The 72,089-nt window shown below is 34.7% G+C and overlaps 5 protein-coding genes and 1 pseudogene across 8 annotated transcripts; 5 read left to right on the forward strand and 1 right to left on the reverse strand.

The window, feature by feature from the left end:
* Window positions 1-14,760: 14,760 nt before the first annotated feature.
* LOC145639656 (transcription factor MYB124-like) lies at window positions 14,761-21,278 on the forward strand. The gene is made up of 13 exons (XM_081690965.1): window positions 14,761-15,113; window positions 15,414-15,630; window positions 15,805-15,851; window positions 16,030-16,086; window positions 16,278-16,350; window positions 16,615-16,670; window positions 16,754-16,939; window positions 17,033-17,202; window positions 17,385-17,527; window positions 17,614-17,756; window positions 17,933-18,144; window positions 18,309-18,388; window positions 20,476-21,278. Exons 2-13 carry the CDS (start codon window positions 15,514-15,516, stop codon window positions 20,584-20,586), a joined length of 1,395 nt encoding a protein of 464 aa, XP_081547091.1. The 5' UTR covers window positions 14,761-15,113; window positions 15,414-15,513; the 3' UTR covers window positions 20,587-21,278.
* A 1,226-nt stretch (window positions 21,279-22,504) lies between these two features.
* Window positions 22,505-30,012, reverse strand: LOC145639666 (UDP-galactose/UDP-glucose transporter 3-like). Its single transcript, XM_081690975.1, has 7 exons — window positions 29,778-30,012; window positions 29,522-29,619; window positions 29,289-29,419; window positions 25,088-25,118; window positions 23,920-24,023; window positions 23,641-23,762; window positions 22,505-23,299 (listed from the first exon to the last, which is right to left on the reverse strand). Exons 1-7 carry the CDS (start codon window positions 29,879-29,881, stop codon window positions 22,891-22,893), a joined length of 999 nt encoding a protein of 332 aa, XP_081547101.1. The 5' UTR covers window positions 29,882-30,012; the 3' UTR covers window positions 22,505-22,890.
* Window positions 30,013-32,911: 2,899 nt separating this feature from the next.
* LOC145626479 (putative serine/threonine-protein kinase PBL3) lies at window positions 32,912-36,288 on the forward strand. Of its 2 annotated transcripts, XM_081678948.1 has the most exons (6): window positions 32,912-33,184; window positions 33,962-34,191; window positions 34,277-34,418; window positions 34,617-34,750; window positions 34,846-34,945; window positions 35,656-36,288. In XM_081678948.1, exons 1-6 carry the CDS (start codon window positions 33,139-33,141, stop codon window positions 35,919-35,921), a joined length of 918 nt encoding a protein of 305 aa, XP_081535074.1. In that variant the 5' UTR covers window positions 32,912-33,138; the 3' UTR covers window positions 35,922-36,288. The 2 variants fall into 2 exon arrangements, with proteins under 2 accessions (XP_081535074.1, XP_081535148.1); XM_081679022.1 differs by lacking the exon at window positions 32,912-33,184 and having other exon boundaries at window positions 34,051-34,187; window positions 34,260-34,418.
* An 8,058-nt stretch (window positions 36,289-44,346) lies between these two features.
* Window positions 44,347-46,723, forward strand: LOC145563967 (putative serine/threonine-protein kinase PBL11). Its single transcript, XM_081624349.1, has 6 exons — window positions 44,347-44,398; window positions 44,964-45,217; window positions 45,550-45,706; window positions 45,779-45,918; window positions 46,020-46,149; window positions 46,270-46,723. Exons 1-6 carry the CDS (start codon window positions 44,347-44,349, stop codon window positions 46,575-46,577), a joined length of 1,041 nt encoding a protein of 346 aa, XP_081480475.1. The 3' UTR covers window positions 46,578-46,723.
* A 359-nt stretch (window positions 46,724-47,082) lies between these two features.
* On the forward strand, window positions 47,083-47,860 carry LOC145563978 (putative serine/threonine-protein kinase PBL3 pseudogene; annotated as a pseudogene).
* A 2,915-nt stretch (window positions 47,861-50,775) lies between these two features.
* Window positions 50,776-56,976, forward strand: LOC145639674 (putative serine/threonine-protein kinase PBL3). Of its 3 annotated transcripts, XM_081690995.1 has the most exons (7): window positions 50,776-50,839; window positions 51,100-51,160; window positions 53,185-53,537; window positions 53,618-53,753; window positions 54,323-54,459; window positions 54,553-54,676; window positions 55,321-56,144. In XM_081690995.1, exons 2-7 carry the CDS (start codon window positions 51,100-51,102, stop codon window positions 55,767-55,769), a joined length of 1,260 nt encoding a protein of 419 aa, XP_081547121.1. In that variant the 5' UTR covers window positions 50,776-50,839; the 3' UTR covers window positions 55,770-56,144. The 3 variants fall into 3 exon arrangements, with proteins under 3 accessions (XP_081547121.1, XP_081547129.1, XP_081547113.1); XM_081691003.1 differs by lacking the exons at window positions 50,776-50,839; window positions 55,321-56,144 and adding an exon at window positions 56,248-56,976 and having other exon boundaries at window positions 50,880-51,160; XM_081690987.1 differs by lacking the exon at window positions 50,776-50,839 and having other exon boundaries at window positions 50,880-51,160; window positions 55,321-56,136.
* The last annotated feature ends 15,113 nt before the right edge of the window (window positions 56,977-72,089 follow it).

The following is a 72,089-nucleotide window of genomic DNA, read 5'->3' on the forward strand; positions in this document are numbered from 1 at the left end:
CCCTCCGTCCCAAAAAGAACGACCCATTTGGCTAAAACTTTGTCCCAAAAAGAATGACCCATTTGCATTAAAACACCACCAATTTGCAACAATATTTGTGCAAAATTAGCTTCCCCATATAAAAATTTCATTTTCCATGTTATTTTATTACTTTCTCTCTCTATTTTTTTATAAACCCCATGTAAATTTATCTTTTCAATATACTTTTATTTATTTTTACTTAACTTCCTTAATACCCGTGTAATCAACCCAAATGAGTCGTTCTTTTTGGGACGGAGGGAGTATTTGCTTAGTTGAGTTGACCTCCATATTAAAGTTGAATTAATGAGGATATGAGAGTAATGTGACATGATATAAGAGTCAAGCCCACGACTAGAATCCTTAATGACTTTAATGTATTTTTGAGCCAAATTGAATGGGGACGGGAGTGTGATAACACACTTTGACTCCCGTAATATATTACATGTGATGGAAATAAAGGGACTTCACTTGTTTGAAGGAGTACGATTAAAATTTTTATAGATTAGAACTTATTTTAATTGATTGGTAGTTAATTTTACTTGATGTTTTTGATAGAGAATATTCATAAAATATTCTCATCCTAGGTTAAGGGTATATTTTGTATAAGATTATCTTTGATATCTGTACATATCTTATAGTTACCTAATATGATTAGGTTTCTCATTGTAACTCTATAAATATTGATCAATGGAAATCACTCTAATCAAGGAGTTTATATTATCTGACATGGTATCACATCTTAGGTTAGATCTTGGGATTATATACAAAAATTCTCACCCTGCCGGTGGGTTAGAAAATTAAACCCACCGGCGGGATATACAAAGTTTTTTATGCTTCCGCAAACACACATATAGATTTTTTTTTCTTTTCTCAAAGTTTTTTTTAGAATCTTTATGTAACCTTGCGCCTCACACCAACAGTAGCAATCGCGAAAGCCTCCTCCATCATTGTTGGCAATCGCATACACTACCGCCTCCCACTACTGGCAGTAACCACATCTGCCAACCTACTCCATGTGCCGCACTCTATTTCCACCTCCCCATGACCAACAATGATTCTTACATTGCCTCATTGGTTTTTTTAACACATAATCACATAGATTTTGTTTTGGTGGTGGTATATCACAATAAGGTCAACTTTTGCACATCTCTTTTGCTATCAAGTTAGCTCCTTTTATTGTTGCAGCACTTGAAATCTTTGTGGAGTATTACTTCTTGCTACCTGGTTTCTCTTTTGAGAATTGATTAATTTCAAGCGGTGGGATTTAATCTTTTCTTGCGCAATTTTATTTGTTTTTCTTCAACTGTGATTTCACGTAGTAGTGTAGTGTCTTCTCCCCGATGATGGTTTGATCCCTTAACTTATTCTTCGCTGGATCTGCAACTTGGCCCAAGTATATGCGTGACTCTTCTCCTTCGGCCTAAAAGCGCATATCTCAACTATACGTAGGTCGTGGTTGTTGCTTCTCATCGTCATCACCAGCACACGTCTACTACTTCTCTTTTGATCATGGGTTACTATACTATCCTTACCGTTCGATGCGTGATTCAGATCCAGTCTGAGCATCCGATTTTCTCCCGCTCTGACTGCGGGGGTGTGATAGAGAATATCCATAGAATATTCTCATCTTAGGTTTAGGATATATTTTGTATAAGATTATCTTTGATATCTGTACATCCTATAAATATTGATCAATGGAAATCACTCTAATCAAGGAGTATATTATCTGACAGTTTTATTGTTGACATGGTTATTCCTCAACTAAAATGGATTTACACTAATTAAAATAATAAATTCTACTTTTAATAAAACAAATCAATTTATACTTTTAAAGTACCAATTCGATCTTTTTTTAAAAAATATATAATTCAGCCGACAAATCGTAGACATAAAACTACAGTCCGGAACACAGGCCTATCATCAAATCTCCACCGCTAAATCCTTTGTTGGCCCTTTATGAATAAGAGGAATCGGAGCCGGAGGCTCAAATATTTCAATTCGCAAGTTTGAAAAGTCTAAAGAGAGCAAACAACATGAGGCAAAAAAAGAATGCGGAATAACACGACTTTCAAATAAACCCCGTACATGCTTCCCTTTAATTCGTAGGGCCTTCTCATCATGTGGCGAATGGCTAGCTTGATCTATATATAAACTATCTTAATACATCCTTATTTCCACTAGTTAAAAGCTAAAACTATCTTCTATTGTCATTTAATGGCTAGCTTGACCTATATATAAACATTTTATCTCCAAATTTCCACACTATAACGTACATATTAGAATCACGTACACAATCGGAGATATATAGTTTCCTCGACTTACCCCTGATGTACAGTAGCTCATGTGTCTTGCCTATGTTAGTTCCCAATCATATACATTCATACCCAAACATATCAACATCTTACATTACATTATAGGTGAATCACATTTCTTGGTACATCAATGTTTTCAATGCACAATTTGAATCAACCTAAACAAACTAAGAATGAGATAGATCGATGTGGTCCATTTTGCTTGTTAACTCCTAACATCATATCCTTAGATTCTAATGAATAGTACTTGTGATTTGTAAATTGTAATGTATATATATAGGAAATTTCTCAACGAAACCAACCAAAATATAAAATAAAAAAAAACTAACGTATACCTAATAACGGCCCCCCAATTTCTTTTTCTCTTTTAACATTATTATAACTGTCTGAAACTTCCATGTGGAAAGTGGGACATATTAAGCCGTATATTTTTTTTAAATTATTGATAAAATGATAAAATAATTTTTAAACGTATTTGATCATAGGATAACAGAACAGAACAAAAGCCAAATCCACAGTTCTAGGATAACTGTTCCATTTAACGAATTTCCTCCCCAAAAACATGCCTGATTTTTACCCTCACTTTTTTTTTTTTTTTTTTTTTTAATAATTATAATACTGTATATAATATATTTAAGCTAAGGTTAAATATGAATTTACAATGAATTAAAATCCTCGAATTCCATGCATTTTTCAAATAATGTTGGCTTTGTGATAATTAGTCTACTAAACCTACATGCTACCTAGTAGTAGAATTATAGACTTGTTAATGAATGTTTTAAAGTTGATTTAATCATGTAATAAAGTTTTTTCAATGTTTCTTATCACATTTGTCAATGTTTTTGATAAGTTGCTATTCATACTTTGGTGGAATCCAATTAAATTACAACATTATCTAATTCTATTAGTCTATACTCTAGAACCTTGTAGTAGCTTTTATGAGCTCTAGTTGTAGTGTTGTATAATGCAAATGGGATAATTTTAAATCTACATAAAGTATGAGTTATATTGTGGTTTCTAAATAATACCCCCTCCAATAGTGACATTTTTTTAAATACTAATCCAAATATAGGATGTTTTACATTTTTATATCACTTAGCGCTGTTCTGTTTTACCGTAAATAGCTGAATTAATTGGGGTTGAATTGAACTGAATTGAAATGAATTGTTTATCAGAGAAGAAAATCAGAAACTAAACTAAACTGATTAGAGCTGAACTGACTGAATTGAAATTAAGCTAAACAAACAGGCCAATATTCACAAAAAAAAAAAAAAAAAAAAAAAATTACGAAATAGTGTTAAATGTAATTTTAGGGTAACGTTTTACATTGTAAGTCAGATATAATCCTAATTTAAAACACCCTTCTAAATTGGCATAGTGTGAAATTTTCAATTATAATTCGCACTGTTCCACCAATAGATATAATTACACATTCACCCTTAATATTACGCTAATAGGTAAAGCATTTAAGTTTTGGACCATGCAAAAATAAATCAATTTTACTTTACATGCTGAAGGGGACATTTAATCTATATCAATAATAAATGTAAGTCGTCATATGAAATTTCAATTCTCTAATAACAACCTAATTAAGATAAACTAAATTCGATTTTATCAACCACTATAGTTTTGGGTATGTATAATATACAGTACTAGTTGGAAGAAAATTTAAATGGTGGCCCTAACACCCCCATTTATAGGTTCCTTTCATAATCTGATATGAACAAAATAGTGGAACCATGCCAAACACATACCATTTAACAAATTTATCGACTGTTGAAGTCCTCTATAGTCTCTTTCTTGATGTTGATATTTCCCGCAAAAAAAGGTGTTCATACCCATCCATTCAAGCATTACAAATATATAGCCCTCTAATTTAATTACTCCGTATATGTTTGTTGATCATGTATAAATAAGCTGTCTAAGAGAGTGAGGGATAACTCAAGTGGTTAGAGCTCTCCTCCCGGTTCCAAGAGATATTGAGATCGATTCTCATCACCCGTCCTTGTGGCTCTCTCTAAAAAAAAAAAAAGCCCATCATAAAATTCATCATAACCTAGTAAATTTTCTATAGCCGGACTATACTAATATATTAAAAATTGTTTCTAAAATTGTCAATGCTTCCTTTTTATTACGCCACATCACCTTCCCAATATCTCATGACGCCACATCATCAGTTAAACAATCTTTATCATTATGTCACTTCACCCAAGCCACCAACATTACTCTAAATAAAAATATAAGGATAAAAAAGATGATAATTTATCGATTGCATGTGTACAACAGTAGCAACCTAGGGCAACGCTAGACCTATTCACTAGTTATTGGTATGAAATATTGTTAGACCTCTTTCAATGCTTATTTTTAATCACATTTAATTTTTAAAATATTGGAAAAAATGGATATGGAGGTGTTTTAAGATATAATTTGGAATTGCGAAAAATCAAACGGTGTAATAGAATAAGAAATCGAGTGTTTTTTTTTTATTTTTTTTTATTTTTTTAGAGAGAGAGCTACAGGGTAATTAGTTCTAGCCTTCTAGGTCAGGATCACAAATGATATTTTACCTAAATTATTGCTAGTTGGATTCTTTTCACTAAATGTAGTAAGTAGTAATACTCTTATTACTTAATCTGTAGCGAAACTTAATTACTTATAAGAGTTATAACCTTAAAATCCACAAGTAGAGGATACAATTAGTTGGATGGTCAATATAATTGGCAATTTACAAAGGAAAATATATATTAAACCCTATGGGCCACATAAAAAGAGTTAACAGTGAAAATACTACTCCGTAAAACACTAAACACTAGCTCATTGGTATGTGATTTTGTTATGCATTCTTAAGTTAATACGAAGCATTAATTTAGGAAATGTACGGAGTATTAAGTGTTTATTACTAATAACCCTAAAAGCTACGTATATCATTATCCAATAAGCGAGACATGATTTTACATTTCTTCATAAGATGATGAAATTAGAAAACCTAAAAAAGGAAAAGAAAATTAAATGAAAAATGTAATTGATGATGTTATTTTAACAAGGACTTCACTTCACAGGTCGGTGCTATATTTGTCCCACAAGCAGCCACCAAAAGGTCCGGATGACCTGAGCAGCCAAAAAAAAAATGACAAAAAAAAATAAAAGAAAGGAAAAATTGAAAAATAGAAGACTTTCTTGTATATACTGTACGATTTATTTTTTAATTTTAATTGGAACCCTATGCAAATTAAAATTATAAAGATTCTCTTTGCTAGAAATATTTTCCTACTCAATAAAATACCACCTCCCCTTTTTTCAGAAAAAAAAAGAAAAAGAAACAAATAACGATTCTTTCTTTTCTCCACCTTCCATATGAATCCTAAAATTTTGTCATGTATTTGATCATATGTCACTCTTCTTGCTGCCCATGCAAGTCTTCCTTTTAACTTTCTCTATCCGAAAATAATAATTTCGTATTATTGAAATATTTATAATAATCAGACCGTGTTAAACTTTTCTTATGACATATGTTGACCCTTATGAGGTTTTGATGATGATGTTAAGAATTGAGCAAACTTTCTTCTAATAAGGATTTTCTAGTGTTGTGATGTTTGCGGGTTCAGTAGGCGTTGCGGGCTGAAGTAAGAACTGGGACAAAGGAACTTTAGAAGATCCATGAGGACAAGTAAAAGACAGAAGAAGAGTTCCAACAATGGAACTTCCCGAAGTTTCTCAACAGGAATTTCAAAATGGGTTGTAGCGACCTGGTTCCGGTGTAATGCTGGGGCAAGCCTCAATAACCAAGGATCAGTGCAAAGATCATGATATCAACTGAAAAAGATGGACTTCATAACTTGTAGTTGTATAAAAGATAAGTTTGTTTTATAGGTTGATGTAAACTCATTAATGGTTGTTGCGCATGGAACTTATTAGAAATCAGATAAAGCTTGGCAAACAAACTAATTCGTAAAAGATAATTATAAGTTTAATGAAAAAGTATTTATTTGATTTTATCCTTTATAATCTGGTTTAACTCGGTTTTATCTTTTTCATAAAATTCTATCTTTTAACAAAAACGAATTTGATAAAATTTGGTGTTCATAAAAAAACGAAATTAAATCTGTTTAGTTTCGGTTTCAAAAAGATAAGTTTAGATATATGTTTAACTTATCTTGTTTGCGAAAAACCTAGTTTATGAGCTGAGAAACTTCTATAAATATAGAAGTAATTCAGCTTAGCAAAATCAGAGTTTTAAGCGTGAAAACCACTTAGTGCTTAAGAGTAAGTTTGCCAAAGGTTTAAGCTTTATCATTTTGATTTCGGGTTTCATGTGTAGCTTTCCATTTATGTGTTAGAGTGTGTCTTTGCGTTGTAATTGGTTTTGGGGTGAGATTGTGAATTCTCTTAAATTCACGTTTGAGTGTATGAGTTTGAATTCTCTAAAATTCGAGTGGTAGTCAGTCACCCCGAGTGTGTCTTGGGTTCCACAGTGGGAAAAAGGAACCTGGGTGTGTCTTAGGTCGAGAAAGGAACCTGAGTGTGTCTTGGGTCGAAAATGGTGCCAGAGTTTGTCTTAGGTCTGATAGGATAGGTTCTTATCAATTAGCAAGTGTCTTAGGAGGAACTTGCGAAGCAAAGGTCTGTGTAATAGGTTGTACTAGGAGAGTTGTCTATTATAGTGGAATTTGTTTATAAGTCCCAATAGGGCCAAGGTTTTACTTCCAGTTAGGCACTGGATGGTTTCCTCGTAAAACTTGCTGTGTGCTTTAAGTTTCTTTATGTTTTTATTGTTTATTTCCGCATAAGTTCCGCGATTGGAACCTACTACCATTCACCCCCCTCTCGTAGTAGTTCATCTAAACTAACAACATATTAAAGGGTACTATAGTAAAACTAAGTATAAATTATATGAATACTTATTTAATTAAAACGTGATTCCTTATTTTAAACATATCATCTTAAATTAGTATGTACTTTTATGTTGTAATTTATACAAATGACTTATTTTTGTATAGAAAGAGGTAATAATTCATTTGATCATCTTAAAAATTAGTATAGTGTTGATGAATAGCTCTCTCATTAAGCCTATCATCGAATTAATTAATCATCTATCATAGCTATAACTATATATCCTATTGTTAGTCTTGTAGATTCTAAATGTACTATGCAATTGGTTGAATTTTTTTTTTTGAATTAAATCAAAGTTTATATTATTTGATTCAAGTTTGATTTTCATCACATCAATTGACAATGACTTCTAATAAAATCCTATTGGGTCCATTTGATTAAGGATTTAAACAAAGAAGGACAAAATTCATCTTCTTTTTGATTAATTTTCAAATTTTTTTTTTTAAATTATAAACTTCATTCTCTATTCTATTTTTTATAAAAAAAAATGTGGATGTGTTTTATTTAGTGATGTCCGCGCCATATATAATGATGATCAACTTGAAGGTGTACACTTTTTGCAAGCATATTATATATTTAATTTGTGTTACACTATAAATTATCATCATTATATCTCTTTGATAATGATATTATTAATAGATGAACAAGAATCATGGTAGATGGCAGGGAAATTGGTGTGCTAATTAAATGTTTGATTGCAACAATCTTAGTCTTAAATTATGGTCAAATAATCTTTAATATCGGATTGAGATTACTACATCAAATAAAATTGTAGGGCACCTTTTTAATCATCTTGTCATATTAAACCTCGTCTCTTCCAAATTAAAGCTAATCTTTATGATTAATGATAATGTAAGAAAATAATAATATAGCTAATCTTTACTATTTCAAACGAGTGAAACCAGTAGTCCCAATTAATGAAGTAGTTCATGCATGTTGATTAAGTTGAATGGGTTCAAGATGATCAAATCCATCGACCAAATACGACACACAAAATCAAAATTCGTGAATGTTATTACTCCATATTAAATCAAAGTATATTGGAAAGATAAATTTACATGGGGTTTGTAAAAAAATAGAGAGAGAAAGTAATAAAATAACATGGAAATTCAAATTTTTATATGGAGAAGCTAATTTTGCACAAATATTGTTGCAAATTGGTGGTGTTTTAATGCAAATGGGTCATTCTTTTTGGGACAAAGTTTTGGCCAAATGGGTTGTTCTTTTTGGGACGGAGGGAGTATTAAATTGGGAATTTATCAACAATTCACGAGTAAATCGATGTAATAATTGTATATTTATTATCAATTCTTTTCACTTTTAGGTTCTTATATGCAGCCCTTAGGACTGCATATATCTTTTTCCATAATTTAAATATATCCAAAAAAATGGACTTGTAACGTTGATCTTCCATTAAATTAAGGCCTCTAATAATTATTTCAACACGTATATATATCTCCTTGATTACAACCATTAATTGTATGTGTAGCCTTTACCACTTTGAAATACACCTCTTTTACCAATGATTTTTGTATCCATTAAATAAAAAAAAATAAAAAAAATTAGTTTTTCAAAATACTACGTATACATTTAGACCCATCCAACAAAATTTTACATAATACTCGGTAGATGAATATTCTTGTTGCATCTATTGTGACATGGAGGTAGAATAACATGTACTCCAATACAAAATACATCATTCATTTCCTTAAAATAATACGGAGTAACAATTTGACTTTTACCGTAAATATATCAATAATATCAAACTAGTCAAGTTAGTTATATAAATTATTGTTCGATTACTCTAAATATTATCTGTTCTCGTCATATCAACTTTCGATAATAATAAGTAAATAAAGGTGATGTGTGGCTATGTAGGGGTTTACGCCGGAATAGTGGTCAATGACCATATTCCGGGTAAAAGCGGGTTTTGACAATTTATTTATTTATTTATTTATTTTAAAAATCAGGTCTTCGTTAACAAAAATAGAAATAAAATTATAAGGTGATTTTGTGATGAAATTTGTGTTTTGTCAGATGGTTTCTGATAAATTTTCCTCTTATATATAATATTCATTTCAGCTTAGTTCAGTTCAGTTCAGTTCAGTTCTGATAAATTTTCCTCTTATTTATTTATTTATTTTCCTGATACAAAATTAGTTAGGAATTGATGTGTTTTTGTGATGATTTAGGGCCTGTTCATATTTACTTATTTTCAGTTCAGTTCAGCTCCAATCAGTTCAGTTCAGTTCAGTTCAGCTCTTAATTTCCCTCTCTCATAAAATATTCATTTCAGCTTAGTTCAGTTCAGTTCAGCTCCAATCAGTTCAGTTCAGTTCAGTTCAGCTCAATTCAGTAAATATGAACAGGCCCTTAAACTATATAGTAGGCATGTAATGACTAATAATAATAACATTGGTGAAAAACATTTCTTGACCCGTAACCTGAAATAATGACCCTGTCCGAAATGACTCGTGACCTGACCCGATTGACAGGTCTATACACAATAATAAAATTATATTAGATTGTAAAGTATATTGTTTTAATTGATTAGTATATATTATAAATAATGGATGTGGTGCATTTTGAGCTAATTCCTTCGCTCCAAAAAAATACTCTGATACAAAAAATAAATTTATATGATAATCTATGAGAGTTATAATTTTTTTAAAATAAAATTATAATTTAATTTGTACATATGAAATATTGGTACATTATTGAAAATAAAACTCTAAATTAACAATTTTATCCTAAAATTCTATCCAAATTTGATTGAAAATATAATTCTAAATTAACTTTTTTATCCTACAAATTGAATTCTAGATATGATATGATATTTTCCCTTTATAAAGGTAATTTTGATTTGTGAATTATATTTTGTTTTGTTTTGTTATGTTATTTTTTATATATATATTTTTTTAACGGGGTTTTGTTATGTTAATTGGTTTAGGTATATGCTTATAAAACACTCCAACACTCCATATATAATTTATAATATAATATATACTTTTTGGATCCATAATTGGAACGCATAAAAAATAATACTATGTGTAGTGTTTGATACGGAGATGTATAAAAGCTAATTATTATGTCTCTTATTTAAAATATTAATCTCTGCTAATCCTAAATATAAAACACTTTTAAGTAATGCCTTGTTGGCCAAGTAGCTACCATTCTTGCAAGATTGGGCAGTTTTATGTAAGTTGGCGAACAACTGGCCGAAACAAACTTCAGCCTATTACTGGTAGTAATTAGACTTGTTGTTTGACTTGGTGTTAATTAATTAATGGAAACACTACTAGCAGTCTAGTACTCGTAACATGACAAAAATAGATTAGGGAAAAAAATGGATAATACTAGTACATTAGATTTTTTTTGGGTGGAAAAGTAAAGTAGGAGTAAGTATTAATAGTACCGAATAGCTACTAAACAAATACTACCTCCGTTCCAAATTACTCGCAACTTTGGAATATTTTATATCTCATAAATAATACCCTAAAGTTGCAAGTAATTTGAACCGGATGTAGTATAAATAATACGAGTAACGTACATTATACTTAGGCCTGTTTACATTATTTATTGAATTGAACTGGACTGATTGGAGCTGAGCTGAATTGAACTAAATAGAGCTGAAATGAATATTTTATGAGAGAAAGAAATTAGGAGCTGAACTGAACTAAACTGATTGGAGCTGAACTGAACTGAATAGAGCTGAAATGAATATCTTATGAGAGAAATAAATTAGGAGCTGAAATGAACTAAACTGATTGGAGCTGAACTCAACTGAATAGAGCTAAAATGAATATTTTATGAGAGAAATAAATTAGGAGCTGAACTAAACTAAACTAGCTGATTGGAGCTGAAATGAACTAAACTGAAATTAAGCTAAAGTAAACAGACCCTTAGAACATTATCTAAACATATTTGAATTGAACTTATATAGTCGATTAGATCTTTAAAATGCAAATTGAACTAAGAGTAAACCCTTATCAATATATTTTTTTTCTTTCTAAACTTATCATAAAATTATCAACCCTTTATATAATTAAGCTTATTTATTTATATTTTTCTTGAAATAGGTTGAAATAAAATGAACAAATAAAGTTTTTAATCGGTTTCGAAATTACCATAATGCTCGCTTTAATGCCTCGATTGTTTTCAATGTCTTGTCTAAGTATTACGGGGTACTACGTATTATCGGTAAAGACTCAAATTGTATGATTTGTATATAAAGAATTTGGGAATATTAAAAATGAAGCAATTCTTTTGTCATATATCCTCGATAATGACTAGTTGTCTTTGTTGATTGAATTATCATTACCATCTTGATATATACTTATAGGATACAATTTGAGTCAGTTATAACAAGATTACACACTAGATCAAATTATGTTTATACATTTAAAAAAAAAAAAAAAATTAAATGCGAAACAAATTACATACCTTTATCAATAAAAATTAAAAAAAAAAATAAATCTAATTTAAAATTGCATTAATCATTATGAAAATCCAATCTAATTGAAATCATACAATGACTAATTCCTATTAATTTTTGCTATAATTCAAGGTTTAATTATTAACACATTGTACTTTTAAATAGTGAATAATAATATCCTAGTGAAATTGTAATGGCTCCAAGAAGAAAGGTGTAGATTAATAGCATCCAATCAGAAAAAGAGCATTACTTTATTCAAAAATTTGAAAGAGGAATCCACAAAGTTACAATCACAAGTAGTACGCAGTTGATCACCAAAACGAACAAATACAAGTGAAAGGGAATTTAAGCAAATAGTACATAATATTATATACACAGTCACAGACACACCACACAGAAAAATGAGAGAGGAGCCAATAGCATGAATGGTATCCAGTATCCTCCATAAATGACTTCTTTCAACCTTCTAAATCATTTCACAACCACTTTCGTTTCATCACGTGGACTACAAGTCCCCACATTATTACCCCTTTACATACAAATCAAATTACGGAGTAGGATAAATAAATAACCATAACGTTTTACGGAGTAGTAATTTTCACCTCGTGCTATTCTTATTTATTTCTACGTAGGGCATGTTCTCTACAACTTAATTTTAATTCAGTTCAGTTCAGCTCCAACAGCTCAGTTCAGCTCCTAAATTTTTTTTCTCATAAAATATTCATTTAAACTCTATTTAGTTCAGCTCCAATTAGTTCTGTTTTGGGTAAAATTACCATACCAAGTGGCCTAATGAAAAGGTGACACGTGTCACCCTAAGAGAGGTTCAAAATAGACCAATCACCATTTGACACGTGTCACTCCTAGAATGTTGGGAAAAAGAATGCCTTTACAGCCCAAATCCCGAGAAAGTTGCAATGCGGCGCGGCCCATCAGTCCTAGGTTTCCTGTAACCTAGGTAGGGGCACAATTCCCGATGACCCTATAAATAGAGAGATTCCTCCTTTTTTAGGGGTACGTTAATTTATTACAGCCTACCTAATCTCTTACATATGAGAATTCACATGATCTCAAAATCCGAAAAAATATCACTTTTACCTTTTCGTACTTTTACTTTCTTCGACCGATACTAACTTGATCGTCGGAGGCAGAGCTCCTACCAATCGGAGTCTCCGTGTTTTGCATGTACAGACCGCACCGGACCAGTCTTGGAGACGTAACTCTCCCGAGGGACCAGAAAACACTTAAAATAAGTTCAGTTCAGTAAATCAGAACAGGTCCGTACATATATTATCAGAACTTATTTTCATTGTAATATCATAACTTATTTGCGAGCGCGTGCCTTTTTGTTTATACTTATCTAAATTTTTTTTGCTTGAAATAAGTCAAACTAAGTTAAATAGAAAAGGATAATAACTACCTTTTGAGTTAATTACGGCATGATGTTAGTAAAGTAAATGACTAGGGTGAAGATCAATTTGGGTTGTCGGGGGGCTGAGATGGAGGAGCAATGCTTCAAACCCGAAGCTTTGTCACCTCAAGTATACAAACTGCAAACATAGATGGTTTAATTTTCTGTATACACTCGAAAATTGAGACTATATATTATGAGATCGAAAAGAATAGTGAAAGTTAGAATCATCTCTATCATATATGGATATATCGCTACATGACATAAAACATTTTTAGATTCTTGACTTACTTGGAATAGTAAAAATAAAATAAAATTAAGTCCTAGATAACAATAAGAACAATGCGTGAGGAAAGTATTGTGTCAAGTAGCGAGTTAGCTAGCTAGAATAGTCCAAGTTGTTGTTGTATTGTATAATCATATATCATGGTGTTGTAATTAAAGACAATATATATAAGAACAAGAGATATACTACCAACCCACAAACATATGGGCATTCAATTTTAAACTATCCCATACAAAAACACATGCTTAGGTGGTGCGTGTTAAAGGTCACGAATTATATCATGCATTTTTTATATTATTAATTAATAATTTGAGTCTTCATTCACCAACCTACCAAACTCAAAAATTGAATTTTCGAGAAAGAGAGGGAAGCATCGATCATGTATTCTTCGATCATTCCACTCTTTATTTGCATGAATCCCCACATTTGTTCTTGCATGTTAACTTCATTTACATTATTATTGCTTATCTCTAGGTGATATAAGACAAGTTATCTTAATTGTGAATAGTAATACTTGGTATATAGGATAAAATGGTAATAACTTGATTGGTTATTCTTCGAATGGTGCTGATTTAGAATAGTAGTCATTGTAATTTCTAAGGTTTTGCGCAAAACATGTCTTAATTAATGATGCTTTTTCAGTCAAAAGTATACAATAAAAATGAGGTCTAATTAGTACTGTAAAAGTAATTTCAAGACGATGATAATTGAAGCAAAAAAATATGACCTATCTCTAATTTAACTTCAAACTATACCCAATACATATATTACTAGTTTTTACACAAACAAGTTGTAATTTTCATATTTATTAGGAAATACTTTGTATATTAGAATACCAAGAATAATACTTAGCTTGTAATCTTCTATAATGTGACTTTTCATTCACTCACAAAGTGAATATTCATTATACACTCAGGTGAATCATGCATATACACCTTACAACTTACTATTCACCATACAAAACAAAAAGGGAATGATATAAAATTCAAAAGTAGTAGAAGCAATATAATTCAACTCGATAAAAAAGACTAATTACACCGGTTTACACCTAAACAGTCGCCAATTTTGCGATTTGGTCGAATTAAATCGGATGTCCGGGTTAAGATTGGGTTGAAGTCATCAATTGATCAAATCAAGTCATAATCGATCGGATTCAGATTCATATCTCAAACCGAATCAACTTTAGACAACTCTAAAAATAGTCTAATATACAATGCGCATAATACACCCGACTGTAAAATTAAAAAAAAAGCATGATTACAAAAAAGAAAGCATAAAATCCGTTAATAAGTGGTGGGGGGAAGTATTAAAAAACGTAGAAAAATGTGATGAGAAGGGTAAGTAAGTGCATGTGACACAAGCGTCCCCCATTATAACTCAAGAAGACTAACATGGATTTCAGCGTTACCATTCAAACTCCCCCGCCCACTCTCCAATGCATCCGTTATACTCCTATACAATTATTTTATACATACAAAATTGCAAATAATTGTATCCTCTACTCCTAATTTACGAGTAGAATTTTATAATTCTTTTTTAATTTTTTTTATTACATTTAATTCACCTTCACATTTTTAAAATTTCCCTCTTGTTTACTTTTTTTTTTTTTTTTCTTTATTGTTTTTTTTTTGAAAACAAAATACACAAAATTACATCATATATAAACCAACAAAAACTACCCATTTCACTCATTTTTCACCATCTTCTCTTCTTTTTTTATTTTTTATTTCTCTCTCCTTCTAAATACCCAAATACTCTGTAAGCTTTCAATACTCTGTATTTCTTAGATCTATCATTTTTTTTTATTAATTTTTTATTTTCTTGTCAATTTTTTTTACTTTTTTTTTTCCAGTAATTATAAACCCCACTTTTGCTAATATCGATGAACATTGCATATGAATAAATTGATGATCAATCAATCCCTAACTTACCCAACTCACCTTCATAATTTTCTCTCTGTTTTTTTTTTGTTCTTCCCTTTTTTTATTCAAATTGATTTTTTGTTTTCATCTAATTTTCTGGGTCTTTATTATATTCTGTTATTTTGAATTGAAACAGAGGTTGGTTGATTGTGTAAAAAGTTGAAGTTTATTGGGATTTTTGTAAATAAAATCAAAGGAAAGTTATAATCTTTGGTGGGTTTGAGCATGCAACAAAAATGACAACTTCAACGTTGCAGAAGAAGCAGCAAATTCTTGAAGATAATAATAATAATAGTATTTCAAATACTTCTTCTAAGCCTAAAGAACGTCGTATTGTCACTTGGACACAAGAGGTATTGTTCTTATTCCCGAGTTCGGGATTAATAGTCACGTTGATAGTGTAATTTAAACTAGTAATACGGCTTATTAAATCGGCCCGATTAAGTGAGTTTTGTTTGTATTTAATCTTCTTATCATAGATATTAAATTAACGAGTTGTATTGGATTGGATTGGATTGGATTTGCAGGAAGATGATATATTAAGGGAGCAAATAAGCATACATGGGACTGAAAAGTATGAATTAATTTCAATATATTTCATATCATATATTCATATTCATATGATTTTATGTTGACTGATTTAATTTATGATTTAATTTGTCAGATGAATTGGGTATTAATTATTTTTTTGTGGGTTTGTTGAAATTAATAAAAAGGTTTGAAATTTCTGGGTTTTTTTTTTTGGTTGGCAGTTGGACGATTATTGCATCCAAATTTAAGGATAAAACGACGAGACAGTGTAGAAGAAGGTTAGTGATAAAAGTTAATATTGATGATTTGTTCATTTGCTAAAAGTTTTTATTTTTTATTTTTTTATTGGTCCCCTCAATTTCTTTTTACTGTTAGATTTAAACTATCAGGAATTTGTTCTGATATGCTGTTTCTGATTATTTACCCAAAAAACCCTTTTTTTATATATAAATTTTGTACAATTTTGCAGATGGTATACATATCTGAATTCTGATTTCAAAAAAGGAGGTTGGTCACCAGAAGAAGATATGTTGTTATGTGAGGTAATTGATTTATACGTCCTTCCATTTCTTATTAGTTGCAACGTTTTTATCAGTACGGAAGAAGTGTGTATTAATTTCTGAATGTTACTGTTAGATAATAATGCAGGAGTTCTGAAAATTTGACAGTATTTTCTGCTTGAATATTGAATTTGTAAATGTGATTTGATTTAAAAGTTATGATAAAAAAGCTTATTAGTGTGGAATAAAAGTGATTTATTATTAGGTTGAAATGAAGTTGTAACAATAACAGTAGCTTATATGCAGGCTCAAAAGATATTTGGCAATAGATGGACTGAAATAGCCAAGGTGGTCTCAGGGAGGTATGTTGTGTTCTTTTTGCATTTGTTCTGGTTGTATTCGTGTTGGAATGATGCTTATTTCGTGTCGTGAATCGTGTATGTAGAACCGATAATGCTGTGAAGAACCGATTCTCCACCTTGTGCAAGAAGAAAGCGAAACGTGAAGCTTTGGCTAAGGAGAACAGCAATGCAGCAGCTATCAATGTGAACAACAAGAGGATTTTGATTGATAGTAATGGGTTTCGTTCGCAATCAGTGGATGGTATTGCATCACCTCTTAAAAAATTTAGGTACATTACAAATGTTACAAATGTCTATCTGATTTTGGTTCCACTTAAAGGGTTTTTTCATGATAATACTAAGACTTGCTGCTGTTAATACAGGAGGGAACATATTCCAAATCAGGCAGTAAATTTCAACTCTGGAAACATGTTGCTTAAGACATATGGATTAACAAGGCAGCATCCGAGACCCCCATTCGCGGTATTGGCTCAAAACGTCCGCAATGTTGATAAATCACTAGTTTCCACAACTAAGGACGCTTTGATCAATGGTAATGACATTGACAGCAGCATTTGAAAAACCATTTGTCAAAATTTTGCTGTTTACTTTTGAATCTGTGGATACTGATATTGACTTTACGAGCATGGAAGCCTTATCCAATACTATTGCTTTATGATATGAATTTACTTCTTTGAATTTGTGACACTAATTAATGAAATGCTTTGATTACAGGTGACAAAAAAATTGATGGAACATTTCTCAGAAAGGATGATCCTAAGGTAGCTGCATTAATGCAACAAGCCGAGTTACTTAGCTCTCTTGCAGTAAAAGTAAACATGGATAACACCGAGCAAAATCTTGAGAATGCTTGGAAGGTCAGAACTCTTTTCCTAGCCGAAAAGGCTCTTAGCTTGTGTTGATTTAACGATATGATGATATTGATGAAGTAAGCATTATGTAGGTGCTCCAAAATTTCTTTGGTAGAAGCAAAGAGAATGAGGAGCTCGGACACAAAATAGAGGAATCAGACTTGCAGCTTGATGATTTCAAAGCCTTGGTGGAGAGTTTGAGAAGTAGCAATGATGGCATTCCACTATCTCAGAGGTAACTATAGAGCTGAACTTGAATTCAAACCTTCGACATGGTTATGGATGCTCAATTTGAACTAAAAACACGAGAATTTTAAAAATCTTGGACACATACACATTCCATTAGTATTGGAGCCTGAGTGACATTGAATAACTTTTAGAAATTATCTGATGAAATCCTGAAATTTGCAGTCAGCATGAAGTGTATGAGTCACCAAGCAGCTCCGAGTACAGTACAGGATCAACAAACTTGTCTGCTTGTGATCAAGGGGAACACTCTCAAGGTGAGACATCCACAATGCACGAGGATATTGTAGCAACTTCACGGTCACTACAAATAGCAGATGACGGTTGTGTTGACATGCCACATAACAAGTTCCTGTCCTGTGCAACTGCAGATCAAGGTGATTAAAATTTGTTCAAGATGGCAGCAAATGTTCTTATGTAGTATGGATATGATACATGTAGTCAAAATGCATGAAGAAATTTTCTTTTTCAAGGAGTATATACATTAATAATCCTTGCTGAAATTGAAAACTCAGATTGTTTTTTGGCTTGTTTTCTGCAGAGTTTAATTCACCAATTCAAGTAACTCCTCTGTTCAGAACTCTAGCATCTACAATACCGAGCCCACAATTTTCAGAAAGTGTAAGCTATCTCTTCTTTATCTCATATTAAATGCATGTTTCACTTAAGGTTTTGTTCCTTTTCTCGGGTGCTCTATTGATATATTTACAAGGAATTTTCGGTACATAAGGCTCTGATGGTCAATCTGCTGTAACCAACTTGAGCTGCTAAACACAGTTCAGCCCCAGATTAACAGTAATGTATCGAAGATTGAGTTATTCAAGTATTTGAGTATTCTACAACTAGGGGGCCTGGGTGATGCACAAAAACTGTGTCCATAATAACAATTTGCATTCTTCCTATGTTGAATTAAATTCAAATTTGCACCCCAAATCCAAAATTTTCCCTGTCAATAGACTACTCGGTAGCAACTAGCAAGTAATGCTTTCACTTAGTGATACTTCCCACTTTCCCAGCTCCTAGTCACTTCCTCCACTTAGCTAGTCCATGGATTAAGAGATCCTAAGTGCTATATATGCATTACTGTTAGGTAATTGACCTTACCTCCTACTCCAGGCTTGAGCAAAAGGAAATTAAAGGCTCGGTTTGGCTGAAGAGTTAAGAGTCACATTCTGAACATACAATTTTTTTTTTTTTGTGGTGGGGGGGGGGGGGGGGGGTATTGATCGAGGAGGTTGAAGAACGTAAAGGAGAGTTGAAATTTGGGAAGCAACCTTGTATAGATTATCATCATCTCCCTTCTACTCTTCTCTCTGTGCCTTTGGTTCCCATGGACATTTCTCAAGTCCCTTTTACAGAGTTCAGACCATGACTCCATGAGAGCCTTGCTAATGAGTTTAGCAATGTCAATCTGGTAATGATAGGAAACTCAGTGGAATGTTTTCTATATTCTTCCATCACAACTCAGCAACCAAGATGTGGAAACATGGCGGGAATAGCCAGCAGCCCAGCAATGCTACTTTACCTGCACTAAACATTCTTAGCAACATGAATGTGAGCTACCCCCCCCCACCCCCCCCCCCCCCCCCCCACCCCGACTCATCAGAACTGCATTATTTGGCCACTCAACCCCTTTCTTCCTTCATTTTTATCCAATGATGTCAGATACGCGGAGGACAAGGCTAAGGAAGCTAAATGATGAGCATGAGAAACCAAACATGTTACCACTAGTGCCCAGGGTGGGGGTAGAAAGGGTTGTTTCTAACTTCATGTGTTGAGTATATTGTCAAGGCCCTTGATAATACCAGCACACACAAACTTCCTAGTTCCTATGTTCAGTTTAGGCCCATCATATTTCCAGTTAAAACATGTGAACCACTGTGACAATGTGTATAATTTTTTCTTTTAATCTAAAAATTATAGTTTATTAGGCTACCAATGCAGAAGTGGTACAGTATGCTCTGAAGAACATTGAAATTTTTATGCAAATCTAAGTAGGGGAAATGCACTAATATGTTACTATGGGCATCAATATGATAAACAAATCATAATTTCATGGGGGTGAAGAATAAAAAAATAGGGTGTTTTGTGAACCTTTCATAGTTATGAATGTTAATGCAAGTTAGATCAGAATTACTCTATATAACATTGACATCGTAAAAGCCAGGTAAACAATTTGTTCATGTTCCATGCAACTGATTCATTTAATCAATAAGTATAAGGGTGAAGATCTGAAGAAGACTAAAATTAGGGTGTAACGAAATGTTATAAACTATCTCTATTTATTTTCTTTTGTTTGCTAGGATCGTTTCCTGTGCTTTGATCGCTTTTGCTAGATTATGTTAGAGAAGATTGTAGGCATTATAACAGGACTCCTTAATTGGACTGGTTTTTCTTTGACTGCTTCAACATTGTTACTAACTTTTGGTCATAAGCTACGACTTTCTTTAAGTCTGCCTTACTCAGCAGGCAGAGTTTGACTCGAGTACCAATGTCAGTTGACATGAAAATTGAAAGCTTACACCTTACATGAACTGTAGTTTGGCAGCTGAGCTTATTTTAGTTGTGAACTTTGGTAGTCCTTACTTGAACCGATCTGAACTTATCTAAATTTATCGACCCTTATTAGAACTTATATATTTAGTTGTTATTCCTTAATATTTTGAAAGCAATACAGACTGACCACTTTAATCTCTATGTTATTGCAGGAGAGGCACTTTCTACTCAGAACACTTGGAATCGAGTCTCCTACTCAGAGCACGATCACCAATCCTATGCAACCACCACCTTGCAGAAAGGCCCTTCTGCAAGGCCTTTGAACAACAACAAAATTTTCCTGATCCCATTTTACAGATAACAACTATCTCATATACTGTTGCAGTTATAAAGTCGAGGATTATTGTCAATCTTCGCGGTTTTTCCAGCATTGCAGCCACATAGTCCCGAATTTTTTTTAAGAGGCTTTCTAAGATCTGCATCCCATGATCCACATTCCAGAATGTCAAACAAGGCGACATTCTTTCTCCATCAGATCAAACTATGCGCGGTCTGCATCCCCTTGATTCTTTTTTTACTGATTCGCCTTCAGGGTGCCTAAAGCTTACCCTGGTGTGAATCAATTGTCTATGATGTGTGTGTCATTCTTTTGTTTTTATGGGGTTTCGAGTTAAGGGTAATTCGATCCCTCAGCCAGTATTTGGCATCTATTCATCTTTTGTACAGCAACCCCTGCAACACATAACCTTAGTTTATCGTAGAGTGTATAATCATTTATACTTGGGTATCTCATCGATCCCAAATAGATATAAGTAACAGGAAGAAAGAGTTATGGAGGATCTACCAATGGAATGGTAATCCTTTTTGTTTTTCTTTTCTATCTTGGTGTGAAGATAGTATAGAATAAGCTTTTTGTTCGAGGTTTTCGATCTTCCTCACTGGATGTAATGTACTGTAAACTCAAGATGATTTGAGTTGGAAAAAGGAAAAAAAAAAAAAGTCTGATTTGTGTGCATATTTGTATTTCTTCCTAACCTTTGCAGAATTCATGAAGAACATATGTACATGTCATATCATTGAACAAAAACATAAGAAAAAACTCAATCGAAATGGAAAATCGTAGTTTCGAGTGCATACATAACAAAGATGAAGTAAAAAGATGGTACTTACAGTTTCAGTTAAGGTAAGGCCAGCATACAGCAAACTCGAGCTGTCGAAAAGCTGCTCTTCTTAGTACTCTGAGTGTGTACTTGCTAGAAAAAGGAGAAGAAGAAGAAGAAGATTTGTTTAAGTTAAGAAGATTGAAAAATGAAGATAATGGAGGACAAAAGTGATGATAAGTAATCCATAAAAGTTTAAGGGAGGTAAAATAAAAAGGTGGAGGGAACACTATACAAATTAAAGTGTACTCTTTGAATGTGACATTTCTCCCTCCAATCCAACTATAATTTAAAAGTTAATAATTATACTTATATGAAAATTTACATGTTTTGACCTTTGATTTTGTTAACATTCACTTACTAAACTATACATTTGTTCATTCAAGAGGGCAATATGGTAATTTGGATTGCTGGTTCCTTTGCTAATTGTTAATATTGCACGTCAAATGCTTGTGTACGGGACCCAATTATGCAATTATCTAGTGTTGTTTTTTGAATGTTACTAATTATATCCGACATTATGGTGTTGTGAGTTTTGGTAAATCTCCTCTTAATTCTGATTTCAAGGGAGGACCAAAGGAGAAAAACCGTTCAAATAAAATAAAAAGAGAATGAAAGAGAAAAAAAAATAAAAATTACAAAGGTTCATGAGGAATATGACCTAGTGAAAAATTAATGGTGACTTCTTTACCTAATTTTAAGCAATTACAAACATTTCAAAGAAGTATCAACTTTAACAATTTTATTTTTTTTTATTTCGTTCCACCCAGTTCACCTTTTGGGTTAATTCTGGGTGGTTAAATTCCAATCCCCTCTCAATAGTTGCTGCGGAAGAGCGAACACGCAATCTTCTCTACCAAGTGTAGCCAGAATCACCAATACATCAATAGCCAATTGATAACTTTAACAAACTTTAACATTAGGGTATTTAAGGGTGAAGTATCAACTTTGATGTTGTGTTTGTAAAACAATTTGATTAAGATAATATAGGTGTGAGTGTGACCGAATGAGCCCCGATATTCTAATGGTAACATATGTGTTTTGGAAGTTCAACCAACGTACAAAGTTCATATTAGGATCATGATTAAACTGAATGATATAACGTACTGTGCAGTCTAATGCTTTTCTTCTTGAAGGAAGAAAAATTAAAGCTTAGATTGCAGCACTTTACACACATGAATAAATCATGACAAAACTTCATTGATTACTGTTCTTCAAATCTACTAGTATTCTAGTTACATTCTTCTATATTCTCCCTGATCATATCTCCTGAAATCTAAACCGAAACTAGCATAACAAAGGTATATTTTTAGATTACTTGTAGGGAGGCACAAAAAAGGACCCTGTTAAGAATCTTTACTATGTATAGCTTCTTTCGAGTGGCTTTTCGCATCTTTTGCAATCTTTGCAGCGTCAGCCATTTGTGGTCAATCTGGAAGGATAACCCAGATTAGCCTACAGCTTCTATCAAGTGGTTTTCCGCTTCTTTTGCAATCTTTGTAGCTTCTGCCATTTAAGGTAAATCTGGTAGGACAACCCAGAGAATACCATGACAACACTGCTCCATTGACTTGTGGAGAGAGGATTGCCACTCAAAAGAGAAGAGACAACAATGCTAACAAACTTGCGGGTGGTAGTAATAGTTGTGTTAGCCAGAGAACCAAATCGGCTGATGGTTAGGAAGATGAAATTTTGGCCAACTGCACCACATAAACAGTAAAAGAGGATGTCCCATCCTGCTTCAGGATGCTGCTTGCAGAAACGAATGGCTTCATAACCACTGGCTTGGGGCCAACCAAACATGTAGACCACATTGTATATGGTTCCCCAGAGATTCATTCCAAGCATGATATCCCAGGCACTTGTTTTCGGATACCTGTAAGGTGTTGACAATGATTTAGATCAGACGAGTAATAAGAAAAAAACAAATTTCCAAAGATCATCAATTTTGCAATGGAACAACATTAGGCTACAGTTCAGAAGATGAAGTTTATTAAATCTGCGACCCTGGGGAAGAGCTGCCATTTGTTCAAAGTGAGGAACGCAGAAAAGATTTCGTGTACTCAAATCATATATGATAATTTAGCTAGATTTCTCTAAATCCCTTAACCCCAAGGTAAACAACTCTGAGGCGTCTTCACATTTTCACAACTATATAATATTGAACCAGATAGGCGACCAGTAAAATAATTAAGGAAGAAGAAAACACTAAAATACCTTGCTGTTATTGAGTCCTGTGTAGCATTTGTAAACCCATCAAAAGCAAGGTTCAGGACACACAGCCCATATCCAAGAGGTGCATTAGGATGTGCCAGCTTACTAATGGTCTTTGCACTGGTCTGTGGAGCAACATATCAGAAAGTATAAGATTCTCAGGTATATTCTAATACAAATCATCAAATGCATCCACGATAGCAGCAGCACCCTCAAAGAAATGCAAAGTAAACAAAAGGCAAAATGATATTGCCAGCATTAGAAGTTCGGTGTACATCTCACCTTAGAGAGTGCAAAAAGTGACACACCTCCTGCCACAAGAATTGAGCAAATATACTCCGAATACGAGTATTTGATGCCATAAACCAGAGCGCCCATAACCATCACTGCAGAAAGTACACATACCAAAATGGAAAACATTTACTCTGAGAATTAAGCAATATTGACATAATACAATGTATCAATTCTTTCTAAAAACTAGAAAAAAACATGGCAATATGAAATCTATCACATCATTAAAAGCGGGTTTGTTATTCCATCAATTAGGTCTGTCATCCTGTATTCATGCTCATCCTATAATATAATCTACAACACCAAGAAAAAATAATTTGTGCAGCACTACAAATAAATGTCCTGCTCTCTGCAGCTTATGACCAATAGCCCCTACTCACTTTGCTGCTAGTACACATTTTCCTTCAAGCCATGTTATCTTTTTGATACTTTCAAAATGAACTTTTAATGAATCAACGTATAAAATTTTCAAAATCGCATCTTATAAAAAGACAAGGAGTTCGTTCCAGTACATGATGCAGTCAGGTATCCTATGCCTGAATAATGGCATTGCCCTGATTCCTAACTCAAATATTCCATGCTGGATGTTTCACAAACTTGGACGAAATTGTTCGTGAAATAGCCAACATGGAATATTTGAGTTAGGAATCAGGCAATGTCATTTGTTCTTTCGTACTAATTAGGGCAATGTCAACATGCAATATTCTTAAGCCAAATATTCCACATTGACATTGCCCTAGTTAGTAGGAAAGACTACAACAGGAACACGCAGCTGCTCATTATCACATTTGCAACTTCAATCCTTCTCCCTTCCAACTACATCATGACTATGTGTGACAACTACAAAAAATAAGCAACAAGTACCCCCGCAACTTGATGAACGTGTTAAAAGAATATAGACAGCTGATTCTCAAGCATCAAGCAAGGCAAGAAGTAGTTACTAGATTTATCTTATCAACTAAAGCTCCTTAAGATGACTATTACTTCAATAAATAGCAAGGAGTGGGGAAAAGATGTTAACATATTAAGCCTTTTGCATTCCACAGAGCCGATATGGAAAACTGATACTTTTCCATTACTAATATCTTTCCATTTCAGTTCATAGATATCTTGAAAATTATTTTGCAATAGCAAGGCAGGATACAGTTGTCATTCCTACCTGGAATCATCTTCGACGATTTCACAAGGACCTGAAAAAAAAAAAAAAACACTCCATTAGAACAACAAATCAACGCTGTTTCTGAAACAAAGCCATTAGTTGGATACATGGAAATGAAGTCATTCAAAGTCCTAAAACAAGCAACACTATATCACGGTAATATGCACTTATGTAGCCTATACCCCTATATCAATAAAAAAGAAAAAAAAGTCAAATAATTGCTGTGTCAGGTCTCAGGGACATTATAAGCAATACAACAAATGTTGGGAAAAGCAATAGAGTACATTGCTAATATAATGAATCTATATATGCATTATGAACATTAAGAACTTAAGCACCTAGGAATAATTATTTTTACCTAAAACACAAAAGTTTCAAGATACAAGTTCTTTATTACAAGTTTTTAATTAACTAAGAATAACGGCTACTAAGTTCTTAAAGGTCAATAAGAAACACATATAGCATGAATCTTCAAGTGAAAAGAATAAAACTTTCATCCAAACAGGTTCCCACCAATATACCATAAGATCAATAACAAAGATTAGCTACAGGCTATAATGGCTTGTTCGGTAGATGGTATTAATTAGTGGTCATGTGTTGTACTTCTGCAGGGAAAGAAGAACACCATGTAGCGAATTTCTAAAATGATGATAATCCTAATAATCCCACACAAATATTTAAATTCATAATAGATTCCCATCATCACGCGTTAATATAGTAGAAGATATAATTGCGTATTTCAATCAATCAATCAATCAATCAATCAAAGCCTTAATCCCAAAAGTGGGGTCGGCTAACATGAACCAAATTTGATTATTCCGTGTAGTCATCAACATAAATCTTTCTCCTCCATCCCTTACGATCCAAAACTTCATCCTCACGTAAATCCATGCACTTCATATCCTTCCTCACTCCTTCCAACCAAGTCATCTTTGGTCTCCCTCTTCCTCGTTTAATCCCTCCATGGTCCCACTCTTCCACTCTTCGCACCGGTGCACCCTCGGGTCTCCGTCTTACATGTCCAAACCAACGCAGACGATTTTCCCTTAATTTATCTACAATGCCCGCCACACCTACTTTCTTGCGAATAACCTCATTTCTGATTCTATCTCTTAAAGTGTTTCCACACATCCACCTTAACATGCGCATTTCCGTAACCTCCATCTTTTTAATATGCTCTTTCTTAGAAGCCCAACATTCTGTACCATAGAGCAACACTGGTCTTATGGCAGTCCTGTAGAATTTTCCCTTCAACTTTAAGGGAATGCTGCGGTCGCATAACACTCCCGTGGCCGCTCTCCATTTAAGCCACCCTGACTTAATCCTGTGGGTCACGTCTTGATCAATGTCACCATTCTTCTGGATGATCGACCCTAGGTACTTAAAACATTCACTCATGGTCAAATCCTTTCCATCCAAACTCACCACTTCATTGCTTGTCCCCCTCTGAGTGCCAAAACGACATACCAAATATTCAGTCTTACTCCGACTTAGCTTAAACCCTCTAGATTCCAACCTTTGCCTCCATTGCTCCAACTTGACATTAACCCCATCCTTAGTCTCATCCACCAAAACGATATCATCTGCGAACAGCATACACCATGGAACCTCATCTTGAATTGGTCTAGTTAATTCATCTAGAACCGTTGCAAAAAGAAAAGGGCTTAATGCAGACCCTTGATGCAATCCGATTGTAATAGGGAAATCTTTTGTCAACCCTCCGCATGTCCTCACATTTGTTGACACATCCCGATACATATCCTTAACTAGGTCTACATACCTTCGTGGGATACCTTTCTTCAACATTGCCCACCAAAGTATCTCTCTTGGCACCTTGTCATATGCCTTCTCTAAATCAATAAAGACCATATGAAGATCTTTCTTCTTTACCCTATAAAACTCCATCATTTGTCTTATCAAATGGATTGCCTCCATAGTAGATCTCCCAGGCATAAAACCAAATTGGTTATCTGAAATGCTTGTGCATGCCCTCAACCTTTGTTCAATCACCCTTTCCCACAACTTCATAGTATGGCTCATAAGCTTAATTCCTCGATAGTTAGAACAATCTTGAGCGTCTCCTTTGTTTTTATAAACCGGGACCAAGGTGCTCTTCCTCCAATCTTGTGGGATCCTTGTAGCCGTCCATATCTTGTTGAAAAGGTTTGTTAACCAATCAATACCAATCTTACCCAAACACCTCCACACCTCTATCGGTACCCCATCAGGGCCAACCGCCTTCTTAGGTTTCATCTTCCTCAGTGCAATCTCCACCTCTACTCTCCTAATCCTTCGCACATACTCCATGTTGATTTCTTCATCACTCATAGAGGTATCTCCTATCACAACTCCATTACTTCCATTAAATAATTCATCGAAGTACCCCTTCCACCTGTCCTTGATGCCCTCCTCTTGCACTAGGACCATTTGGTTCTTATCTTTGACACACTTCACCATGCCAATATCCTTCCTTGCCTCTTGTCTTCTCTTTGCCATCTTATAAATGATCCTTTCTCCCTCCTTGGAATCAAGCTTTTCATAAACCTCCTGATATGCCTTTTCTTTTGCTTGGCGAACAGCTGCCTTTGCCTTACTCTTAGCCTCCTTATACGCTGCAAAGGTTTCATCACTCCTACATTTTCCTAAGGCTTGATAGCATTCTCTTTTTTGCTTAATTACTGCTTTCACCTCTTCATTCCACCACGAAGTATCTCTCTGTACCGAAGTTCTTCCCCTTACTTCCCCTAAGACCTCTTTGGCCACTCTTAGGAAACAGTTCTTCATTCGTAACCAAGTCATGTCCGGATCCACCTCTCCATCCCAATCCGCTTCTTCAATTACCTTTTCTGTAAAAACCTTAGCTTTTGCATCCCTTAGGGTCCACCATCTTATCCTTGGTTCTTCTTGTCTAACTTTTTTCTTCGCCTTCTCTTTCAGACGAATAGTCATTACCAATAGCCGGTGTTGGGTGACCACACTCTCCCCTGGGATAACCTTACAGTTTATGCAACTTTGTCTATCTATGCTCCTTGTGAGCAGGAAGTCTATTTGAGTTGCATTTGCTCCATTCCGAAAAGTTATCAAGTGTGAATCCCTCTTCTTAAACCAAGTATTAGCCAAAATTAAATCATATGATTGGGCAAAATCCATAATAGCTTCACCACCGGCGTCCCTCTGCCCATACCCAAAGCCTCCATGGACACTCTCATAGCCATCTCGGCTCGCCCCAACGTGCCCATTTAGATCCCCTCCAATATATAACTTCTCTGAGTGGTGGACACCCTGCACCACCTCGTCTAGGTCCTCCCAAAATTGTCGTTTCTCTTCTGCATCTAAACCCACTTGGGGAGCATAAGCACTGATAACATTCACAATCTCCTTGCCACATAGCAACTTCAGCCTTATCAACCTATCGTTCTTCCGATAGACCTCGATCACCTCTTTTGCCAACCTCTCATCGAGAACCACACCAACTCCGTTCCTAGCTCCACCATTCCTTGTTCTGTGGCTCGTTTCTTGCCCAACATACCATACCTTATACCCCAAAACCAAGCCTCGAGCTCCTTCTCCTGTCCATCTTGTCTCTTGGAGGCACATGATGTTCACGCGTCGTCTTTTCATTACTTTGTGTGGCAATAAAAATGTATGGAAACATAACGTATATTTAAGGGTTGGAGATCTTGGAGTTGCATTATCGTGGACTTTGGAATAGGATTTTCTTTAGATTGTCATTTCTTATCACCTATAAAACTAGCCGAGAAAGGATTATCACAAACATTACCACCCAGCCGATTCCCACATTTGAAAACCAACCAAACTTTCATCAACATCTTTTTTCTTTCAAGTTCCACCAATACAACATTGTGTAAAGCTTTCACTCTTTCAGCATTACCTATATACCAACCAACAATTCCACCACCTTTTGTCATTGCACCCAAACAACCACTAAGCACACTACGTCTACTTCCTCTTTAAACCAAATAATCGTCACATTATTCCAACTCATTATACTTAAACGATCACTACATTTCACCAATATACCATACACAATAATGATACATCTAAAAAAATCATACATTAACATGACTAACATTCTGAATCAAGAGAATCACTTCTTATATCAAACACACATTCTCATTGCAAAATCCACATAAACAAAACCCGAAACAACGAAACTCGCAAGGAGAGATCAAAGCTATACCTGAGCAGGATAGCTAATATACTTCAAAGCTTCAATACCCATTGCTGGACCAATAGTGTTAGTAATACCAGCACTCCAATAACTCCACCATGGTGCTCCTCCATTACTTCCTCTTGACCAAAGTCTAATCACTGTTTTCCCACATTAAAACAAATACATTAAAATTTCCCCATTTTTTTCAAAATTAATTAAAAATTAGAATACTCTTGATAAATTTAACAAAAAATACTCACTGATAAAAGACCAAATGAAACAGACAACATTTTGCGCCAAATTCAAAAACGCCAAGTGCTCAAATCTCTTCTCATCTGGCCCAAATCTCTTCGTCGATCTGCAAATTAATCCAACAGAAATGAAAAAGAATACAACAAATTTACAAAATTTCACAAATTCAATTTGATCAAATATCAGTCTGAAATCAATAATTGATTAGAAAACCCTAAAAAAAAAATTGATCTTGAAATTGATGAGAGAGAAAAGAGAAATTACAAGTGTTCTTGAAGAACGCCTTGAGAAATGTAAGCAGTCCAGATTCCGGCGACGCAAAAGCAGAGAAGTAACACACGGCCTAATCCCGACGCATGTGCTTCCATTTTTCCGGCGACTTTTACTTCGCCGGTTAATTTATTTACCGACGCTTTAAATTAAATTTAAAAAGTATAAAATTGTTTTAAGTTAAATCTGGTATTTTTGAACTGAGTTTGGTTGGTATGGTATTGAGTTTGATGGAAGAAAAGAGAAGGTAATATTTTTACCATGACGTAGAAAGTCTGACGTGGCGGGATTTGATTGGAGGAATAAAGAGAATGGTGGATTTCTATTGGTTAGTTGAACGCGGAGGTTTGAGAAGAGAGTCCGAGAAGAGGGAGGTGGGTCATGGGTAATGGGACCGGGTTGTTTATGGGTTATGTTCTTGAGCTCAATGTTTATCATTTAAGATTGGTTGCGCTCACCGCGCTCGGTATAGATTAGCACTCGTGCGATGCACGAATTATAATAAAAAATTCATTACAATATAAAATAATTAATTCACAAAATGTGGGTTTTTGGAAAAAGAAATATCACTAATACGCTTTTGGTTAATTGATGTTATTTATTTATTAAAAATAATTTTCCTAATATTAAATTTGGAAGGAAAAAATTTGATAAAAATGATGTCATAAACAATTTTGGAGGGAAAATTTTTTATGAAAAATTGACATGTGTACAATGGTGATGTAAGCGGTTTTTATTTTAGTTATAGATAATAAGGGCATAATGGTAACTTAATACAGTAAGGGTGATGGATTATATAATTATACTTTAATTTTCAGGTTTTAGGTGTATCACTATAGCCATATAAGTACCATTATAACCAATTATTATACCATTATACAACCAATGACATAATGCCACAACCTAGTGGTATACGACGTATATATTAGTTTCAAAAGTATACTGTCGTAAGCAGTGGCGATTCTAGTATGGGTTCAGTGGGTTCAGCTGAACCCATACTAGATCTGGAAAAAAATGAATAGATTTTCTGTAAAAAAATAAATAAATATAAAGGGTTAAATATTAAATTATGCGCATAAGTACAATACACAACAAGTGGACTGCTGGTTAGAGCATTATTTTTAAGGAGAAAAGTCAGGGGTTCCAAACCCCAAATCTCGGTTTTTTTTTCCTTTTTTGTTTTTTTTTTTTACAAAAAAAACTTATCTCAAAATCTCCAATTCCCCCCAAATCCCAATTATACAAAGCATCACCCTCATAGTCTAACACCCTTCAATTCGTGAACTTCTTTTCATATCTTGAAAGTTTGTATCTGTTCTTCAATTTAAGTTTAGCTTTTAATTTTTAATTTTATTTTTAAGTTTTAAATTGTTATTGAATTTAAAATTTATTATATAATTATATTTTTAGTTATACTGTTAATTGAAGATTTGAAGTTGTGTTGATTGGAATTATAAAGTTGTTAATTAATAAATGGGTATTTGGGTAAATGATGTGAATTGTGAAAAATGTGAAATCAGAATTCGTGAAGTAGAAAGTAGAATGATAATGTGTATATATTTTGGAATTGTGTTTTATAGTTTGGAGGTGAAAGGATTAGAGTATTTTTGGAAAGAACGTGTGTCAAAATCGCAAAAATCGTAGAAAGTCGAGTTTAATTGTAATTTTGTTAAACTTTTTATTGTGTTTTTTTTTTTTTTTTTATTGTTGTTGTACATGACATATATTGTGCACACCCGAATTAACAAATGCAAATTTTATTTTGAATTATATGATACTATTTGATATCCGGTATTTGCTTGGAGAGTCCGAACCCATAACAAGCAATTCCTGGAATCGCCACTGGTCGTAAGAGTATTATTTCACTATTAATAATAGATTTCACATCTCAATGATATTAATGTTGATTAATAAAATATTTATGAATTATTATGTTATGTACCAACATATACATGACACATTAACAACATTGGATTAGGGGCGGATACAACCAACACTATGAGTATGCCTTTGCATATCCTGATGTTCATTAATAAGGGCCTGTTCTTATACGTTTATTTTCAGTTCAATTCAGTTCTGTTCCGTTCAGTTCAACTCATTAGTTCAGTTCAGTTCAGCTCATAATTTCCTTCTCTTATAAAATATTCAGTTCAGTTCAGTTCAATTAAGCTCAGTTCAGTTCTGTTAATTCAGTTTAGTTCAGCTGAGTCCAGTCCATGAGAACATGCCTTAAGTATAGCTAGCTAGCTGGTTATCCAAGTGTCTCTTTAACTTTCTTGAATTATCACTCTAGTCTAGAATTCGAATCCATTGTTAAACATTTTTTCGAACATTATTTTTGCTGATTATTATATGTTTACATCGTTTAGGATTATTTTATAATAATTACATAATTATGCACTCACTATATGTGCATCCTAGATACGTCACTGATTGCATTAGCATTAGCAATACTAGGGGTGAGCGTAGCAGGATACACTGTAAAAATCTTGGGACCCAAAAAATCGGAACCTGTTGCAATAGGTTCCTATAAATAGGAACCGAAACCGGAACATGTTCAACGGGTTCCTAAAAATTGGAAACCGGATCGGAACTGAAAACTACAAGTTTCAGCCGATTCCGGAACAGGGCACTCTATCTTTCAAAGTTAGCATAATAGCTCCTTGATATTAATACCATTATCAAACCTTTAAGAGTAAGATGAAAAATGAATAAGAGGGGAGGGAGAAAGGTATGTGACGAATTTTATACAGACTTGATAGGGCTTTTATACATGGGCTTAAATAATAGGTTCTAGTTTAATGTACATTATAGAAACCTATACTAACAAGGTACCCTACAGATTCCAAGTCCATAATTTTATTACTCAAAACCGGAACCTGTTGCAACAAGTTCCCAATTTATTATCCGAAATCGGAACCAGGTCTACAAATTTTGGTTCTAGAACCTGCGATTCCGAGCAGGTTCCGGTTCCACGTCAGGTTACACTAAATTTTTGCTCACCCCTGCATTATTACTTCCTCCACTTACATTTAAATGAAAATTAACGTAACATCTAAGTTAGACCAAAAGAGGTCAAAAAAGGTTGCCACAAAAGAGAAGAGAAGGAAAACTATTTCCATGGAAATATCAAATATGGTACCCACCATCAAAGACTTAATCTTTCTATTCCCATTTAATCGTCAAGTTTCACATATATTATTTTCTAGTCAACGTAGAGGGAGAAGTTGTGCACCTTTAAATTTATATTTTATATGTGTACTCTGTAATATTGGATCTGTCTCCCTACCTTTTGCTGTTGTTATTGGGTTGTTCACTTGTTTGAGGGAAATTTCAAGCTAAAAGACCGACTCAAATGGGCAATTGTTTGGGTTTCCCTGTTCTTTACTCTCCCACTATCGGTATGTCTTGTATTTTTTTTTTAGTTTATGACACTAAACAATACTAATATATCGTTTTTTGTTCTTGCCTGTTTGAGCATATATATTTTTAGTTTAAGTTTGTTTTGTTTAGTTTACACCACTAAACAATTTATCTTTCTTGTGATTTGGTGTGATAAAATTGGCTAATAATCTTAACTTTGACCTATTTTCTTTAAATAATTCAAATTTCAGACATATAATCCCTGTTTTGTTTTGTTTTTTTTTTGTTGCTATAACCATTCATCTTATTGTGGAAGAAAATGAATACTCAAAATGTGAGAAGTAAAAGATACTTTATTAAGGTTTGGGTTTTCAATTAGGGTGTGTTGAGGCGAAGTAATTCGGGCTAAAACCAGCTTGGTCATTTTGGGTATCAAGCAATCTTAGTTTGAGGAAATTTCTTTTTTTTTTTTTTTTAGTTCGAGTCATTACTTGTACTGAATGTGTTCGGGTTAATTAATTTGGGTTGAAATCGGATCAGGTTACTTTAGATATCGGGTCAACTTAGATTTTGGTAAAGTCGGGTCATATTACTTAAGGTATCGGGTCAAAGGTGGGTCAACTCCACTTAAGGCTAGGTTTTGGGTCGGGTCCTTTCTAGGTTTCTAAGTGAAATTTGGGTCGTTAGTTGTTTTGGGTCCAAATCGGATCTCGGGTCAGGCAATCGGATACGAGTAAATTTTACCCGACCTCTTGCATGGCTCATGGTATGCATCATGATCGTTTAATTCACTCTATTTTTCTCTGGACTAACAGTTGAGTGCAGCAGTCCAAATCTTCCTACAACTGGTTTAACGGCTTTCTCCTCGGATGACCTTCTAACAATCACCGAACATTACCGGCACATTCATTTAATCGGATATGAAAACTTCCCTACTGTTTACAAAGGTTGGATTGATGATGGGCAGACTCCATCTGAAACTAAAATGCCTGTTGCTGTCAAAAGGCTCAAACTTGAAGGTTTTCCGGGACACGATGAATGGTTGGTATGTTTCTATCAGTTCAACCTCATACTTGCAATCTCTCAGCCAGCAGTCTAATTCTTAATTTACAGCTTATTATTTGATGCAGACAAAATTAAACTATCTTGGCCAGCTGCATCATCCTAATCTGATGAAACTAATTGGATACAATCTTGAAGATGAACTTCATCAGCATCTAGTGACCGAGTTTTTGCCCAAGAATAACCTGGATTTTCACTTGTATGGTGGAAGTAAGTGAAATCTTCGTGTTTTTACCATTAAGTACGTGCAACTATTGCTTACTAGAATTTTTTTGTTCCAAAATTATTACTGCCTTCGTCGTTACATATTATGTGCAAGTTTTGAATTTTTTATAGCTCAAAAGTCATAAATAATACCTAAAGTTGCACATAATATGTAATAGAGGTAGTATTATGTTCTTATTTCAGGGGCTACGCCACTTTCCTGGGAAACTAGGATGAAAATTGCTGTTGGTGTTGCCGAAGGACTCTCTTTCCTTCATGATGCCGAATCACAAGTCATATATCGTTATCTAGATCCAACAAATATCTTTCTGGATGATGTATGTTCTAAAGACGACAACTTAATGATATGTTGTACTATCAAATTGAGTTTATATATCATATTATCTGATCTCTTACATATATATACTTGCAGGATTTTAATGCAAAGCTATCAACTTATGTGTCAACTCAGGCTATGGACATTTACAATGATGCAAGACTGGGTTACACAGCACCAGAGTCTGTAGAAAAAAGTATGAAAATGCCTATACATATAATCTCTACACAAAAAATCAATTATACATCGATCTGAATATGCCTAAAGCTAGCTACTACCTCCGTTTCTTATTATGTGCGACAAAGGGGTATTATTTATGACTTTATGAGACATACCCTTTGTTGCACATAATAAGATACGGATCAGAGGTAGTACATATACTAATGCCGGCGTATATAATCTCTACAAAAAAAATCAATTATATATACATCTGAGTGTACCTAGCTTTATACTCCCTCCGTTTTTTTTATAAGGTAGAGTTGAGAATTTACACTATTCATATGTCACATCATTGACTTAATTTTTTATACTAATATATAATCTATAAATATGATCATATAATATATTGCTGGATTTGTCATAATGTCTACTTTTATAAACTAATTTTTACTAATCTCTAATTGAAGATATTGATGGTCAAAGTTATATCATGACAAATGTGCAAATCCAACTCTACCTTATTTATTTAAAAAAAAAAAAAAAAAAAAAAAAAAAAAAAAAAAACAGAGGGAGTACATGTAAAGCAGTGCTATGTTAGTTGTTATTAGGACATAGTATGAAGGTTATAATATCAATCATTCAGAGGTTTTTAAGAATTTGTATCACATACAGAAATTTTCAAGATTGATTGGAAATTAAAGGTATGTACATATACATAGCTTGATACTAATGAGTTGGCTTGTTTAGAGTATGGACCAGGTAGCTTAACAACAGCGAGCGACGTCTACAGTTATGGGGTTGTGTTACTTGTACTATTATCAGGACGGCCTGCATTCGAAAAGAAAATGATCGGTAAGATTGAAATAGTGCGCTCGGCCTCAGGTATGAAGTCGCGGAGACAGTTAATCCAATTCATGGATCACAAGCTTAAATACCAATATCCACAAAAAACTGCTTTTGAAGTTGCTACACTAGCTATTCAGTGTACATGCACTTTTGCCTTGTTTTTCTAGGCCTAATATGTCAGAGGTCTTACGGAAACTTAATAAAGCTTTAAGACCTCCAGAATGCAGGTTACAAGAGCACTGAACACCTACCTTTGCACCTCACGGGTCTTACTTGAATGTCCTCATGTTTATTGATCATAGAGATTCCAAGGAGATTTACATTTCAGTCTATGTATCTAGATAATAGATGTTCGAGTACTTTACAAAATACAGGAGTGCATGAATACACCTTTTATATATACTCGATTGCACATGAAGGTAGGTGCACATAAAGCTTGTTTTTTGGCCGATGGCTTACAAATTTCCATATGTAACTGGTAACACTACCGTGTAGCCGAGGTTACTTATTCAGAAGTTATTTTCAAGAGTAACATACTTACGCGTTCGGTCAGGGATTACTTGGTTAGTCGGAGATTAATCGATCAAGGGTACAATTATTACCCGTTAAGTGTTTTGGTGTGTCAACCAGCCACATCGTGTGACCAAGCCACACAAGAAAACACGCTAACCAACCAAGTAATCCCAGAACCCCGACCACACAACATGAAACACACTATTTTTTGCTTTATGTATATATATACACCAGATCATGAGTCATATGTTAATTAGCTGAAAATTTATGCACATTCAGTTCAAATTTGTTTAACATATTTATAAGTAGGAGTATCTGTTAGTTCGTTGTGAGCAAGATGTAACTATAAAAGTAGCCTTGATCATATATGATAGACATGATTTAACAAAATTTGAGTATCCATTTTCCTTTTTCGTCCAAATGATGAATGGTTGGGCTGATGATCCTTTCCCTTTTCTTCTAACTCAATTTAGGAGCATGGGTGGCCACACCTCTTTGTCTTGACGGGTTAGTTGGTCATCATCCCTCTCTATGGGGCTCTTAAGAAAAAAAAAAAAAAAAAAGAGTAGGGCTCTATGTCTCTATGTATCAAATTGTAAGTTAATATAAACCTTACCCAAGGCCTTAGGGGTATCAAAATGAACTTAGTACTCCTACATCTCTAAAATATTGTCCTATATATTGCTATTTTTGAAACAAAACTTGGACGCTTTGTCCACGGATTCTAATTGATTAAGAATGAAGAGCAAATATTTTTATGTGTATTTTGAGGTCAATGGTTTATGGGTGTTTTAAGATGGGTCAATGTCGAAAAATTAAGTTAACGGCGGATTTCTAACCAGAGTTAGTATTTTACAACATTTTATCTTTTATAAGGTATTTTCTAACAAAGTCTAAGTTTTATTAGGTTGCTTATGACAAAAAAATCCGTTACTCAATCAAGACTATGGGCCTGTTCTCATTAGATTATTTTCAGTTCAGTTCAGTTCAACTCTAATAAGCTTATGTCAAATAATAATAATAATAATAATAATAATAATAATAATAATAATAATAATAATAATAATAATAATAATAATAATAATAATAATAATAATAATAATAATAATAATAATAATAATAATAATAATTATTATTATTATTATTATTATTATTATTATATAATGGGCGGGTTTGATTGGGTCGGGTCAACTCGAGTCGGGTGAATGCGAATTAATTCCATAACCTATGCGGGTCAGGTTTGGGCTGGGTCATGCTTGAGTCGGGTCACGTCGGGTCATACTTCTTATCGGGTTTGGATCGGGTTAATAATAAGTAGGATTATATTCGGGTCGGGTAAACAATAGGTCGGGTTTAATTCGGGTTTTCACGAGTTAAAACGGGTTAGGGTAATTCTCGGGTTCAAGTCGGGTTCGGTTCAAGTCAATAATTTGCGGGTTATAATCAAATTGGGTCATTCTCGGGTTTGAGTCGGGTTTGGTTCAAGTCAATAATTTGCGGGTTATAATCAAGTTGGGTCATTTTCAAGTCGGGTTATTCTCGGGTTCAAGTCGGGTTCTATTCAAGTCAATAGTTTGTGGGTTATAATCAGGTTGGGTCATTTCCAAGTCGGGTCATTCTCGGATTCAAGTCAGGTTATGTTCAAGTCAATAATTTGCAGGTTACAATCAGGTCGGGTCCACTACAAGACTGTCTTTTCGTAGCGATTGTACATTTGCTACAATATGCACATATGTTTGTGAAATAGTAGAGGAATCCGTGTCAGTTTACAATCAACATAGTAAACCCATATGAAATCGATACGAAAAACATGTGAATATTTATTCACCTTTATTCTACACATTTATAAAATTATGGAAAAGCGTATCGTTTACAATCGCCACTAAAACCAAAAAATCGATACAAAAAGCCTTTTTAACACTAGATATTAAAATTTTGTTTGACAAAGAAAACATAAAATATGTCATAGCTTATTGGAAAAACATTTAATATTATAGCTTAAGGTTGCATGTTCGAATCTTGTATAGATCATACGTAGGGATTTTTTTTTTTTTTTTTTTTTTATTGTAGAAAATGAGTTCAACATTTGAAGCGATTATAATCGCTACAATAATCACCAAGATTGAATGTAGTTTTCCGTATCGATTAATGATGACAACCCCAGTGAAAGCGAAAAACACTACTAAAGGTTATGGCAACGGTGGATATTGTATTGAATGACTATTCGTTGGGAATTTTAGATACGAAACGTTAAAATAATCGCTACGAAAAGGTATTTTTCTTGTAGTGGTTATTTCCAAGTCAGGTCATATTCGGGTTCAACTAACTATAAATACATAATTATCATTTTTATCAAGCTAATTATTTCCTTTGACTATAATAGATATGACAATATAATAGGGAACTACAATCTATAATTTAAGAAGATAATTATCTCCTTTAACCATACAACAAATATATACTATATTTAACTCTTAAATTTGAGGATGGTGCTCCTTTCTTTTGCTGGCCTGCACCGACTTGGTCTCCCTAGACAAAATGCTTTGATCAACAATAATAATAAGGTGGTCTAAATTGCATTTAAGGTGATTTGAAATCGGGTTAGGAACAATTTGGGTAGAATTTAGGTCGGGTCAATAACAAGTCGTGTTAATTTCGAGTCGGGTTAGTAACAGATCAGGTTGAATTTTTGGGTCGGGTAAGTAATAGGTCTGGTAAAATTCGGGTCGAGTCAATAACAAGTCATGTTGAATTTGGGTTAGATTAATAACAAGTCGGGTTGATTTCAGGTCAGGTTTGTAACAGGTTGGTTTAGGAACGGGTCGGGTTGAATTCAGGTCAGGTTAGTAACAGGTCGAGTTAAATTAATGAAATCGGTGCAAGTTGTAAACCGGTAAATTGGTCGTTTTAATGCAAATTGGGTGGTTCCACCCACCCAATTGGACTCTCGGAGGGTATTAGGGGCCATGGTAAACATTTCGGCAAATTTTATTTTCGGGCGAAAAAAGTCATAAAACTTCAAAATTGAAGGCTAATATACACGTTTTTTGAATAATTTTGGAGGTTTCGGGGCCCGGTGTAGAAAGTCTTGATATTTTAGGGTATACATCTCGGGTCATATAATGACGTTTGGAAACATATATGATCATTATATGTTGTCATAATGTTCGTAGTAGGCTTGAATTAATGAAATCCGTGCAAGTTGTAAACCGATAAATTGGTCGTTTAAAGGCAAATTGGATGATTCCAACAACCCAATTGGACTCCCGGAGGTTATTAAGGACCATGGTAAACATTTCGGAAATTTTTATTTCCGGGAGAAAAAAAGTCAAAAAAATTCCAAAATTGAAGACTAATATCCACGCTTTTTGAGAAATTATGGAGGTTTCGGGGTCCGGTGTCGAAAGTCTTGAAATTTTAGGGGATACTTCTCGGGGTCATAAAATGCCATTTGGAACCATATATGATCATTATTTGTTGTCATAAATGTTCGTGGTAGGCTTGAGTTAATAAAATCGGTGCAAGTTGTAAACCGGTAAATTGATCGTTTAAAGGCAAATTGGATAGTTCCACCCACCCAATGGGACTCCCGGACAGCATTAGGGACCATGGTAAATATTTTGGCAATTTTTATTCTGGGCGAATAAAAGTCAAAATTTTCAAAATTAAAGGCTAATATCCACGCTTTTTGAGAAAATTTGGAGGATTCGGGGCCCGGTGTCGAAAAGTATTGAAATTTTAGGGGATACATCTCAGGGTCATATAATGACATTTGGAACCATATATGATCATTATTTGTAGTCATAAATGTTCGTGGTAGGCTTGATTTATAGAAATCGATGAAAGTTATAAACCGGTAAATTGGCCGTTTAAAGGCAAATTGGATGATTCCACTCACCCAATTGGACTCCCAAAAGGTATTAGGGACCACAGTAAACATTTCGACAATTTTTATTTTCAGGCGAAAAAAAATCAAAAAATTCCAAAATTGAAGGCTAAGATCCACGTTTTTGAGAAATTTTGGAGGTTTCGAGGCCTAGTGTCGATAAGCCTTGAAATTTTAGGGGATACATCTTAGGGTCATATAATGCCGTTTGGAACCATTTATGATCATTATATGTTGTCATAAATTTTCGTGGTAGGCTTGATTTAATGAAATCGGTGCAAGTTGTAAACCGGTTGGCCGTTTAAAGGCAAATTGGATGGAAACACCCACCCAATTGGACTCCCGGAGGGTATTAGGAACCATGGTTAAAATTTCGGCAATTTTTATTTCCGAGAGAAAAATAGTCAAAAAATTCCAAAATTGAAGGCTTATATCCACGCTTTTTGGAATTTTCGAGGTCTCGGGGCACGGTGTCTAAAAGCCTTAAGATTTTAGGAAATATATCTCAGGGTCATATAATGTCGTTTGGAACCATATATGATCATTATATGTTGTCATATATGTTCGTGGTAGGCTTGAGTTAATGAAATCGGTGCAACTTTTAAATCGGTAAATTGGCCGTTTAAAGGCAAATTGGATGGTTCCACCCATCCAATTGGCCTCCTGGAGAGTATTAGGGATTATGCTAAACATTTCGGAAATTTTTATTTCCAGGCGAAAAAAAGGTTAAAAATTCCAAAATTAAAGGCTAAGATCCATGCTTGTTGAGAAATTTTGGAGATTTCGAGGCCAAGTGTCGAAAAGGCTTGAAATTTTAGGATTACATCTCTGGGTCATATAATGTCGTTTGGAACCATATATGATCATTATATATATGTTGTCATAAATGTTCGTGGTAAGCTTGAGTTAATGAAATCGGTGCAAGTTGTAAACCGGTAAATAGGCGCTTAAAACCAAATTGGATTATTCCACCCACCCAATTGAACTCCCGGAGGCCTAGGAGGGTATTAAGGACCATGGTAAACATTTCGGTGATTTTTATTTCCGGGCGAAAAAAAGTCAAAAAATTCAAAAATTGAAGGCTAATATCCACGCTTTTTGAGAAAATTTGGAGTTTTCGCGGCACGGTGTCTAAAAGTCTATAAATTCTAGGTAATACATCTCGGGGTCATACAATGTCGTTTGAAACCTTTTATGATCATTATTTATTGTCTTAAATGTTCGTGATAGGCTTGAATTAATGAAAACGGTGCAAGTTGTAAACCAGTAAATTGGTCGTTTATAGGCAAATTGGATGGTTTCACACACCTAATTGGACTCTCGGAGGATATTAGGGACCATGGTAAACAGTTCGGAAATTTTTATTTTCGGGCGAAAAAAAATCAAAAAACTCCAAAATTGAAAGCTAATATTGATCCACGCCTTTTGAGAAATTTCGAAGGTTTCGGGGTTCGACTTCGAAAAAAAATTGAGAATTTAGAGGATACATTTCGGGGTCATATTATACTGTTTGGAATCATAAATGATCATTATACGTTGTCATAAATGTTCGTGGTAGGCTTGAGTTAATGAAATCAGTGCAAATCGTAAACCGATAAATTGGTCGTTTAAAGGCTAATTAGATAGTTCAACCCACCAGATTGGACTCCCGGAGGGTATTAGAGACCATGGTAAACATTTCAGCAATTATTATTTTTACGGGTGAAAAAAAGTCAAAATATTCAAAAATTGAAGGCTATATCCACGCTTTTTGAGAATTTTTGGAGCCTTCGGGCCCGGAGTAAAAAAGTCTTGAAATTCTAGGGAATACATCTCAGGGGTCGTTTGGATCCATATATGATCATTATTTGTTGCTATAAATGTTCGTGGTAGGCTTGACTTAATGAAATCGGTGCAAGTTGTAAACCGATAAATAGGCCGCTTAATGGCAAATTGGATGATTCCACCCACCCAATTGGACTGTCGGAGGGTATTAGGGACCATGGTAAACATTTCTGTAATTTTTATTTCCGGGTAAAAAAGTCAAAAACTTCCAAAATTAAAGGCTAATATCCACGGTTTTTGAGAAATTTTTGAGGTTTCGGGTACAACTGTCAACTCGGGTAAACGGGTCGGGTTTGGGTCGGTAAGAGTGGGTCGGGTCAATTCGGATTATATCCATAACCTAGCTATGCGGGTCGGGTTTGGGTTGGGTCATGCTTAAGTCGTGTCACGTCGGGTCATACTTCTTATCGAGTTTAGATCGGGTTAATAACAGGTCGGGTTACATTCGGGTCGGGTGAACAATATGTCGGATTTAATTCGGGTTTTCACGGGTTAAAACGGCTTAGGGTAATTCTCGGGTTCATGTCGGGTTTGGTTCAAGCCAATAATTTGCGGGTTATAATCAAGTCGGGTCATTTTCAAATCGGGTCATTATCGGGTTCAAGTCGGGTTCGGTTCAAGCTAAGTCAATAATTTGCGGGTTATAATCAGGTTGGGTCACTTCCAAGTCGGGTCATTCTCGAATTCAAGTCGGGTTATGTTCAAGTCAATAATTTGCAGGTTACAATTAGGTTGGGTCATGTCATATTCGGGTTCAACTAACTATAAATAGATAATTATCATTTTTATCAAGCTAATTATTTCCTTTGACTATAATATATATGGCAATATTCTAGAGAACTATAGTCTATAATTTAGGAAGATAATTATCTCCTTTGACCATACAACAAATATATACTATATTTAACTTTTAAATTTGAGGATGATGCTCATTTCTTTTGTTGGCCTGGACCGACTTGGTCTTCCTAGACAAAATGCTTTGATCATCAATAATAAGGTGGTCTAAATTTTATTTAAGGTGATTTGAAATCGGGTCAGGAACAATTTGGGTTGAATTTAGGTCGGGTCAATAACAAGTCGTGTTGATTTCGAGTTGGCTTAGTAACAGATCGGGTTGAATTTTTGGTCGGGTAGGTAAGTAATAGGTCTGGTAAAATTCGGGTCAGGTCAATAACAAGTCGGGTTGAATTTGGGTCATGTTAATAACAAATTGGGTTGATTTCGGGTCGAGTTTGTAACAAGTTGGGTTAAATTCGAGTTGGGTTAGGAACGGGTCGGGTTGAATTCAGGTCAAGTTAGTAACAAGTCAGTTTAAATTCGGGTTTTGACGGGTTAAAACGGGTTTGGGTCGATTTCGGTTTAAGTCGGGTTCGGTTCAGGTCAATAATTTACAGGTTACATTCGGGTCGGGTCATCTCCAAGTCAGTTCATGTTCGGGTTCGGGTCTCACACTCTCGGGTCAACTCGGGTTTAGGGTTGGTTTCAGGTCGGGTTTGGGTTACCATTTTTTCGGGTTCAGATGGATCGGTTAATAATCGGGTTTGAGTCGATATTTCGGGCCGGGTCAACTTTTGACAGCTCTAATAGTATATGTTTTTAAAATGTTTTGGGGTTCCATTTTTTAATATATTTTTCATAAATATTGTAATTACATAGTATATTTTTCATAAATATTTTAATATATATATTTGTATATACACATATATATAATTATAAATAATCAAAAATCATTAATGCGTAGTTAAAAATAACTAATCAATAAGTTCAGTTTAGTTCAGTTCATTTCACTTAATGAGAACATACCCTATTTCAATACTCATGTCACCAAAGTAGAAATTTTCATGAAAAGTCAAATTCGCTAGATAGGTTGTGTTTGAAGGTCATTTCAACGTGTTTTGATTCATCTTATCTCAACCAATGTTTACTATACAATTTGAAATGCATTGTTTAACAAGAAAAAACCCATCCCGGAGATTTCTAAAAATTCCAATCCCTTATCACTGTAGCCAACTTTTCTAAAATCCTATTTCATGTGATATACACAATTAACACAAGTTGAGAGATTTTACCCTTACTTTATTTTGGTTTTTTTTTTAAAGAAAGACTTAAAAGCAAAGGAATCGCTCCTTATTATATTGGAGGGAGTTGGTTAACCTTCCTTGTCTTAATCTATGTATTCTCATTTATTCGTCAATTTTAACAAATATAATTTTCTAGTCAGCATAGAGGGAGATTAGAGAAGTTTCTCGCCTTTCTATTTATAGTTGTACTCTTTAAATCTTGGTTATATTTTCAACTGCCTCTCTACCTTTTGCTGTTAATTGTTCTTAGGTTGTTTTGAGGGAATTTTCAAGCTAAAAGTAACTCAAATGGGCAATTGTTTGGGTTCTCCTGCACCACCGGACTATTTCGACCTTGAAGGTATGTACTTCAATTCATTCTTTTTTCTTTTTAATTTTTTTTTCCCTATATCCCATTATCATAGAATTTTATTTTCAAAAAGGATTAGTGAGAGTAGAAAATTGAGAATAAAGTAAGAAACAACGTATATATATAAGCCTAACTCACAATCTATGTGTTGTGTCAACATTTTTAAAAGGTTGATCCATGCACGACCCAAGCCCACGTGCCTCCATATCGTTAGACATGTACCTTATAAGTTATCCCTTTGTTTTTAAATATTTGTTCTATTTCTCTTGGACACATATATCGATGCTAATCTTTAGTCAATAATATCTTTAATTATCAAAAAATATAAAAATTCTAACAATTGAAAATTAATAATCTATTTAGTGAAACGATTCCAACTAGTACCCACAAAATAAACCGTGTAAAAAATAAAAATGGTGCAAGTATTTAAAAACGGAGAGAGTATAACTATGTTATGCGAATCTCATATACGTGAGTAGTCACAGTTGAGGTAGTAAGATGATTGACATGATTCTGTGGGTGAAAATTCATGTGCCACTAAATTCTATTTTCTCAGGAGCAAGACTAGAGCAGCGCAACACTCAAAATCTTATTTCCACTAGTTTGAAGGCCTTCTCTCTTGAGGAAATTGAGACTATCACCAAAGATTTTCATGTTGACAACTTAATTAGAACATATTTTCCTTATTTTGTTTTCAAGGGATGGATAAATAAGAAAACACTTGCTCCGTCAACACCTGAAACTGGAATGGCTGTTGCTGTCAATAAGATGCAACCAGACTGTTTCCCAGGCAATCAAACCGAGTGGTTGGTACGTACGTTTCAATTCATTAATTGACATACGAATAGTTGGAGGCCCTTTTTCCATCCCTATGTGAGGGGTTCCCAATTTCCCTGTTTTTTTATAGTGAGAAACAATCATAGGGGCATTTTCGTGAATAAATCAACAACTTTTTCATTATTGTGGGTTCCATAATTGAATAAAGTTGAATAAAATTATTGATTTATTTACGAAAATACCATGTGAGAAACAAATCACCATGAGAAACAGGCATCCTAAAAAAAAAGTGACATACATATGGGAGTACGAGTACGTATTTCTTTTGTATTTCTAATTTCTTATGACTTATTTGATGCACGCAGGAAAAAATAAACCATCTTAGCAAACTACACCATCCTAATCTGGTGAAACTAATTGGATATCGACTTGAAAATGAATGGGAAAAATTCAGTCCATACCACTGGTATTTGGTATCCACGTTTCAGCATAGGGGAAACCTAGATAATTACTTATACGGAAGTAAGTAGCCTAATTCTTGTGAACGATCATGATATATACTCGCTCTATTAAGTACTTACTATATGAATACAGGGGAGGGCACTCGGGCGTTGTCCTGGGAGAAAAGGATGAAAGTGGCTATAGGTGCTGCCAAAGGACTTTCTTTCCTACATGATGCTCAACCACAAGTCATTTATCGTTATTTGGATGCAACAAATATCCTGCTAGATGATGTATGTCCAACAATCTAAACATTGTGCTCTAACCTTTAATTAATTTATTCCTCACTAGCTTATTTTTCAATCTTATGTTGATCTCCTGATCAAATTTGTAGGACTATACCCCGAAGTTATCAGCTTATTTGTCAACACAAGTTAGGGACATCCAGGGTTATGCTTTAAAGGACTATTTATCACCGGGCTATTCATCACTGGGTTATGCAGCACCCGAGTTTGTAGATACAGGTGCAACAATCGCCATAGTTTTATAAAAAAAAGTTCTCTGTTTTTATAGATAAGGTATATGTAACGTATATGCACTAGCTTTAATAAGTCTTTTAACATATTTAGCTTGATATGCACCAGGTTGCGTTTCAACAAAGAGCGATGTCTATAGTTTTGGGGTTCTACTACTTGCACTACTAACTGGAAAACAAGGAATGACAATTTATGATAAGACTCTAGTGGATTGGGTGAATTCATTTCACAATAATAACATACTCGAAATCATGGATACGAACAAAGTCATGAAAGATTATCCCATGGAAGCTGCTATCGCAGTTGCTACACTTGCTTTAAATTGTACTCAATTTGATCCAAACTTAAGGCCTGATATGTCAGAAGTTTTACAAACGCTTCAGAATTCTGCTGTTAGTCCTCGAAAATGGTTATAAATTCCCTTGGCATCTTCATCGTCATCTCAACCACAATCTGCTCGTGTTTAATTTTGTTTGATTGTAGAGATTTTGATTCATTGTTTGTTGATTTATCTTTTATGTAGAAGACTGCTTCAAAGGCTTCTATGTGCTTCACCTATTCTATATACTCATCTACTTTTCTTTCTCAGTTTTGTATTGTATACTACATCAATAAATTCTCTACTTGGTTACTTGTATGAATTTTATCAATTGTAAGTAACTTAAGTTTAGTCGTCATGATAATTTCGAGTTTCTACCTACAATTATATTTGTTACATTTATTATCTCAGGTAATGTGGGCACGCCACCACTCTCATGGGAAACAAGGATGTAAGTGGCTGTTGGAGTTGCCAAAGGACTCTCTTACCTTCATGATACCATATCACAAGTCATATTTTGTTATTTGGATGCATCAAATATCATGCTAGATGATGTATTTTAATTCTTCAAACGACAACATATATACACCCAACTAACGAGAATGCCCCAATTTCTCAAAGTATGACATTTTTGTAAAATAAATCAACAAATTTATTCAACTTTATTTAATTGTGGAGCCCACAATAATGAAAAGTCATTGATTTATTCACGAAAATGCCCTCATGGGATGAGAAGTTTCTCAATATGAGAAACAAGGAATTTCCCCTCAACTAACTAAATGTTGTACTCTTGTCATTGATTAATTGTGATAGATGTTTCTTAATACGAAGTATATCTGATCTCTTGTTTTTATATACTTGCAGGATTTTAATGCGAAGTTATCAACATATGTGTCAACTCAGGTCACGGACATTCAGAGTTATGCAACACAGGGTTACGCAGCACCAGAGTTTGTAAATACAGGTTCGAAAATGCAAATAACGAACCTTTACAAAATTAATTATACATCCGAGTACACCTAGAGTTAGCTTCTTTATTTGTGTTACAGAGCAGGTATCATTTCAGCAAAGAGCGATGTTTACAGTTATGGGATTTTGTTACTTGTACTGTTAACTGGACGACCTGCACTTAAAAATACAATGATGGGAGAGGATGCAGTGGTGGCTTGGATAAAGGCGTTCCGGGAAAAGTTACTGCGAATGATGGATCCTAGACTGAAAGGCCAATACCCGAAAAAGGCCGGATTCACAGTTGCTACACTTGCCTTACAGACTTACAGTGTACACTTGTTCAAGCAAGTTCGAGGGCCTGAAATGTCAGATGTCTTACAGAAACTAAATAAAACTGTAAGACCTAAAGTTGTTGTTACATCCTGTTAAATTTGAAAACAATATGAAATGGGCCTGGGCAATAGTAGGAGATACTCCTCTTTTCCTTATCCAGTAGTGATTAAATACCCAGTTTAGAAGAGACCCATAACCTTGGGCTCTGATACCATGTTAAATTTGGAAACAATATGAAATGGGACTGGGCAACCCGAATAAGGAGAAGGAGAGTTTGGTCCACAAACAAGGCTTTGGAGCTTCCATACTAAAACCAATTGGCAATAGTAGGAGGTACTCCTCTACCTTATAAAGTGAAACTATCTCTCCTCTTTCTCCAATGTGGGACACTCATAAATGGGTTACAATGGGTTTCAACACATCCAATTCTAATTATGAAATTATGAGCATCTTTGAGTTGGAATAATGGGGAGTATAACTTTAATGATGGCTTTCAAGCTTGGACTTTTGGTAATGTTTTTCTAATAATAAAGTGTTTAAAAAGTCCAATACCATAAAGTCCACAATGTTTGCGAGGACTCGTAACCGTACTTGCAGTAGTATGAAAGTAATTGAACAAGGACGTTGATCATATTTTGAACATTTGTATTGAATTAAATTTACGAGTAATTTCTAACGCATTGAGTTTTTCCATGTTTACCATACTTTTTTCTCTCTCTCTTTTGAATATGTATAATATATTATATATATTGGTTGGTAACCGGTAAGAACAAGCTAGGCATCTAGTGCCTCTAGACTCTAGTGAGATTTGATCCCACAACCTTTTAATTGTACAATAATATATAAAGTATAAGCTTTTTACATTACGTGATTATGATCTAATGCATTAAATAATGAAAATTGATCCAAAATCCTCTAAAATCGGGAAAAAAGCTCTAATCACTTGGACCATCCCTCATTTTTCATATTAGCTAATAATATAAAATAATGGTAATTAATATTTAAAATAACTTGACCAATAATACATGTTTACATGAAGGGGCGCCGGGGCGGTAGTGGGGTATGTTCTTAAATACTTGGTACTAAAGGGTGTTATTACTTTGTAGTAGACAAAGACTTATAAAAATACCTTTTGGACCAATTCTCTCACTTTTTCACAAGTCAAAACTCGTGCAATATTTGACATATAAATAAAGTGCACGTACAACATACGAGTCGAATATTTAAGAATTAGGAGACATTTTCTCCTTTATTTCTAGTTAAACTATGCCAATAAAAAGCAACTCAAGTTAATATAAAAGATTAAAAGGACTATGAAATGGACGAATGGTACATAGTTACTCGGTAAAGTCTCCAATTAAAAAAGTATAGTGTTTCTATTATCATAGTTTGACTTGTTAGATGTAAACCCAAAATTTCAAATTATGTACTCCATAGTAACTTATTATGTTTTGAGGCTTAATTAACAATTACTTTGCTAGTATCAACAAATAATTAGCGTTTATTGTAGGTGGAAGTTAATGACATGCCTTAATATAACTCGTTTGGTAATCGATAATCCGTAGTAATGAGAAATGAAGCCTCGTTCGAGCAAAAGAACAAGACTTTGGATTGTATGTAAATTTGGAAATAAAATTTTGTTCTTTTCAATTATTATATACAAAGATCGATAACACCTAGTTTATTTATTTTTCTTCATAAATTTTCATCACTATGTAATACCACCTCCCAATTGATAATGAATAGTAATGGAAAACTCGAAGAAAAACACAAGCTTGTTGGAGGATGAGATTGTTTTCTCATGAAGGTTATATAGGTTTTTTTTCCACACGCACTAAATTACACTTAAAATTCATTTAAGTCATCACACAATTTATAATCTATCGACTACCACAAGGTATGATAGATAATAACATGTTTTAGTCGAAAAAATAAATAAAAACATGTTCTATTCACTTGATTTTAATTTATCAAAACGAATTTAAATTAAGTTGTATGAATTTTATTAGTGCTTATATTAATCTTAAATTTAATCGTTATCAACTAAATAAATTTTGTGAATGCACAAAATACGTATCATTTATGTATTCTACATACATCTTCACATAGTCACACTCACTAAATTTAATCCCACTTACATTTCCTCTCATGGACTCTAAGGAAAACAATAAAATATATCCCTAGGCCTAAAGGTAGATAAAAGATGCAAACAAAACCATTGTATGAAATTGACTGCAATCTAGGAAGACATAACAATATCTAGGACTAGTAAAACAAAGCATTTTTTTCAACACAAAGGAGGGTGCAATACTCACGGAAGTGCCTAATCCAATTCCATGAATTGTTTCTCGTGTGGATGGCTTATGTGACTATGTCTATGTGTGTTGGTGTGAACTGTGAAGTTGTGAACATACAAATAGAGGTGTCAAAAGCACACCCGACCCGACCCGATCCGAAATAGACCCAAAAAACATCCGATTCAGATTTGGACTCATGTGGACATAATAAATTAGTATAACTCAACTTTAAAAATTTACCCGATCTGACCGAACCATATCAGACTCGATCCGATTATCTGAATTGACACCCCTACATACAATAGAGAACACAAACATTAACTAATTATTAAGTAAATAATTTAAAGCTCGAATAATTCACTGGTCAAGTTGGGTCATTAGTATGAGAATTGTTTACCTTAACTAATTGGTTTCGTGCTCAAGCATCTAGAGCATGATAATTTTTAATGAAAGATGGGAGTTGTTTCGCCTTAACTAATTAGTTTCATGGTTAAGCATCTAGAATACAACAATGTTTATGGGACGATGAAAACTGTTTTTTCTTTAATCAATTGTTTCGTGTTCAAGCATCTAGTATACAACAACGTTTATCAGTAAATACAAAAACTTTCACTTATTATAAGGCTTAATTTCGACTTAAAATTAGAATTAATCAGAGTCTAACAGTCTAACAGACTTTTGATTATCGGGTAACGTACCCCCATAAGGAAGACTTTTTTGATATAAGAGAATTGCAGTGCGACTTCCAGGCACCCTCTAAAGACCTTCCTCTTTCTTTGTAATCATTTGAATTTGTTTTTTTTATTCCTCTCATTTTTTATTATTTTGCTTTCTCTTTCTTCTTCTCTTTTCTTAGCTTCACCTTCCTAGGAAACTTGTCAATTTCCCTTGTGTTAATACTTTAATTTCTCTCAATTCCTTTCATACTTAATTGGGTTTTTTTTGTTTAATTTTGTTCTTGCTATAATTAGTAGCTTTGTGATCTTGGTTCAATTCCCTCTGTTTTTTTTTTGGTTGCTGATTTGGTGCAAAACTCAGATGGGTAATTGCTTTGGTTCTTCTGCACAAGTGGATAATTTCAACTCTAATCCTACTTCTGGTATGCTTTAATTTTGTGCTGTTAATTGCATTTCTATTTTCTATATTTGGGTTTTTGATTAAATTTAGAATCTTGTTTACTTACTATGTATGGTAAATTAGTTTCTGATATTAATTAATTGCTGATTATAATCTTGCTTTTTTTCTTTATTGCTCTATTAAATGTTTGAAGATATTTATTTAGGGTGTGGAATTTTCATATTTGATTTTGATGGTTTGTTTTGCTTTGAAAATTGGTGACTTTAAATTTTAGGGATAGAATTCAATAACCCAGATTTAGTCATTAAATTGGTACCTTCCTGTTGATTTTTCCAGAAAAATTGTTATGTATTTTGCTCTTGAAGTCCTCCTAGTTGAAGCAGGTGTCCAATCCGAACCGAAGACGGGTTTTTGGGGTTAGCTCATCCTTGCGGGATCATTACGCTTAGTTACCAACTTGATATAATTCCACCCTTAATTACCAATAATAGTGTTCACTTTGTGATGAATCATGATTGATTGTTGAGAAGGTGGTTATTGTTTCGGGGACTCGTTGACTATATGTTATGGTGTTGTTCTTGAACTTTAAGTAATCTATATCTTAATAGTTGTTGGAACTTTGGAGATTGTTTTTCATACCAAATCATTTGGTCAAAAGTTAATAAGAGTAATGAAAATCCGGTAATGATTGTGCAATAAGTATGATTTTTACTATCGAGTGTAGAATAATTGCTAGGGGTTTAATCTCAGTACTTTGTTAGAGTATGTTCATCGTTTTCCTCTAAGGCAATGGCCTGGCTTTGCATTCAAGTATTGGTTGGTTTATTTTGCTTCTTTGACCTTTTCACTAGCCGTATAAAGTAGCTGATGTCATCAGATGTTTTTTAAGATGTTTGGTAAATTCAGGCATTGTTTGGGTACTTTGATGATGCTTCGATGCTATGAGGTCAATTGAAATACAATTTTCCTATTATATACTTGCTGCTCGACCTTGTTAATTGATTTAAAACTAAGAAAAAAGGCTGGAAAATAATAATGTACCAAATAAGGTCGATGATGATCAACTGTATTGCTTGATGTTTAGATGCTACCACTGCAATGCGCATTCCTGCTGTTAAGGTGTTAACTGGCTTAAATTCTGGTTTGTTGCCTAACTTTCATCCAGGAATATGTAGTTTTCAGAAATTTGTTCGTTGTAAATTTCATGCTTTGTATAGTTCTGACCTAGGCTTTTGATGTTTTCTTGTATTGGTCTTTGAGTTCTGTGCCCGCCTGTCTAATGCAAACCGTTGTCTAAGTTAGGGACTGTGATACAAACATATACATCAATCTTAAGGCGGCATTATGAAATTATCTCTATGTTTAGATATAGTTGTTACGTTGTCCAATCCTATAATAATTAAGGATCTAACATAAATTCATTCAGATACCAGTTATATTAGTTCTGTTTCCTCATCCTCTCTCCTTTATTTCCAATAGGGGTGTACGGGTGTCATAGATTATTCAGTGATTGTCCATTGCTTTTACTTTGTTACGAAACACAAAAGTTTAGGGAAAAATCATGTGTTATATTTCATTCATCACACAATTTATATATGGTACAAAGAGACTCCTGACGCCCTAATGTAAACCATAAGCTACTTGTTTAACAAATTGTGCTTTGCCAAGAGCCTTCTTAAAAATTTCTTCTTGCTGAAATCCGTTGAACATAAGAAAGAGAGACTACAATGTCCTACTCTAAAGCAGAAGCTACATGTTAACAAATTAGGAAACACAATCAATCATCTATCGTAACAAAACATGACAATGTCTCACTCATCCCAAAATAACATATTCGAATATTATATCAAGTGGAAGGAGTAAATGTCTTTAGAAAAGATGAATTTTGATACCAACAACCATTAATTTGAGGAGCAATGAAGCTTACTTTGAAAGTTTTCATCAAATTTGTATAAATCATCATGGAGCTTTAGTTTTGCTTCTCTCTCTTTTTCCCCATATATCTACGTAGTATTTTAAAATTTGATGCTAAGTTTTTTTTTTCAGCCTCAGGAGCCTCAAAAGTTGGTAGTGGTGGAGGGATAAGTCACTCTTCAAACTTGTCTAGTTCGGTTGTCTCAGCTCCAAGTGTCAAAAGTATCAATCAAAGTCTTCCAACTCCAAGATCTGAAGATGAAATATTGTCGTCTCCTGGTTTGAAGGCCTTCTCCTTCAACGACCTTAAGACTGCCACCAAAAGTTTCCGTTCTGATAGCCTAATTGGAGAAGGTGGTTTTGGTTATGTTTTCAAGGGGTGGATTGATGAGCATACTCTCTGTCCTTCAAGACCTGGATCTGGAATGGTTGTTGCAGTCAAGAAGCTTAAACCTGATGGTTTCCAGGGTCACAAAGAGTGGTTGGTAAGTTTCTGCATCTTTAACATTTGTTCACTTCTCACTGGAACTCCTTAGCCTGTTTCCTTATAGCTGATTTAATGCAGACAGAAGTAAATTATCTTGGCCAACTACATCATGCTAATCTGGTGAAGCTTATTGGGTATTGCGTTGAAGGTGAAAATCGGCTTTTGGTATACGAATTTTTGCCCAAGGGAAGCCTAGAAAATCATCTGTTTAGACGTAAGTAACTCTAGTTGGGTGATAGTTTTTTTTATTATAGATATGCATACGAAGATTCAAGAATTATTTCTGTTAATTTCCTTGGTAATTTACCCCGATTACTTCAGAAACAACTCCTATGCAGATTTTGTAATCCATTGAGATTGACTAGTAATTTAGGTTTTTTCTTTGGTGTGTTTGGATTACTCATTACATTTAGCTGACATGCATGTGCTGATTTTAATACCTATATGGCTATATTAAATGCTCTTTTTTTTTTTTTGACACACAATTCAATGTTCTTAGCCTATCATAGTTTCTATTGGATTTATGATCAACTTTGCATATGCTATTTTTGCTCTGCATCTTATTTAGCATTGTCTTTTGAGTCCATTCTTTAGGTTGGTTGCTGGTTCAGTAATTTTTTGCATTAGGTTACTTCATGTCTTCATGTTTCTGTTGCTCCACTTGCATGTTGGTTTTAGACGTCTAGTCATATAATTCTTATCAAAGTAAATCCCTATAAAATTTTAGTGTTATATTTGCTTTTTCGAAGTATGGGTAATCTGATGGAAAATTATAATTTGCAGGGGGTCCTCAGCCAGTCTCCTGGGGAACAAGGATTAAAGTGGCAATCGGTGCTGCTGAAGGACTCTCTTTCCTTCATGACGCTGAATCGCAAGTCATTTATCGTGATTTCAAGGCATCAAATATCTTGCTAGATGCTGTATGTTCAGACTTCGGCATTTATATTGTGTTATCTGACTTATCACCTTACATACGATAAGCAGTTTTCTGATATCTCTTTTCACCTTTGCAGGATTTTAATGCGAAGCTATCAGATTTTGGGTTGGCAAAAGCAGGGCCCACAGGAGATCGTACTCATGTGTCAACTCAGGTCATGGGAACTCAGGGTTATGCAGCGCCAGAATATGTAGCTACAGGTTCGGTAGTTACCTATTTAATCTCAAGATTGTCTTTCCTTATTGTCTGATAATCATTAAAAGTAACTTATCCAGATCACTCCTTGTTTATGCCACTTTGCATAACACAACTCCTTATTTCGGGCTTTTCGGCTTTTCTTTTGAGATTTTTGACCAGCCACATTTTTTTACACAACTTGCCAAACATCAGCCTTTAGGTGTTTAAAATCTGGTTGGATAACCAAGTGTGTCTAAGTCTCCTTTTCACCCCCAATAAGAATTACGGAAAATACTGAGGTCTGGTGTGGAAAAGAACTTAAATTGATGCTGGAGTATGTTTGGATATCCTACTGTTGCCAGAATAATGTAAATACTCATCTGGTTAAAGGGGATGTCATAAGATACCTCTTTGACTAATTGGCTGTTAAATAACTCTTAATAGACAAAAAGGCCCTGTATCATCAAGTGAAAGTTGGGAAAGAGGGATGTACATGTCGTTTTCAGCAAAAGGAGTTGGTGTGAGCTAGTCAAACTTAAATTTCTTATTTTATTTTATTATTATAAAATTTTAAAAATAATTAGCTGTTGGCAAATCCTTGCCATGTAACTGTTTATATTGACAGTTTTGCATAACTTAATACTAATCATATGGCTTCTTTCACTAGGTCGCCTTTCAGCAAAGAGTGATGTCTATAGTTATGGGGTTGTGTTGCTTGAACTTTTAACTGGACGTCGTGCACTTGACAAATCAAGAGTTGGTGCAGAGCAGAGTCTGGTAGATTGGGCAAAGCCATATTTAGGGGACCGAAGAAAGTTATTCCGAATTATGGATACCAAACTGGAAGGCCAATATCCCCAAAAAGCCGCTTTCACAGTTGCTTCACTTGCTTTACGATGTCTGAATCCTGAACCAAGATCAAGGCCTAAGATGTCAGAGGTCTTAGAGGAACTCAAGAAGCTGCAAGACTTCAAAAATGCAAGTAAAAGCTCCCTCAGTGGCAAAAACATTTCCAGCCCCATGAGGTCTCCAATGAAAAACCATCATTCTCCCATGCATTATACCCCCTCGGCATCCCCATTGTCATCTTATCGACAATCTCCCCGTGCTCGCTGATTATGGGGAGATTGCACTTCAGTGTTTGTTGGTGTATCTTTACCTTAAAATGTAGTATGTAAATATTGGTGGTACATCCTCGTCGAAGGCAGCCTAAAGCTTAGGTAATGTTTTACTGTCACCTGCCCTTTTTTTTTTTTTTTTTTTTTTTTTTTTTCTGACTGGTCTAGAAAGAAAGTTTTGTATTTTTTTAGTTTTTTTTAAATCTCTTAATATTTTTGGGGTGGTGCCAGTTCTCTGTTGTATGTATTTATGAAATTCGCCATGTATTTAGGAGTATGCTTCTAGAATGCATCTTTTGTATCCAAAAAAAAAAAAAATCTATATTGAGTGAAATGCTAGATTTCCATCTTTATCATTGTATCTTTTTATTCATTTATGTGCAGCAAAGATCAATACGGAATATCTTACAAACTTTGCGGTATTTTCTTAGGAGTAATTTGAGTAGAGAATCATCGGAACCTATCTGCATCTGTAGGCTAGATTAGAGAGGCATTTCGTGAAAGGGAACGATTAAGCTGCAGAAGTGAGCAAGGTATTTGCTGTAAAGGTCCGTTTGCTGAAGTACTGCAGCTTAGATTTGCAATATGGCAGTATTAAATCTCTGGGCTATAATATCAGCAGTATGCCAAAGTAACCTTCACTGAGGCAGCAGTTTTGGAAGATACTCTACCAAATTTCAATACCTTTTATGTACATTATCATGTCAATAATGGCTGCCACTCGACGATGAACAAAGAAACTAATCTGGAGTATGGTCACAGAACCTTACTATGCACTCCTATAGCTGACATGATCTCTGATAGATTAACTGCTGGCAACGCTTGCCCTGGCTGCGAACTGAAATTAAGGCCTAAACTGCCGGATTCCTCTAAGGAATCCGAGAAGCTTAAAAGTGTACTTAGCTATGTTAAATCAAGTTACAAGTTTTTCTCAGGGCAATGTTGAGGTTGGAAGGAAACAAGTCCAATCCACCTTAAAATTTTAATCAGCAGTATGGCAAGTAGTCAAGTGCCATCATCTTTAAAACCTTGAACACAGACTGTGCTATGCCTTTTATAAACAGTATGAGCCTTTGGGTTAGGATTTAGACTGGAAGTCGTGGACCGGGCTAGAAAATAAGTCTAGGCTATGCTAAAATTATAATAGTCTTTCGGTATACCAGGACACATGCACGCTATAATATGGCCTCGATCACTTTGTGCCATCCGCTGCTGAGTTATGTGCTCGGTCCAAATTACTTGGCTTAAACCAGCCCTAATCAGAAACAAGCAGCACATATCCGATTTCTTGCAGTGCATTTAACAAAAAATGAATCAAATCTACAACTAATTAACACTTCTTGAAGTAAATTCAACAAATAAAAACAATTAGAGGTGAGATTAGGTAAAATGCATTAAAATTGCATCCAATATAATTCAGTTTCTTTTTTGGAATATTCCCATGAACAATTTTATGTATAAAAACAAAATTTGAACCTGGTCATGTCCTTGTGCCAGGTTAGACTTGTTAGAAGGTGCCCAGATTCTGCATTTAGTGCCTGACTTAACCATTCTGCCTTTTCTTATCCAAACTGCACAAAATTTTGTTTTTATTTTTATTTTTTTAATATTTTATTTATTTATTTATTTATTTTTGAATTGTTAGCTTATATAGTTACATTAACATTTTTTTTTTAGAAAATATATAGTTATATTAACATGTTCACATAAAAAATTTGTTTTTATTTTCTTATCATAATTGCTGTTATTTTAAATACATTCATCCATTACAATCTTGTGTAGTTGTGATACTAAACATTGTCATACGACGGCTGTTAAGAAAGATTATGACAATTTTTTCATTTTCATTACAAAGGGTGACTAAAATATAACTTAAGTATTTCCCCATTGTTTTCTTAGTCTTAAATGGAAAACAACTAAATATGTTGCATTCCGAAATTTGAAGTAATTCATTATACGTCATAATAGTATGATGTTACCTGAGAAAATCTTCTTTAGATGTTACCTTCTGTTTTGTAAATCACATTTACAAGTAGTATACAAAAATGGATTTGGAACCCAAAGAACGCGATAGCAGAGGAAACACAGAAGGATATGAGTAGATTAAAGCCGCATTGGCTTATATAATATAGATGCAGAATAAAAGAATGAAGCTTAGTAGCCGAAATTTAAACCAAAATGCCATTGCATTTCTCAACATTGTCACAGTTTTTGCAAATTTCACTTCACATTAATCTTATACCGGTGTGTTTTTGGAAGAAAAAAATAAATAAATTGAATAATCGAAAATCAAATGAACCCAGGAGTTCCCCCAAACGCTTCAGTAGGGAGTCGGAAAAAACGTTTCCCTAATGAAGTGTTCAGAGGAACTCTAGGGAACATCTAATGTGTTAGTATAACTTAACAATACATGATAGATGATACTTAACATAGTCATGCTATTTATAGCAAGTTGGTAAGAAATATATTCTGGTTGTCACATTTTTTTTGAGAAATATTAGAACCTAGTCGTGTTCTTTGGCTAAATTAGACTTATCATCATTATACAGAACAACTAACAGATCTATACAACTCCTGATTATGTCATGGGTCAATATTCCATGTTCAACTTTTTTTTGGATTATTTATGCTTCTGATATCTGTCTTTTTTTAATACTTCTTTCTCTATCTTTTGCATTTTCTTACACATGCTTGTATCTCCCACATGTCTATATCTAATAATACTGAGTACTTATCTTACTTTTTGTTCGTTAATCATAGATTCATAACTTCATAAGTGTATCCAAATATTATACTCTTGCCGTTTAGGAAAGTTTGATTTGGTTTTTTGGACTGTCTTCTATGTGCATTTTAATACATGGATATTGAAAAATATAACTAGTTAATGTCCGAGTCATGTTCGGGATTTTAAATTAATACATGGGTAAATAAATTAAAATTAAGTCAATATATATTGGTCATCAATTGAAAAATTAGCATCCAAAAATACTTTAATTTATACTCATGTATACTACAATACCTTTAATTTTCCATTCACTTTTAGGTGCAACATTTGCAATTTAGCACTACTATTCAAATGCTTACATTTTTTTGGTGATTTACATGTATGAAAATATAAACGGTACCGAATTATATTTTCATAATATCACATATTTATAATTTATACTCTTTTCGTTTCTTTAAAGTGGTTATGTTTTGATGTTTGGCACTGTTCTGAAAATGAGAGAATCTTCTAATTTATCCCAATATAAAAAAGAAATATATCATGTGGCGTCTTGTTTAGTTACTCTCAACGAGTACTTTATCAATATTCAATTGTACTCCCACAGTCCCACCGTCCCTAAATTACATTTTTACTTTTCTCTATTATGTGTTGAATAAATGGTAGAAGTAGGAATGTAATCTAGGAACGGAGGAAGTATGCAATAATAAAAATATATAAATCGAGACAAATATAATTATTTTGGGATAACTACTAATAATAATACGAAGTATCTATTACGAATATAATTTAGGCACGTCGTAATAAACGTGCCTTACAAGACTTATTGTAGAAGTGATACTAATTTGGGAAAAATGCAGATATATGAAATTAGCAAACCTGTCATATATTATAAATCTATGTGTATACTTATATATTAAAAAACGATCCTAAAAGATTTATGCGTCACGTAAATAATTTGCACCACATTGCGCCACGTCATCAGTTAACAATTATTATGCCATGTCACATCTAGCATTGCAACATTTATTCCATGTCATTAATAATAAGAAAAAAAATATCCCACAAGGTTTAAACATTGTATCCACCTTACCACCTTAGCCAAGGCCAATTAATGTTCTTTATATACACAGAAATAAATATATAGTGTATAAGTAAACACAAAAGAAATAATTATATAGCTTGAAAAAAAAATGAATAAAGAGGAATAGCCTCAACAATTCCAAGACAATGGAAATATAATATCTTTAACAATGGGATTTTGGGTTACATTTTGTTTTAAAGTATTAGCCCGGTGCAACGCTCGGGGTGCACACTAGTTTATAGACTAATTTAAGAAACGAGGAATGGAGCCAATACAAATTATTACTCCCTCCACCCCCGATTGATAGTCACTTTTGAAGAAATATCACGGGAATTAAGGAAGAATTAAAGAAAGTACATTGAAAAAGTAAATTTACATTGGGTATGCAAAAAAGTAGAGAGATAAAGTAATTAAAGTACATGAGAAAGTAAAATTGACATTGAAAAGTTAAATTTGCACAAATATTTTTGCAAATGTTAGAGAATTTTGGTAAAAAAAAAATAATATTAATGGTACTTGAAAAAAGCAAATGTGACTAACATTTTGGGTGCCAAAAAATGACATAAGTGACTATCAATCGGGGACGGAGGGAGTAATAACTAGCAGAGAATATAATGAATTACATAAGAGTATAAATGATTATAGTTGAATTTATCATTAACTCAAATTAAAAAAAAAAAAAAAAAAAAAAAAAAAAAAAAAAAAAGAAACATGATGGCAATCCATAAAATCTTGTTACTTTTTTTTTGACACGCTTGTTACATTGACATGCCAACGTCTAAACCTTTGCTAGAAAAATGTATTTATAGTTTGTATAAATAAAACTTCTGAAGGGGCTTTCGTTAACTCGTTACATCTGATATATATATGATCCATCTTCCATGTCAATCATCTCTACTGCAAAACAAGCCAAAGGTTTATCAAGCATTAATACATTGCGTTACACACACAAAACAAGTCCTTTGCGTGCCCAAATAATATACTTCGTATATAAGTATAATGATAAGACGAAGATAATGAATTAATGATAGATAATGTAATCTTACATGGATTAATGATAGATAACGTAATCTTACATGGATCAAATGAACCTGGGAGTTCCCCCAAACACTTCAGTAAGAGTTAATTGCCAGTATAATCCGACCCCTTAATGAAGTGTTCGGAGGAATTCTGAGGAACACTTGATACGTTACCAACCTAAGGCATTACTTGTTTACATATTATGTTGATTTCTCTTAGCTCGTATCATGTCTAGCTATTTATAACAAGCAATTTTCTTCTACGCCTTTAGAAGTAATTTTCGACATCAATGGTATCCGGCTATGCATCAAGCCAAGAGGCTCTTAGTATAGTTGAACCTAGCCGCAACTGTTGGCAAGGTTATGTATGTATGTGTATTTAGTGCAAATTGTCCTAGCTTTTTTCTTTTTTGTTGCGTCATTTTCGCTTCTATTTCAAGATTCGCTTCTTTATGTCTTCAATTTTTCATGCATGTTGAACGTCATTTTGGGTTTGAGACATGCATGGGACGCTTTCTACAAATATAAATGAAACTTTTGCCTTTTCTATTATATCGATATATTATTAGAGTTGTCTCCATGAGTAGTTATTTTAGAATTGCCTCAATAAGTAATCAATCTTTGAAGAGGAATGAAAATGAAAGGGGACCGGAGTGTTGATGCTAGGGAGATGATTTCATGACCTATTCGATGTACACAAGTTGGCTAATTAAATGAAAACTTATCCCATAGCCTAGCTATTTACATTATAATCACGTCAAGTTTAAAAGTTACTTTATTCTTCACACACAAAAAAAAAAAAAAAGTTTTTAAAGTTACCTTAAAAGAAGGTTAAACATTACACGACTCAGCTAAACAGTTCTCTTAAAATATTCTATGTACGCTAATAATATTTTAAACTTAGTGTATAAATTCGATTTCTAATAAGATTATAAATTGATGATTAAAATCAAATGGATATGATGAAACACACCCCAATAAGTGTTAATACAGTAATTAATAAGTATAGATAAATTTTGATAAAATAAGCACAAGAAATAATTTAAGTCAAGATATACGGAGTATTTAATTAGGAATAATGCTGCTAATTACCAAGTTCAATTTCATAATAATAAGATACAGAGTAGGTTCTAAACTTCAAAAAAATTCATTTAATTTCAAATGAGTTGAAATCAGTAAATAAGGTGAAAAAAATACACCTTGGCGTTATGCATGATATCACCTTAAAAGTATGGTATCAAAGAAAGTACAGTACATATAAAATCATAGTTTCAGTAAAGAAGTGAAATAACTTTTAATTCTTGTTAAACTTTCCTCTTTTATAAAGCAACAACAAATATCAATGTGTAGAATGAACCTGGTCAGATCCATGGCAAGGTTAATTGAAAGCTCACCAGGAAGACCATCTAGCTGCATTGTCAGTTTTGTCAATTGTCACAAACATTAACATTGTATAAAAAGTACCATAAACTAAGGTACAAATAATAAACTTTATTCTATATATCTTGTAATAAGAATTAGAACCTATTGGTAGGGGCAAATTGCAACAAATTGAATTGTGACATAAAATGCATGCATGATATAGCATGCAAAAAAACTAATTTGAGTATGCTTTCATATCAATAAGCCTATAGATGATATACTCTAGTACTAATAATAATTATTGATTAAGATACTGATGTAATATTATTTGTCAATTTTAAATGGTTGTACTAATTTTAATATGTACATTTTTCTAAATATTTGTATGTCAATAAGTCATGTTCAATAAGTTTGTTTAATACTTACTCCGTTACTATACAAGTTATTCTACACATGAATGTAATTTGACTCTGAAAAACTCCACCCAAACAGGCTTTAGTTAATTAGCTTGTACTCTAATGCCAAGTTTAATTTCATTTGAGCAATTATGTGTCACTATATGAGGAAAAAAAAGCAATTAAAACTCGACTCGATATTAGGTAAAGGGCATGAAAATTCAATTGAGTCATACACAAGTCGAAATAAATCGAATTAGCTACTCAGATCAATAAAACCATCAGAACAATGATAACAATAACCAGTTCATATTATATAACAAGCATAATGTGTAAAATTGTACTATGTAGGGAGTTTGATTTATAAATTTCAACAAAGACTTCAAAATTGTTGGGGTTTGGTGAGTCCGACTCACCACGGAAAACAAACCCAAAACCAAGACCGCACTCGCAATAAATAAAACCATAAACATAATTAAATTAATCACAAGATTAAGATAAGCTAATTACCCTTGACGCGTGCTTCGCTCCAAATGAGCTCTTACTTGAAAGCTTCAAGTCCCGCTCGCACGGAGACCTCCAACGAAGTCCACCCGCACCAACAAAACCGACTAGGTCCAATGTCTTGGAGTTAGCAAGACCCGACCAACAAAACCCGAGTAATAATATTGAGTTCAAAGGTTTTCACTAAATGTGATGCCTTTTCCAACTCTTACTCAAGCATCTTTCCCAATGCCCATACTTGGGTATTTATAGGAAATGATGGGAGTATCATTTGCTCTCCCATCAATGTGGGATACTTTGATTTTTCCATTTTATTTTAAAGCTAAAATAAAATTAATAATCAAGCTAGTAATAAATCAACAAGTGGCAAGCTCATGTGAGTGGTTAGGTGAGGATCATTTGGAGAAGGGGGGGACCAAACTTGCTCCCCACTCCCTCTCCCATAGCCGGCCAACACACTCAACACACACACATGGACCACAAGCCACATGGCACCCACCCTTGGGCACCAAGGCAGCCAAGGTGGGCTGCCATGTGGTGCTTGTCCTCGGCAGCCACGCACAGCAGGCCCAGCAAGCATGCGGGCTGCTGCTGCTGGCCTTGTGCCTCGGCCAGCACTGCTAGGCAGCAAGCAATGGCCTAGCCATGCTGCTGCTAGCTGTTGCGGGCTGGCGCGCCTAGCGTGCTAGCTCCAGCAGCTTGTTGCGGCATGGCTTGCTAGCCATTGCGCGCACAAGCCTAGCATGCTAGCACGCACTAGGCAGCGCCTAGCCTTGCGATGCTAGCATGGGTGCGCTAGCACGCACCAGCCAGCCTAGGCTCGGCTTGGTGCGCATGCTAGCCACCATGCTAGGCCATACGCCCTTAGCACTCGGTTTGCTAGGGCATTCCGATGCTAGGGGTATTTTGGTCTTTTGTTGATTTATTACTATTTCTCGTCTCGTCTTTCACTATTTTTCGACTCGACTTCCGACGCTCGGTTTTGACGCTCTAAGCTCGAATTTCCGACGTCTAAATAAATATTACTCGGTTGACTCATTAATTCCTTCCGAATTAATTCGTCGATTCGGTTTGTTGAATGCTTGGGTGTGACCCGAAGGGTTCAGTCAAGATTAAGCTGTAACATTAATTATCCATTAATATTACTGATCGGAAGCGGCCTCCACCCAGGCATTCCGATCACTTGACCTTACTGAATATATTAGCTTTCTAATAATTCTGAACCCGCTAACGGAATAATACACTTGTTCGAAGGACACCATTCCTTTCAATCTCCCACTTGTCCTTCCGGACAAGTGCTCATTTTGTGTACAGCCCTTTCCTATGTCGCTTAATGTCTCTTCATGAACTATAAGGTAAGATTTATCTTGTCATCCTTATTACGTCCAGAAGTGTTTCCCGATTCCGAGTCCGACTGTCAATAAACAGATGATTTCTAAAATCCATCCGAGCACGGCCATGCATTTTACAGTCTCGCTCTACGAGAGGCCTTGAATACAACAAAGACATCTTCCCTATTTTACTAGGGGGACATTCCCAGTCTTGTAATGTAGCTCCTCTTACTGAGAGGACCTAGCCGCCCGAGTGTTGCCGTTATAATCCCCTATTACGGCAGACGTTTGACAACATCAAAGCGAACTAGTACTCAAACAAGAGAACTCCCACTACTCATGGTCGAGGAAATAGGTTCCGATAGCCATAATGAGAAGTATACTTATGACAAATTTTTAATTTCTTAAAGTATTCTCATAGGTCGATCCAGTATGGTTCTAAACCAATACCTGTGCAAATGATTTATGACAATCATGTCCTCGTAGCACATGAAACGGTGCTATAAATCAGACTACACACTAATCTCAAACGGTCATTAATCGTCCATCGTTTAAATGACCTTGATTAGGGATAATTTTCGATTATAATATTCAATGTTCACTTAATAGGTGTTTCCTTACCAAGACTGGTCTTGATACCCTATTTTGAATATTCTCAGAATCGAATGGACTCATTATTTAATCCTAAACCACAATTAAATAGCATAACGGAGTAATAAAATGTTGCATGAAATTTTATATTACTCCAAAACATGAATGGTTTTCCTTAGTGTCTTACATTAACTTTTTCTCAAAATTAACTAAAACACTAAACAAGGAAATCAAAGCCAGTCTCCTACATGCTTGATTCCCATTGCCTCAACGTGCTTGTTGTGCTTCACTTGAGGCAAAGGTTTAGTAAGTGGATCGGCTACATTGTCATCCGTTCCAACTTTGCAAATTCTGATTTCACCCTCTGATTTCCATTCTTGAATCATGTGAAATCGCCGCTTGACATGTTTGACCTTCTGATGTTCTCTAGGCTCTCTGGCCTGAGCAATAGCTCCATTGTTGTCACAATAGAGGGCTATTGGACCCTTTATAGAGGGTACAACATCAAGTTCGCCAACGAACTTACGAATCCAAACAGCCTCCTTAGCTGCTTCAGCAGCTGCCAAGTATTCGGCTTCAGTTGTAGAATCTGCAGTTGTACTCTGCTTTGCGCTCTTCCAACTAAACGCCCCTCCATTTAGACAGAACACATATCCAGATTGCGATTTGAAATCGTCTCTGTCTGTCTGGAAGCTTGCGTCGGTATAACCTTCCACAACCAAATCTTTTGTGCCACCATACACCAGGAATTTATCCTTGTTCCTTTTCAGGTACTTTAGGATATTTTTGGCCGCAGTCCAATGCGCCTCTCCTGGGTCTGATTGGTAACGGCTCGTAGCACTCAAGGCATACGACACATCTGGCCTAGTACATATCATGGCATACATGATAGATCCAATAAGCGAAGCATATGGAATCTGATTCATTCTTACCCGCTCATCAGGTGTCTGTGGACACTGCTTCTTGCTTAGGGTTATGCCATGTGACATTGGCAGGTGACCTCTTTTGGCCTCCTCCATGCCAAATCGAGCAAGTACCTTATCAATATAAGTACTCTGACTCAATCCAATCATCCTTTTCGATCTATCCCTATAGATCTTGATGCCTAGTATGTACTGAGCCTCTCCCAAGTCTTTCATTGAGAAGCACTTTCCAAGCCAGGCCTTTACAGACTCTAACAACGGAATGCTGTTTCCAATGAGCAATATGTCATCGACATATAAGACTAGGAAGGCGATGTCACTCCCACTGACCTTCTTGTAAACACAAGATTCATCTGGATTCTTGATAAAACCAAACCTACTGATGGTTTCATCGAAACGCAGATTCCAACTTCTGCTTGCTTGCTTTAATCCATAAATGGACTTCTTAAGCTTACAAACTTTCCTAGCATTGTTTTGGTCGACAAAACCTTCAGGCTGTGTCATATACACAGTTTCTTCCAAATAACCATTAAGGAAGGCGGTTTTGACGTCCATCTGCCATATTTCATAGTCGTAATATGCAGCAATCGCTAGGAGGATCCGAACGGATTTAAGCATTGCAACTGGTGAAAAGGTTTCATCGTAATCAATACCATGAACTTGTCTGTAACCTTTTGCCACCAATCTAGCTTTGTAAATGAATACATTTCCATCTTTGTCGGTTTTCATCTTGAAAATCCACTTACATCCGATCGGTGTATAACCTTCGGGTAAGTCAACCAAGTCCCAGACTTGATTATCAAACATGGAATCCATTTCAGATCTCATGGCCTCTTGCCATTTAGCAGAGTCGGTGCTTGCCATCGCTTGCTTGTAGGTTGCCGGTTCATCTCCATCCATAATCAGGATGTCCTGATTCTCGGTTAATACTAAACCAAGATATCTATCAGGTTGAGATCTCGGCCTCAGAGACCTACGTAGGGTAATGGATTGAGCATTTGCATTGTCGGTTCGACTTTGCACATTTTGATCATTTTGACCTGCGTCAACAGATGCTGTTTGAGCACTTTGACTGTCATTATGATTTTGTTGCTCATCCTCACGAACTTCGTCGAGTTCGATTTTCCTCCCACTTGTCATTTTGGAAAGGTGCTCCTTCTCCAAAAAGACACCATCGCGAGCAACAAACACTTTGTTCTCCGATTTGTTGTAGAAGTAATACCCTTTGGTTTCTTTTGGGTAGCCCACAAAGTAAACCTTGTCAGATTTGGGATGAAGTTTGTCAGAGATCAATTTCTTGACATATGCTTCGCATCCCCATATCTTTAGAAAAGATAACCTAGGAGGTTTCTTCGTCCATAATTCATATGGAGTCTTTTCTACAGCTTTTGATGGAGCACGGTTCAGTGTTAGTGCCGCAGTTAGAAGTGCGTGTCCCCAGAAAGAGATAGGAAGATCACTAAGACCCATTGTTGATCGTACCATGTCTAACAAGGTCCGATTTCTCCTTTCGGATACTCCGTTCCATTGTGGAGTTCCTGGAGGTGTCAATTCTGAAAGTATACCCTTTTCTTTCAGATGGTCATCGAATTCTTGGCTCAAGTATTCACCACCTCGATCCGATCGAAGGGCTTTGATTTTCTTGCCAAGCTGATTTTCAACTTCACTCTGAAATTCTTTGAACTTTTCAAATGATTCAGATTTGTGCGACATGAGGTAGACATAGCCATATCTACTATAGTCGTCTGTGAAAGTGATGAAATATCGATGTCCATTTCTTGTGGTTGAGCTCATTGGTCCACATACATCGGTATGTATAAGACCCAATAAGTCACTTGCCCTTTCTCCCAACTTGGAGAATGGCTGTTTAATCATCTTGCCTAATAGACATCCTTCGCAATTCTCAAACGATTCTAAACCGAAAGAGTCAAGAACACCTTCTTGTAGAAGTTTCTTGATGCGTTTGATGTTAATGTGGCCAAGACGACAATGCCACAAGTAAGTCTGATTTGACTCCATGGTCTTAGCTCTTTTGGTATCATTATAAACATTATAAACTTGTTTGTCTAAAGAAAGCACATAAAGACCATTTTCAGAATGTGCAATACCATATAAAACATTATCGAGATAAAATGAACATTCTTTGTTCTTTACTCGAAATTCAAAACCTTTGGCGTCCAACGCCGAAATTGAAATAATGTTTTTGGTAATGTTAGGAACATAATAAACATTATCGAGTTCCAAAACTAGCCCAGTGGGCAAAGACAAACTGAGAGTTCCTACGGATACGGCACCAATTCTGGCTCCATTGCCGACCCGGAGTTCAATCTCTCCCTTCTCTAGCCTTCTAGCGTTCCTTAGTCCCTGAGAATTGGAACAAAGGTGTGAGCCACATCCGGTATCTAATACCCATGATGTTAAGCTAGCGAAGTTAAAGTCTATAACGAATATACCTGATTCAGAAGCAACGGTTCCGTTCTTCTTATCTTCCTTGAACTTGAGGCAATCTCTCTTCCAATGTCCCTTCTTCTTACAGTAGAAACATTCGGAATCAGATTTAGAAGACGCTACCCTCTTATCCTTGGTAGCTTTAGACTTAGGCGGAAAAGTTTTTTTTCTTACCTTTCCCCTTAAAGCCTTTCTTCTTCTTGCCCGAAAATTTGAACGGCTTGCCCTTTTTAATCATGAGCATGTCATGCTTTCCCTCATCCTTGAGCGTTTGCTCAGCTTGCTTCAACATACCATGAAGCTCGGTGAGGGTTTTCTCCATGCTGTGCATATTATAGTTCATCTTGAACTGATCATAGCCTTTGTGCAGCGAGTGGAGAATGATGTCAATTGCCATCTCAGTTGAATACCCCGCATCAAGCCTTCCCATGTTTTCAAACAATCCAATCATTTTGAGTACATGTGGGCTGACTGGCTCTCCTTTCTTGAGCTTGCTCTCAAGGATCTGCCTGTGGGTTTCAAACCTTTCAGTTCGGGCCTGCTCTTGGAACATATTCTGCAATTCAGAAATGATCTCAAAAGCCGTCTCCTTTTCAAAGAAAGTCTTTTGAAGTTCAGGAGACATTGTGGCCAACATGATACATTTGACATCTCGATTGGCACTTTGCCATCGATTTAGGGCAGCTTGAGTCACCTCCTCATTGGGAGTCTCGGGCATTTCCTCATCAAGGACATATTCCTTTTGCTCTTGCATGAGAACAATTCGCAAATTTCTTTGCCAATCAAGAAAATTTGCCCCACTCAGTTTCTCCTTGTCGAGAATTGAGCGTAACGAGAATTGGTTGTTTGAGTTATTTGAAGACATGATTCTACAATTGAAAGAATTTAAAATGAAAAACCATTCATTATACTTAAATAAGATTGAAATCATGCGTTTTAATCAAACTTATTTAAAACGTCTTATTCACACATTAAAGATTGTCCCCAATTTTGGTGAGAATAAGTCGATTCCAAGATCCAAAGAAACAAAGAGTGGTTAAGCATGCTTTGGCTTGTCTTAACACTCAATCTCCTAAGGTAAGCAACGCTTTGCTAATGGCTCCAAGCCACTCTTGGTTGAATAAATCGTCGCATCCCATGCTCTCTAAACAATTTATTCACTTTGCCACGACATGTTAGGACTCCATCACTCATATCGTTGAGTATAACCAAAACCACTTGCATACCTAGTATGCCTTACGTTCCTTGGAGAAGTAGTGATGCCTCGCTTTGGCGTAGCCCACCACTACCCTCGTTCGGTTGGTAAGTGTGTTTTGGAATGGCAAGTTTTACTCAATTTTAAGGGACCTAGGGTTTCTATGTTGGTTGATTTAAGTGAACTTAATTAATCATCTCAACATTCGAAATCCTAACCATGCATCTAACATATAATTCATATATATATAAACATAAATATATATCGAAAACATAAATAGAGATGCATTTGGCAACTAGCATGACCCCTTGAGATCTTCAAGTCTTCAAAAGGTCTTCTTTTGTGACTTCATGGCTTCGTCTTCTAAGAACCCCGTCTTCAAGACTTGACCAAATAATATAATTGCTAGTTACTACGATTAGGACTAATCTAAATATTAAGGTACAAAAATACTCAACGGTTCGCAGACCGTATTTAGATTTACAAAAATACATCACGGATCACAGTCCGTATTTTCTATCCTAATCGGGCCCCACTAGTTGCCATTTTATAAAACCTGTGAGAGAATTTTACATTCCATTCATCCATTCACTATCTGTGAATGGCCCATGCATTTTACAACGATCAAACAAGTAACAATGCATAAAACCGCGCGCGAACTAGTAATTAATCTAGGTGGTTAATCCAATTAACACGCCTAATTAAACTAGTCAAAGTTGTTTTATCCGGTTAAGGTAATGACTAAGATACGCTCCCACTAAATTCCGCATCCAAACTTAATCCAATTAATTAAGTCGGTGAACCCAAATATTTGTCAAAATTAATTTTGCAAATGTCGCTCATAAACCCGAGGCCTAGCCTCCAAAAATTTTAATTAAATAAACAAAATAATTAAAATAAATAAAACGACAAGTTAAGCAAAATTACGTATTCCACAATGTCTAAGTGCCTAGCACTAAGACTTGGAACCCAAAATTACCCTTATTTACTTTTAAGCAATGCTAAAGTTAACATTAAAATTAGCATCGACTTAATAACCCGGGGTTATTATGCTAATTATTGAATCGTACATATCGTACAACAAGTTCGTAGCATAACCATCGGCACCCCGCAACACCAAGCATGCTCATGGGCTGCTTGTGCTCGCCCACGCCACGCCCAGCCAAGCCAAGCGTAGCAGCAAGCACAGCGCGCACAGCACTATGCTGCTGCTGCGCCATGCTGCTGCTCGTTGCTGGCTGGTGCGGTAAGTGGCTGGCAGCGAGCAGCAGCCCACGCCCTTCCTCGCACACACAGTCGCACGCACCAAGGCACGAGGCACCCAGCAGCCTCGGCAGCCACATATGGGTTGCGTGAGCAACCCAGCTGGCCGAGAGCTAGCTCGGGGCTCTTAGGCCTCGTGTTGCGTGCTAATGCTTCGAAAATTATCGAATTTTATGTGTGACATTATAAATTAATTCTAAATTAATTTTAGAATCAATTTTTGAGGAAAAATGAAAAATAACAAGTCCAACTTAAATAATTCATCCAAAGCAATTAACCAAATTTATTACCAAGAATCATTCTTTAATAAAATTGGTCTAACTTGGTGTAACAAAAATAAATAGGGCATTTCTCACTATTAATTTAATCACTTTAAATTAATCTTGAGATTTTGACAAAATAAAAGGGAGTTGGAAAAATGAACATAAGTTCAATAAAGACTCCAACTTTAATACTTGTGACTTCATGAAAAATTATATCTTCCAATATGAAGATAAACCAATTTCTATCACAAGTTTTAAACTTTATGATTCCAATCAACTAAAAAATGATTAAATCAACAAAGTTTAACCAAAATTCATGGAATTTAGTAACTCAAAGTTTCAATCACTTATCATAAGTAAAGATTGAATCTTTAATACTTGGAAGCATCAAAGAACAACTATTTCACACTCAATGCAATTAATTTGCAATTATGTGAAAAATAAAACCAAACTTTCAAGCACCAATTACTACCAAGTAATCATGCTTAAAGTGGTCTAAAATTGCATATAAAATAAGGAAAGAACCATTTACATAACCACCATAAATATGCAACCAAATTTCAAGGTTAGAAAGACTTAAAATTTTTCGTCAAAACGAAAAATCCCTCGAAAAATGCATTTCTGGTCGTTTTTTGGCTAAAAACCGAGCCCTAGGAGGGTAAAACCATTTCCAGAACACGTTTTCCACCCAAAATTCACTATTTTTGGGTCGAAATCTGAGTTCGGGGCTGAAGATAGCTCAAATACGAGGTAAAGTTTGAAAAACGAGTTACTAATATAATTAGCAACTTAAAACCAGAAAACTAAGCCATAATAACACCTTGAAAATATTATGATTTTAAAAATAAACGAGCGAGGCTCCGATACCGCTGTTGGGGTTTGGTGAGTCCGACTCACCACGGAAAACAAACCCAAAACCAAGACCGCACTCGCAATAAATAAAACCATAAACATAATTAAATTAATCACAAGATTAAGATAAGCTAATTACCCTTGACGCGTGCTTCGCTCCAAATGAGCTCTTACTTGAAAGCTTCAAGTCCCGCTCGCACGGAGACCTCCAACGAAGTCCACCCGCACCAACAAAACCGACTAGGTCCAATGTCTTGGAGTTAGCAAGACCCGACCAACAAAACCCGAGTAATAATATTGAGTTCAAAGGTTTTCACTAAATGTGATGCCTTTTCCAACTCTTACTCAAGCATCTTTCCCAATGCC

The sequence above is a fragment of the Chenopodium album genome, chromosome 1 (genome assembly GCF_948465745.1).
Source record: "Chenopodium album chromosome 1, dcCheAlbu1.1, whole genome shotgun sequence".
NCBI classification, from domain to species: Eukaryota; Viridiplantae; Streptophyta; class Magnoliopsida; order Caryophyllales; family Amaranthaceae; genus Chenopodium; species Chenopodium album.

Bases quoted from the DNA above. Each gene is read 5' to 3' on its own strand.
- LOC145639656 (XM_081690965.1), top strand. From the start codon at position 15,514: ATGACAACTTCAACGTTGCAGAAGAAGCAGCAAATTCTTGAAGATAAT. The intron at 15,852-16,029 runs GTATGAATTAAT...TTTGGTTGGCAG, and splicing joins AGCATACATGGGACTGAAAA to TTGGACGATTATTGCATCCA. The intron at 17,528-17,613 runs GTCAGAACTCTT...AGCATTATGTAG, and splicing joins ATCTTGAGAATGCTTGGAAG to GTGCTCCAAAATTTCTTTGG.
- LOC145639666 (XM_081690975.1), bottom strand. From the start codon at position 29,881: ATGGAAGCACATGCGTCGGGATTAGGCCGTGTGTTACTTCTCTGCTTT. The intron at 29,620-29,777 runs GTAATTTCTCTT...ATTAATTTGCAG, and splicing joins GGCGTTCTTCAAGAACACTT to ATCGACGAAGAGATTTGGGC. The intron at 25,119-29,288 runs GTATAGCTTTGA...TTTTTTTTTCAG, and splicing joins ATATTAGCTATCCTGCTCAG to GTCCTTGTGAAATCGTCGAA.
- LOC145626479 (XM_081678948.1), top strand. From the start codon at position 33,139: ATGGGCAATTGTTTGGGTTTCCCTGTTCTTTACTCTCCCACTATCG. The intron at 34,192-34,276 runs GTATGTTTCTAT...TATTTGATGCAG, and splicing joins CGGGACACGATGAATGGTTG to ACAAAATTAAACTATCTTGG. The intron at 34,419-34,616 runs GTAAGTGAAATC...TTCTTATTTCAG, and splicing joins TTTTCACTTGTATGGTGGAA to GGGCTACGCCACTTTCCTGG.
- LOC145563967 (XM_081624349.1), top strand. From the start codon at position 44,347: ATGGGCAATTGTTTGGGTTCTCCTGCACCACCGGACTATTTCGACCTT. The intron at 45,218-45,549 runs GTACGTACGTTT...TGATGCACGCAG, and splicing joins GCAATCAAACCGAGTGGTTG to GAAAAAATAAACCATCTTAG. The intron at 46,150-46,269 runs GTGCAACAATCG...GATATGCACCAG, and splicing joins ACCCGAGTTTGTAGATACAG to GTTGCGTTTCAACAAAGAGC.
- LOC145639674 (XM_081690995.1), top strand. From the start codon at position 51,100: ATGGGTAATTGCTTTGGTTCTTCTGCACAAGTGGATAATTTCAACTCT. The intron at 51,161-53,184 runs GTATGCTTTAAT...TTTTTTTTTCAG, and splicing joins CAACTCTAATCCTACTTCTG to CCTCAGGAGCCTCAAAAGTT. The intron at 54,460-54,552 runs GTATGTTCAGAC...TCACCTTTGCAG, and splicing joins CAAATATCTTGCTAGATGCT to GATTTTAATGCGAAGCTATC.